The 64,818-nt window shown below is 35.2% G+C and overlaps 2 protein-coding genes across 2 annotated transcripts; both read right to left on the reverse strand.

Annotated features, from left to right (window-relative positions):
• Window positions 1–2,827: 2,827 nt before the first annotated feature.
• LOC134848120 (sialin-like) lies at window positions 2,828–4,518 on the reverse strand. Its single transcript, XM_063865467.1, has one exon. It carries the CDS (start codon window positions 4,334–4,336, stop codon window positions 2,828–2,830), a length of 1,509 nt encoding a protein of 502 aa, XP_063721537.1. The 5' UTR covers window positions 4,337–4,518.
• A 29,937-nt stretch (window positions 4,519–34,455) lies between these two features.
• On the reverse strand, window positions 34,456–59,996 carry LOC134848519 (protein polybromo-1-like). Its single transcript, XM_063866016.1, has 28 exons — window positions 59,768–59,996; window positions 56,343–56,440; window positions 56,060–56,207; window positions 55,741–55,842; window positions 55,168–55,485; window positions 54,368–54,525; window positions 53,697–53,818; window positions 53,082–53,244; window positions 52,293–52,461; window positions 50,667–51,026; window positions 49,712–49,859; window positions 48,296–49,128; window positions 47,620–48,015; window positions 46,520–47,002; window positions 44,737–44,883; window positions 43,745–44,130; window positions 43,314–43,519; window positions 42,790–42,887; window positions 42,260–42,410; window positions 41,787–41,917; window positions 40,801–40,929; window positions 39,615–39,846; window positions 39,435–39,492; window positions 37,750–38,102; window positions 36,995–37,516; window positions 36,544–36,676; window positions 35,039–35,254; window positions 34,456–34,799 (listed from the first exon to the last, which is right to left on the reverse strand). Exons 1-28 carry the CDS (start codon window positions 59,969–59,971, stop codon window positions 34,715–34,717), a joined length of 6,549 nt encoding a protein of 2,182 aa, XP_063722086.1. The 5' UTR covers window positions 59,972–59,996; the 3' UTR covers window positions 34,456–34,714.
• Window positions 59,997–64,818: the final 4,822 nt, after the last annotated feature.

Raw genomic sequence — 64,818 nt, forward strand, 5'->3', positions numbered from 1 at the left:
TTTGACTTAGTTTTGTTAAATATCAAGTGTTTTGTAAATAAATCAATTAGACACATCTTCAAGTTTTGTCTTCCTAGAGAAACTTGACTATACAAGTCAGCAAACATTGTCACCTTACTGTGCTGACATACATTGGGTAAGTCAAAAAAATACAAAATTGGTTAAAATGGTCCCAGAAATAACCCCCGCGGAACCGTCAGTTAATCAATTTTGTTCCAGGTTCTTTTTTCTCCCAACATCACAAATTGGTTCTGGCGAGTAGGATTTCATTAATTCTAATAGTGGTCCCCTCAGCCCGTAATTTTATCAATTCTGTTCAACCGTATCGAACGTTTTTGAGAGATCAATTAAAACAATAACAGATCCATTTTAGAGGCCATTGTTTCTCTTAGGATAGCTGAAGCCTGCGATACGGCATCAACTGTTTACTGTTGCTTTCTTATCTAAATGGGTTTTTGCAAATTACAGCGCGTTTTTGTCAAGAAAATGATTAAACTATTTGTTAAGTGTTTTTTTTTCTATAATTTAGGACAACAGATGTAGCAAAAACAATAGTCTGTAACTTGTGCATTCTGTTTTTCCTGCTTTGGAAATTGGCAAAATTTTAAACATTCTAGGAGTTTTCGGGAAACTTTGTTCCAAAAAGCATCAAGTTGCGTTGCTAATTGAGCGAAAAGACTACATTTTGAAGGATTTATTTTCTGAGTTAGTATATTAATTAAGCCTTCAGTGTCTTTTGATGATTTTTTCTCTAGCAAAATTTTTTTTCTATCAATTCATTATATTGCTGATGTTCTTTAGTTTCAACCAGAACCATGGTTGCTTGAACTGGCTTCACATGTGGGAAATTAGGAGTTCCGGTAGATTTTATTGCTAGATTCTTGCCTAAATTAACCCAAAAAAAATTCAGGTCATTAGCATTAAAGTTAGGCGTTTTCCTCGTCTTTTCGCTCTTTGAGTTCATCAATTGCTTTAAATAAGGGTCTTTTTTTCATGTAAGATTTTTTTTCATGGGAAAGTCGTTTTGTTTTAGTGATCGCCTGCTTCAATTTATTATGTATTTGCCTGTAGCTTAATTTTTTCTGTTTCGTAATCTTTTGATTCAAAACTATTCTTTTATTTAGCGCTCATTTGGTTTTAGCGTGGGATCCAGTTCTTAGTTTCAACATTTTGATTTCATTTTACTGGTTGCATGGCTATAAATTCAGCAACTGATTTTTTAAATGTTTTTTTTTTTCAAACTTTTCAAAAGCTGAGCTAATGTTAAATACAAAAATTTAGTAGCAATGGGGTCCAATTGTCGGTATCAAAAGTAATTCAAGTCCAGGCACTCATTTTTGTCGTTTAGTTTAATATTTGGACGATGAAAACTTTTTTCTCTCTGATTAAAGATCTGTGACCCTCTATATGATTTAAAAAGTTTGAAGTAAACTCAACGTTAGAATGATCATTTGAGTTTGTTTGTTTTACATAAAATTGACCTGCAAATTTTGCATAGAAAAATTCAATGATTTTAAATTTTGTGGGTTTATCTAGCTGTTTGATTTATATCAATAAGCTGTAGATTCATAAGAAGAAAAGTGTTTTTTAATTTTTGTTGTTAATTTTGCTCAAGTCTATGTATGTTGGCATCCCCGCATACTTCGTGTTTCTGATTCGTAAGTTTTGAAAGATGGTCAAATGATTCTGTAGAAGATCTACAAAGTTAGGAGAATTATGAGAATAACAATCTTCACGAAAAATGCAAAATTTTTTTCAGCTATAATTAAGTTGCTTACTGCACATATAAAACACTTAGCAAAACTAAAATTTGTTTTTATTGGTTTGAGACTATGGAGTGATCATAAAGTTCAAATCAAACTTAGTAAAATCGTAAATAACGTTTTCTTTACATCTGCGTTAACTGAAAAACTTTGATCTAAAAAAATTTGTTAGGGTATTCTCGGTAATCCCAAAAAAACTGAAAAATACTGGGTATTCCCACAAAAGATAACAATACAACGTACAAGGTTCGAAGTTTTACACTTAAATTTAAAGTAAGTTTGGAAATTAGGCATTGGAGTTTAAATTTCTTATCTTAATTGAAAACAACAATTTTTTAAAATGTAACAGCAATAACTCTGCTTGCTGTGCAAAGAACAGAATGTTCCCATCACACTTAATCACTTAATCATGCAAAAAAATAAAGAATGAAAAAAAAACATTTTGAAGCAATTTCGAGGGTTGCAGGAATGGGTTCAAATCAGACTCAGATCATACGATGATAGCTACGGTGAAACATATTTCTAAAGCAGATTTGACACATCATCCACCAATCCTCTGCTCACATTTATGCTGAAAAACGGAAATATTCTGTCTTGTTTTTTTTCGATACTGAGGAAAGTTTCCATGTTTTGTTAAATAAAAATTCCAGTCATGGTAAAAATAGCACATTTTATCACGGGAATTTTTTCATTGAAGTGGCTAACTTGATAAGGAAAAGTCTAGTCAGGCCATATATTTTCCGATTCTTTCAAATGACAGTTCAAAAAAGGTTCATCCTGATTTCCACTACTTCGCACAATGTTCTGAAGCAAATTGTTTTTCTCAAAAAAATTGTGTTTGATAATATTGAAGCAGAATAAAATCAGATTCGATTCAAATACCAAGCTTTTGTTATTGATAAACTGAACTACAGATGGAAAACAGAAAATCACATTAAAAAATGATTAACTTTAACGTGAAAAACGATTTTTTTAAAATTATGTCATTTCGTGAAACTATGTTTTAATTATGGATTCTAAATTATAAACCGAAAAGAAAAACAGATAAAATAGTTAACACTGATCTAATCATTGGCGTTTATCAGAGTTTCTACTTTCAACATATCTTCAGTAATGGCCCATGGCTGCAGATTTCCTGAAGCCAGCAATAGAAAAGCAAAGCCTCCGAACCAAGCGATGGCCGCGAAGGCATAAAAAGCGTGGAGCCATAACTCTGAGCTGTGGATATTATCCTCTGTGATTTTATTCACCATAATCGGAGCTAAGAATCCGCTAGTTGTTGCCAATGTATTTGTGATTCCGAAAATAACGCCCGCAAATTGAGGAGCAATGTCAATGTTGTTGCAATAAAAACCACAATAATTCATACCGTAGAACATTAAACCAACTGAAATGCAAACAACCGCCAATGTTGCATCACAGCCAGCGTATCCGGCTAAAACTAAAAACAAACCAGATAAAACCGAACTGCCTAGTTGATTAAACTTGCGAATAAACGTGGTCGACACATATTTTCGGCTCAGTAGGAAGTCGGTTATTTGAGAAGTAAAAATAGCTCCCAAGAAGCAGCTCAACCAAGGTAGGGCGCTAAGAAAACCGTTTGTAGCGATGTCAAAGTTAAGAACGTTTGATAAAAATTGAGGCAAGAAAGACATCAATCCATAGTTAATAAATACCGAGCAAAAATTTGCAATCAAAATTCCATAAAACGGCAAACTGGTGAAGATTCCTTTCCAAGGAATCACATGTGATTTGGTTTCGTCCACTTGTGAATTCTGTTTAATGAACTGTTTTTCGCTTTCAGAGATTCTAGGATGTTTATCAGGCGAGTCAAATACTGTTAGACACCAAGCGACGTACCAAATAATGGCCAGTAAACCGTTGCAATAGAAACCCAAAGGCCATCCGTTCCATAAGTCAAGAGTGCACAAATAGCCGATTATAGGTTGGGTGGCCATATTGCCGAAACTCGAACCGGAAACTGATAAAGCGGCCATCATACTTCGTTCGTTTTTAGGAGACCATCGACTCACTAAATGACTAAACGCTGGAAAGGTTGCAGCTTCTGCCACGCCTTCCAAAACCCGGAGAAAGATCAACCAATTGACTCCTAAATATGAAACCGGAGGAGTGAAAATAGTTAGAACACCAGTGAAAAACACTCCCAGTCCAAACAAATGCTTTGCCCCATATTTGGAAGCCAAGTAACCAGCTGGTATTTGAGTTACCATATATCCGTAATAAAAAGCTCCAAGTACATTAGCTTGCTCAGTTGTTGACCAATCGAAAGTTCCGTCAACGCCGTCGTTAGAACTCGAGTTCGAATCCCGGTCCGGGCAGTTTTCATTTATAGTTTGATTGTCTTCAGAAGTATCTTTCAAAGTCATGTCAACTAAAGCTACGCTTATGTTCACACGCATGGAGTAAACTAGGAAAAAACCGAGAAAGCCCATAAAAACCAATCGGAACCGAGTAGAAAAAAATCGACCTCGAAACGTTTCGTGATATTCATAATCCTTGGCAACTAACGTTCGACTTCCCAATAAATCATCGCTTGATGAGGAACGTTCCATTTTTATTTCTCAATTTGTGCAAGAAGTTAAGTAAATTTTACCATTAGGAATCGATTTTGCCTATAAATGTTCATTGCAGAACTTAGTCAAATAATCAAGTACAAGTTTAATAAATATAAATCTTGGTAGATGCTTAGCAAGTTGATGCAAATAAGTAATAAACCAAGAATTTCAAGTTCGTGGTTAAAGAGTTTGCGAAGCTAGTGTTAAGTAGTTGAAACAGACACAATCAAGATTAATGAATTAAAATATATACAGAAAGTTTAAATGTCCATTGTATATTTGAACGCTGCCCATATTCATAGAAATTGCATGGCTTCAAATCGAAGCCTCTCATCTATTTCACTGAGAATAGATGGCAAATAATCTTTCAACCACCTTCATCCTATTTGAGTTTTTCAAGTAATCAAATCTTTTCTAAAAAGGCGATAATTTTCAACATAACCCTCAAGTTAAAGTATACCTATTTTAAGATATTAGTTTCCAAATCATCATCCGGTAAAAATAAAAGTTATACGTAGATATATGATTTATGAACGCCATTTTTTCTGTTAAAGGACTTTTTTCAGTAGAAAAAAAATTTAAAAAATTAGGAAGCAAAAATTCGCACAAATGACGACATCTACCTGAAAAAAAATAATGAAGCAAAAAGATAACAGAAAAAACTATTTCACTAGTTTTTTGTTTTGTTGAAACTACCAAAATTGAAGAAAGTCAACAACTGCATAACGAAACTTAGAAAACAGCTATTTAACATGAAATTGCAAACGATGAATTCGTCTAGCCATTTTGGTTAAAAATATCGAAAACTGTGAATTTCATAATTGCTGATTTGCTGGCTTTTGTTTTTCAATTGAATTAGCTACTTTTTGAAACAATATCGACTGAGAAGCAATGAATTCATATTTTCAATTGCTGCAGAAAAACTTCAGAAAAATAGGCAAAAAAATGAGAAAACTCATAAACTCAATTACTTACACCAAAAAATATGAAAAAACAGCTGATTGAACAGACGAAAAAAATTTACAAGAAAACAAAGATTAATTGAAAAAAAACTCGTTGGAAATATAAGCAGACGGAAATGAAGCCAATACTCAAACAAGGAAAAAATACCGAACAATTTATACAAAAAAATACGTTTATAGGAACTGATAACAGGCACACAAGGCCCATTCCTGACATGCAACCACTGCATTTACATCTCCAGTAAAAGACGTGTAACATTTTTACGTGCAAAATTAGTGCCTAAAGTTATTTACAGAAAAAATTCTTGTGCCCGTTTTCCCTATCCTTGCTTATCGCAAGGTAATTTCTTAAAAATTATTAATGATTCCTAGTGCGGTTGATTTTGGGCGTTCAAACATCGGGGCCAGAGTTTTATCGACCTCAAGAGTACTACCGGCTATTTTGGGAAAAAATATCGGCGGTAATTAGGCCGACATAATTAAAGCCCACAGTCAATAAGCTGAAACTCAGCCGAACAATTTTGTCCAAAAAAAATTAAAAGAACAAAAATGCACGTTGTGACCACATAGAATCCACAATAACTATTTAAGTTGTGTATGCAAAGTGTACTACTTGGAAAACTAAACCGTCAGAGCTCAAGACGACCATGAAGCCAACAAATCATCAGCAGTAAATTAATATCGATATTCAAATTTATAAGCGCAATGGTTTGCGTTCTATATTTATCAGGAAGCAGTAAGATTTAGTACGCATAACTTGAATGTTCATTAAAATAAGCATGTCAGCCGCATATCAGCATAGCCATCAGTATATCCGCAAATATTCACTGCTTGTAATAATCGAGTGAATAACCCGAAATTAGTCTGTTTTTCGATTTGATAACGCTAGCTAATTGCAATTGTGGAAAGTGTTAATGACCTCAAGGAATCCGAAAGCATAAAACAACTAAAAAATAATTCCACAAAACGATTTTTTCTATGAGTTTGAATAATCTCTTTTTCGCATCTTTTTTTTATTGAAGATTATAAAATGCTTTCAGGTTGGTAGTTGATTAAGAGTGGATTTTAAAAAAACATGATTGCTATAAGCAAAACAAATTTGATTGAGAATACTTCTTCAGACTTTTACTAGAAAAACAACAACTTGACCTTGTGAACGAATGAACCTTATCCGAGATTAGTTATTAGCAAGTATTTTTTCCATTTTGTCCAGATGAAGAAAATTATATACTTTGACTTAGTTGTGAACGCAGTCGCGTGGTTACGATTCCTCCTAGCTGTCTAAAATGTCATTAAAATTTGTGGGCCATAAGTTTCAATAAACCAGGCAAATTAAACTAGCGAGCTTTTTTATACTTTCAGCTCATCTAGTTGATATCTCTTGCTTTCGCTAAATCTAATGTAAAATTGTTATAAAATTGTTTAATTTTGATGAAAAAAATATTAACTGAGGAAAAATTTCGAGCGTATGTTTTCTCAAAAAGTTGACATCTGTTATACCAGTTAATTTTACAGTTCTGAGAGATATTGAGTATCAAATTAATCGCGTTAAAAAAAGATCAAGATGATTGTTGAATGTTTTTTAACCCTCTTGCAAACAACTTAAACTAGCGACCACCGGCATTGGCCAAAAAGCCAAGCAAGAAATGGCCCAACAGAAATCGAAGAGGTCAGAAAAAAGCGAACATACTGTGCAAAAACAATTGAACCAATAATCAAGATAATCAAGGAACAAATAGAACGCCTACAGATTGTGATTATCAAGAATTTTTCAAAACGATATCTTTTTGAGAAAATTGGATCAGTATGTCAATGATGAATTAAGCAAGGATATATAAAAACTAAAATCCAACTCAAAAACATAAAGCCAGTGACTGTTCTCGAGCCATTTCTTCACTTGGAGGGCGCAAATTTCTTCTTATCCAGACAAACATTTTTTTAGTGAGTTACAAAAACCATAGCTAGCAGGCAGATGGAAATGAGTCACTAAAGAAAACAGAAAAAATTACTGACATTTTTTCGAAAAAAACTCAACTTTCAAAATCTGAAAAAATAAGTGGCCTTGAAGCTCTTTGATTTTCAGGAAAAATTTGAGATTGTTTTCTTTGGATAAAATAACCCAATTTGAGAAAACTGAATCAATACATAAACATTTAATTACGCTGAAAATTCAGAAAAAGACTTTTTTTTCGAAATTAGAAGCCGATCAAGTTGATCGCGACTTTAAAATTTCTGCTGTTCGATACAGGAGTTTGATTTTGTTTTATTAAAGGAAATGAAGTAAATTAAAAAATCAAGTCGAACAACTAAACATCAAATTTGAGCGTGAAAAATACTAAGACTCTTTCCTGAAGAAAAAACATAGCAAACAGACAATTCGAAAAAAAAATCAATGAACACAATTGAACAGAAAAAAACCACCTTGTTTTTTGAAATCTCAACTTTCGAATTTCACTTAAGAAAAACAAATAACTTTTAAGTTCTCTGAATTCTAAAAAATTTTATGATCGGCTTTTTGTTGTTCGACCTATGCACTTTTGCTGTTCGATAGTGGTGTTTGCCTTCCTTTTAACAAAGGAAATAAACTGAATTTAAAAAAACCAAAAGTCAAACCACGGAAAAGTGAATTCGAGCCTGAAGAAATTAAATCTTAAAAATTTTCTCGAAAAAAAAATACTGATCACGACGTATATAATCCTCTAAACAACGTTCATCGCCTCTTAAGTACCATGACCTATTTAAGAATACACTACGTTCATGACTCTTAAGAAACAACAATTCGTGGCATTATCAATGTGCGCTTAAATCTGCTGTTACAAATTTTCGACTAATGATTTAAATATTTTAAGATAGAAACGAAAACACTAGCGGGAAAACGACAAAAAACCAGCTCTATAAAGCGAGATAAAGGTAAAAATGAGCCTTGAAATTGAAGAAAGTGCATCTTGTCGCAGAATAAAAGCCGTAAAGCTTCTAAACTCTTTTATCAGCGAGTTCAATTTGAGCACCTCAAAACCCGCTCTAGATCCAAAATGATCCTTAATTGCGTTATTAAATTCATCGATGCATCACGCTTACCTAATTTTGGCGGTATTTTGCAAACAACCACCAAATCTGGGCTTACTTTGTTAGTAATTACCTCAACAATTTGCTGAAATTTTTAAAGAATTTAATTAAGTGGGAAAGATTTTTTTCAAAAACAGATTTGGCCACGTTACGGACAATATCGCAATTTAATTTTTATAAGGATACCGATTAAGAACATTAAATTCTTCAGTAGTGCTGCCCCTGCATGAAAGTACTATAATGTCATTAGTGAGTGTTTCAATCTTTATTCGAGCTGCTTTACTCGACCCTACAATTAGGTTTTTTCTTTCCTCTGGTATGGGAAATGGGGAAAATCTTTCACGGTTTTCGATATCAGTCGGTTTGAAGGTTGTTGTTTATGGAACCTGCTCGTTCCACCTCTGTTTTTTTTACCTTCATATTTTTTCTGGTAATCTTCTCTTTGATTATTTAATTCAAATAAATTTTGTAAAAGGCCGAGTTGTTCAATTTGTCAAGCTCTGTAAAGTCCAATTTGTGATTTGACCTTTTTAAATTTCCATATCTGCCTTTTAACCTGCGTTTACCAAGTTTTCAGTAAATTACGTTGCCTTAATTTTGCCGAGCTTTTAGTAATTTAGTTTGCTTCAGTATAATGACAACGAGGCAAATTTGAAATAAAATAATTGAAGTTGATCTTAATTCCGTTATAATCATGTACATTAATTACTCATTAAAAATTTCCTGCCTATGCTTCTGGCTATGCTTCTGCAAAATGGATAAGTGAGTTTTTAGATGTTACTAAATCAAGGATATTTTAATAAAAAGTAGAAATTTGATGTAATCGAAAAAAAAATTAATTACAGTTTTGTTCGTTTTGAACCAATCATTTGATTATAACGAATTGTTTTAAAAAACATTAGTCCAAAATTTTTCATCAAAGTTTCGATTTAACATGTAAGAAGATTTCACGAAAATTACTGAGTGATAGTTCTCGCGTTCGTCGAATAAGGTTTTTTTAAGCTTCATGAAATCTTCATCAGTTGGACTGTGTTTGTGAACTTAGAAAAATTGCATGAAGGAAATTAGATAGGTATAAGCAAATGTTTAGTGCAACTTTTTTTCGGCATTTTTGGTTGCTTGCAATCAAGTATATGCGACCAGTTATGAAGCTGGATACATTAAAACGAGTTAAATTATAATATTTAAGAAAAACACTTTCGTCACTCTGACGAAAAATTTCTCTACGGATGCCGGAAGGTACATAATAAAAGCGCGCAGAAAACAGAAGAAGCAGTAGTAGCATTTGTAGAGACTTATGCTGAAATCAAATTCAAGGTTGACGCAACTATGTGCAACGTCAGTTTTCTTACAATCAAATAATCTAATTGATGGTGAAAAACAATGTACAAATATTTCTTACAAGATCCTGTTAAGAAGTTTGCCAGCCACAGTTGACCTCTAAATTTGATTATTTAGTTTGAGAATGCGTTGAAAACATATTTTCAACAAATTTCAAATTACTCTGCATCCTCAGCTTTTTAAACTCTAAACTGATCATTACAAAACGATCAAAGATCAGAGTAAGTGTCTTACACGTCAATAATTCAAGACTTAGAACATTAAACAACGAAAACGTGTTCCACTGTCAAAACTTAGACAGAGAAACAAGAACAGCGCACTAGTCAGTAATAGTAAAATATAGGCTATAAAAGTAAGCTGGGAACAATTTTTTTTAGGTCTAGAACAACAATTAACTACCGACAAAAAATTACGGAGCAAACAGTGAGAGAGCATCTAGACGTCATTAACATGTCAAAATCTCCAGGAACAAATGAAATCCACCCAAAGCTTATGTTTGAATTAGGGCTACATTTAGTCCAAGTATCGACAAAAATTTGAATATATCTTGGAACGACAATAGGTTACCCGAAGATTGGAATTGGGCTCACCTAGTTTCTATTTGTAAGAAAGATTGAAACCGTATCGTGACGGAGAGCTACAGACCAGTAAGCCTTATATCAAATGTTTGTAATTTTTTGAAAATATCATCAGCTCTCATCTAATGAGTTATTTAAATACTAACAAAAACCTGACAAATAAAAAAATGGATTTTTACCTGGGATATTGTCACGATTTCAATTATTGAAAGTTTTTGACAGTTTTACTGCGACTTTGGATAGCCACAGAGAAGTTGATATTATCTAACTGAATTTCAAAAAAGAAATTGACTCAAGGCCAAACAAAAGAATCTTCGGTATTCTCCAACAAAGATATTAACAAAAAACATTGAATTGGATAAAAGAATTAATTTCTAAAATGCAGCAAAGAGTGGTAATCCACAATAGCAAGACAGGATGGAAAATGTTCATGGTGGTATCTCACAGGGTTCTGTCCTCGGTCTGGTATTATTTCTAAACTACATCAACCCAACGCAAGATTCAAAATTTGCAAATTTACACCTATTTGCTGACGATGCGAAACAAAGCCACAAGATAAATGATGAAATAAATGTTAAAATCCTTCAGGCAGATCTTGAAAAGCAGGAAAATTGTCCATGAAGCAGCTTTTTGCTTTTCAATGATGAAAACTTTGTATAGATGACTATTGCAAATGCAAGAGCTGACAGTTTTAGAAAAAGTTTACGGCCTCTACGGAAACGAATTGAATAAAGGTTGAGGAGGAGATAAATCTGGGTGTTATCATTGACAGTAAATTTTTGTTTGAAGCACATTTTTTCATGAAAATGAAAAAAGTAATTCAATATTTGCAATTTTCAAGAAGATTTCCAACAAAGAGACTATACATGTATTTTTGAAAATGTGCAAATCTACCTCATTTTGAGTTTTGCAATCATGTTTGGTATCCACGATTAAAGAAACGCATCACATTACTGGAAAAAGTTCAATGGAGAACAACTCGAAAGGTCACTGGTTTGAGGGAATTAATCTAAGGAAAAAGACTGCTTAAGCTAGACCTACAAACCCTTGAACTCCGTAGAAGACGAGCAAATATGATTGATATGTTCAAAAAAGGTTGTAATCCTGATGATCCAAAGGCGACAAAAAGTTTGTTCGAACAAAACAATAGAGGAACAAGAATAAAGTTCAATAAAGTTGTGATGAAAAAACTAATCTCGAAATAAGAAAACATTTTTTCACAATCAGAGCTGCAACAGGCTGAAACAACATGCCACGAGAAATCGTGAACTCGATAATGACCTACGCAATCAAAAATAACCCTGGAAAATTTTTGAAAGAAAAATGGATTTAATATATATGAGACGAGCTAAATGAAAAGAATACAAAATATGTTGATCAAGAGAGGCGGCACCACCGCCATTGATCAGAATTAAACTGAACTACAGTGAAGTTTTGCAATTATTATAAAAAGTTTGAAATTTCTGCATGTAATCATTTTGTAAACGTAGCCTCAAACTTCTAAGTTTTTTTTATTTTTTTTTGTTTTCGAATGCTAATTTCATGTCTACTGTAATTTACTTTATTATTTATTGTTTCAGCCTAAAATTGTACATTCAAAAACTATAGTTTTAGTGTGTGCCCGCTACTTTCACACCAGTCACGCGTGTTTTTTGGTCCCGATTGTTTGTTTGTATTATAGCGCCTCTAATGTAACTAACGTAATGTTGCTGGCAGCCTAGTCGATTATATTGCAGGTAAACACCAAATTACCACTACCCCTTCCACATCGCCTTAAAAGCTGTCCAACAGTAATATCCTCTTCTAGGTGTTCCTCAGTTTTCGTGATGAGATGTCGAACCGTTTCGCCAACATTGTTGGGTTTGCACAAACGACATTCTAGAGAGTTAATTTTCACTTTGGATTTCAGTTCACTGGAGAAAGAGGAGGTAAAAGAGGGCATACAGGTTTTCAAACCGAAAGTGGGGAAAATCAACTGTGCCAATTCTTTTGCTAATGTCGGACTGCGGTTCCCCTGAGATTGGACAGTCCAGGTTGGCGATGAATTGCTACTATAATCAAAGGGCATCTCTGCCATCTTCTTTTTGTTTTGCCTTCCCAATGATCTTTTGAAGGACTTCGATGCACGCAACCCACAATGGCCAACATTCTAAACTTATATTACCCAACCACTGTTTACGGCAGATTTCCATCGCTGCATCAAAATTCTCCCATGTGGGCGAACTGCGGAAAACACGGTGAACAGTTCCTTCAATAACACTTTTCTTGTAGTGAAGGGGGTGCAACTTCTAGAAATTAGTAATGTATCTATATCCGCTGGTTTCTGATATGATCGAGTTAATTTTTATTTTTGTGTCAATAACAAACTTTTGTTGATTGAAAGATCTTTAGAAGATCTTCTAGTCAATCATAAGATAACAAGTACTTTTAAGCTCCAAATAAATTAAAACATTTTTATTTAAGTGTTCAAATAAAAACCCAACAGATTTTTAGGACCAAATGTTCAGTATTAACAATTTGGTTGGTTGTTTGAAACAATTATTATCTCACAACTAACAAATGCGCTATTTCCCTCAAGCTTGCATTGTTGAAAATGAAGGCCTACCAGTGAAACTATTTTTTTTGTTCCTCATTTTAGTGTTAAACGACAAACAGTTTGTACAATATAGGTGGAGGTGCAAAATATTGGCTTTATTCATTTCTATTACGAACAATCAGCCTTAGAGGCTTCTTCTCCTTTGGTGATTTGGGTGACAAAGTCGTCTCACACTCCAGAGTTTTGCTTTAACCCTCAATGGTTTTGTACAGAGGGTCTGCGGCCTTAATAACCGACCAATTTTCGGGCTAATAATTTGTCAGCCAATGCGCCCTGTTAGCTTCCATAATTTTACCAAATTACTACCAATCAGATAAACTACTAAACACGCGCTTTTCTTACGCGTTCATTAATTTGAAGCCGAAGTCTGTTCCTCTAAATGAAAAACTGCTACAAACCAGATGTACTCCTAAACACACTATGTACAGAGCCTGGGATAAAATTTTGCTTGTAGTGACTTGAGGTGCAACTTCCATAGTTCAGTATAACCCCAGTATTGGTTCACTTTTGGTACCAATTGCAAGTTTCCCTTTATCTTGCAATACATTTTTGTTCAAATCCAGTAATGGCAATTTTTTGCCCGGATTAATTTAGACTAGAGTGAAATCAAGATTTGAATGAGGAGAATTGAAATGGAGAAAGCATTTCGAATGAAAAAAACAAGCACTGATTTTTCTCCTTCTTTCTACAGATCTTCTTTTTTATCTGGTCTCTCTAGTCCGAAAACTAAAATTTTTCCGGTCATCAGTATAATTTTTTTTAATGCATGAATTGTCGAATCCGAAAACCTTCTGTGTCTGGCAGAATTAAGTTGTGAGTTGTGTTTGGCTTATAATTTTTTTCGTCTTGTTTTTTTTCTTGCGAATGAAAATTAGAGAGTGCTGATTTCTCGGTTTTTTTGAATTATAAAAAATTTTGGACAGTGAACACATGAAATTTGTAAGAAAAATTTAAGAAATAAAAACAAGTTTTTTTATACCTTGCACAAACACTGATTGGTTGTTTGGTGTACTTTTTCGATTTTCCTTGCTAGGTGTTGTTCTGGTCATTTTTTCGATAGATACGTTTACTGCGTCTCAACCTACTTTTTAAATTAAATGGGAGGTTTTTTAGTACCCATATATTATTTTTTGGCAAATAAAATCAGCTCAGTTGGCTATCCTAGCAAAAATTGAGCCTTATATAAGGCGCCCATTTCTGACTTTTTATTGAAGCCCCTTTTTTGCTTTTTAGAGTCAAGTGTTGCTGGCATTTTTTATGATTTTGCCGCAATGTCAGTATTATTATAGTGCAATGCCTTTCTTTCTAGTGCCAAACAAAAGGAAAAAAAAGTTTTTGGTGTTTGTAAGCTTCCAAAATTTAGCACTCTTTTTTTCATTTGTTTGCCTACGGTGCAGCGTTTATTGCTTTTATAGGGTGCCTACTTGATGTTATGTCAAGTTTTGTTCATGATTGAGCCTAATTGCATGTTTGTATTGAATTTACATTATTTGATGGAAAAATACTGTCCAGATTTTTGATGTATCTTCTTGAAAGTTACTGCAGCTCTGTTTGACTTCGGAAAAACTTTTGCTCTGAAACTATCTTTTTAATTTTATAAAACTTTTTTGTGGACCCATGAGTATTTTTTTTGCATATAGGTACAATTCAATTAGGTAAATTGGACCAACCTTTTAGATTTCTTTTAATTTTTTAAAATTCCAAACGTGTGGGTTATCTTTGAAAGTGCCAAACGTGTGCATAGTTTTTTTGAAAAAAATCCGAAAAAGTTCTCTTAGTATTTTTGTTAAAAAAAAACACTAAATATGCGCACATGATTTTGTTTGGTGCATCACCCTTAAACTCAGTGGTGATTAATTTAGCTCTTTTAGCATGTATTTTTTCGTTCTGCTTTTGAAATTACTTTTAAAAAATGGTGATTTTTCTTTCGCACTCATGTGTCATTGTTTCTGGCATTGGGTACCGGCCAGAGTACAGAGGCATTGGGAGAGCGATCTGGTTTTTTTTTCTCAAAATTTTTTCAAAAAAATTAACGTGTGCGTAAACTTGCGCCGTTTTAGATAAAAAAGTTGGCCACTGAAAACTTGTGATTTAAATGAAAAAGTTGAGAGTTGAGAAAAAATTAAGTTCATGGTTTTTAAATGAGAAGAACTCAATAGTTCTTCGGTGTACTATCCGAAATTCAGTGGTATTTAATGATGCTTTTTCATTATAAAAGTTTTTTGTTCTGCTTTAGGATCTGTTTTCTAATTGGGAGAAATTTTCTACTTCAAACTGGCGCCGCTCAAGCATATGAAAATCTTTCAGATCAAAATTTGATAGTTTTCTGCTTCAAGGCGCTTGAAAATTTTCATTTCCATTTTGGAGATCTAAGAATTCTTTTTCGAGGGCATTCATGTTGATTCAGCGTTTTATAACTCCTTGCATTTAGATATAAATGAAGCTGGCCGTTTTTCAATTTGCTTTATCTAATTTTTGTTGATTAATTCTTTCTCTAGTAGCATTGTTTACTTCGTCCAGTTTTTCGAATGATCCCAAAACCGTCCAGCATTAATCCCAAACACTGATCTATTCTAGTAATTTTCTATTCTAGTAAATTTCTATTCTAGTTACATCAAATCATGTATTTAAAAGACATAATTTTAAAGGTTACTACACATATAAATTTCTGTAAAGGGAATCCGCAAACAAAATGCGGATTCCACTTACAATTTGCGGATTCCACTTACAGTTGTGGATTCCCCAACAGCTCAATTTAACGATACAAATGTTTTATCATTTGTTTGTGGATTCCACAAACTATGTTCTGGATTCCGCAAATACAGTTGCGGATTCCGCAAATTTGCCTAATTTTCGAGCGATTTTGAGCGGTACAATGATTTAGGTATTTGTTTGTGGAATCCAAAACAGACTAGGAGATCATAGAAAAGTAGCAATGTTGCGGATTCCGCGACAAATCTGATTTTGGCCGGTTGCGGATTCCGCTTACAAGGCAGAGAATGCACAGTTTGACCTCGTAATGACAACTCCGGTGTCTTTCTGTCTCTTATTATTATGTTTTTCGCGTAAAACTTGCCAGGTTTTCCGTCCTTTGTTGGGATATCTGACATTGTGCGTCCGTCAGTGAGCTTTTTTGTGACCGCTTTTCTATCAAAATAAGCGTACACGCACGAACCAAGCCACAAATCCTCAGGTCGCCAGAAACAAGGTTGTGAAAAGTTGAAACTGGCACTGTCGTCGTAGAAGCCAACGCAATGTTGGGCACAGTTTTGAATTAATTTTTGAATCAAGGGTCTGGCCCAAATAGACAACTGACCGGAGCATGATTCAAAGGGCAAAATATAGAGGGTATCACTACATAGGGAATATGATGGTGGTTGTTGCGTGGGGTTCGTTGAACTTGACACATACCCGCGGTATTCAGAGGCACATGACCGTCGGCTGACACTTGGCTGTTTCTCTTATCCACATGATTCTGTAGCTTCGTCAGTGCAGCGGCTACTCTTCCGATTCTGCTGTAAGTGTCGTCGTCAGTTTTCATTAAGTATGCAAAACTTGGACAGAAGCAAAAAGCGAGTTTCATAGCCGCGAGAATTTTGAACGGTGTCAAATCGTAACCTTCAGGAGTATTCAAGATAATAACGTCACCATAACGATCGATTTCTTCATGCACACCCGTCTGTTTCCCTCTGTGATGACGGGCAACTTTTAGCAAAAAAAGTAGACCCATGGATTTTTGCTCTCCCCGATGGCTTGTCCTTTCTTTAAGTTTGGGAGATAGGTCTCGCGGAGAGCTTTCCGCTGTGACAACGATTTGACTCTCGAGTTAATCATAAGCATTCTCAAATTACCCGGAGTCTGATTCGCTGCTGCGCACGTTGCCAGAAGTCGCCTAGCATCCGATCCATTAAATAACATACTCAAGCCCCTGCCTAGCTGGTGAAAAAAAGGAGCATAGGGGTGAATTTTGACGGAACCCACTATGTGTCATCTATCCAAGGTGTCTTCAAACAATTTTCAGCTGCGGAGATTTCATGCCGTGTTTCAGATACAATTTTTTGGGACAAATATGCTGCGGTGTTCTGGTAATAAAAGTGTGCTTTAAACAGCATAATTATAGAAATAAATAGAGAATTAAGTTATGCATGCAATTTCAAGCTAGCATGCACATGTCATAGTTATGCATGAACATGTCATAGCATGAACATGTCATAGTCATGAACACTTGCATAAACATGTCATAGTTATGCATGCACTTGCATCCACATGTCATAGTTATGCATGCACTTGCATGAACATGTCATTGTTATGCATGCACTTTCAAGCTAGCCCTTTTTATGCGTAAAAGCAATATATTGTTACTATTATAATTGATAAATCAGATTGTTGCCGCCGCCATAGCGTGCTCGCCAAGAACTCCTTGAAGAACGGCTTTGGGGGGGGGGGATAGTGTCAAACTGTTTGAAGTATTTTAACTGAATACGACATTTCGGCTCTTTTTCCTTTTCCCCCCACCTCAAACGAGCTTCATTTTTTTAGTGTAACGAGTGGTTTTACGAGGTTGAGTATGAAGACAAAATATGTTTGTCGTGGCCTTATTAGTCTGTATGTAAATTTTCATAACAATCCGATAAAGTGGTCAACAAATTTACATGTAAAAATTCGCACGTGGGGGGGGGAAGGAAAAAGAGCCGACATTTCGTATGATAAACTTGGAACAAGTGGCTTTTACTTTCTTGACAAATACACTTAAGACTTGATTGCTGTGCTGGTATTTTGATGGGTTTGAGTGCTCAGTTAGTGAAAGGATTATCAACCAGAGTCCGTGACAAAAAACTAGGCGTGAAACGGGATCTATGTGCCCGAGTTACTTCAGAAATTAGTCCATACGACCTTGCACTTGTCCAAATTTTGCATGAAAGGATAATGAAAGATGTCGGTTTGGCCTCTGATTTAGTCGTCTCAAATCAAAGCAAACTACCGTTTTGCGTTGAAGTGATACTTTACTAAAAAGACGAGATAAAAAAGATCAGATTTGGTTTTGGAGAAAAATTATTCGTAATTCCTGGGAGACTTCTGCAGAAACAAGAGAATTTAACTAGAAGGAAATCGTTTTACTACTAATTTAATCAGTAGTAATTTAATCAGGATGTTAAATTGGTCTACAAAATTTTTTTTGAGGTCAGCCCTGAGGACTCAAAAAAGAATAGTGTCAAACTGTTTGAAGTATTTTAACTGAATACGACATTTCGGCTCTTTTTCCTTTTCCCCCCACCTCAAACGAGCTTCATTTTTTTAGTGTAACGAGTGGTTTTACGAGGTTGAGTATGAAGACCAAATATGTTTGTCGTGGCCTTATTAGTCTGTATGTAAATTTTCATAACAATCCGATAAAGTGGTCAACAAATTTACATGTAAAAATTCGCACGTGGGGGGGGGGGAAGGAAAAAGAGCCGACATTTCGTATGATAAACTTGGAACAAGTGGCTTTTACTTTCTTGACAAATACACTTAAGACTTGATTGCTGTGCTGGTATTTTGATGGGTTTGAGTGCTCAGTTAGTGAAAGGATTATCAACCAGAGTCCGTGACAAAAAACTAGGCGTGAAACGGGATCTATGTGCCCGAGTTACTTCAGAAATTAGTCCATACGACCTTGCACTTGTCCAAATTTTGCATGAAAGGATAATGAAAGATGTCGGTTTGGCCTCTGATTTAGTCGTCTCAAATCAAAGCAAACTACCGTTTTGCGTTGAAGTGATACTTTACTAAAAAGACGAGATAAAAAAGATCAGATTTGGTTTTGGAGAAAAATTATTCGTAATTCCTGGGAGACTTCTGCAGAAACAAGAGAATTTAACTAGAAGGAAATCGTTTTACTACTAATTTAATCAGTTAAAAAGCTATTTTAAGGGTTTTCGAATCAAACGTAATTGCTGCGCATGATTAGTCATTTTCCATACAAATCATGCATGGATGTGTATGGTTGCGCATTATCTTCTATGGTGGGCAACCCGGGTGGGGGGGGGGGGCAGGGGGGAGCTGCACTGATACCGAAGTCAGGCTTCACTGATTTCACAAGATCAAGCTTGTTTAATGGGGAGGTGAGAAAAATTTGAGCCTTGCTGCCACCCAAAGTCAGGGGTAAAAGTATAAGCATGTTTGCCAGACATGCCGGCCTAAAATGGCAGAATCTTCACATATTCTCAAAAAATTTGTTCTGGATGGGTTGGTTTGGTTAAATGTTTCAGTCTTTGTCCGCCAATTTCGCTCAAAATAATGTTTGATTGTTCGTCAAACGTTATTGATCTAATTACAATACGTGGTCCCCGCATTTAAGAAAAGTGAAAACAAATCGTTTATAATGGATTTTGTAGTCTATAAAGTTGTAAATATAATCGATTCACATGTTATGTTCAGACAACAAAATTGGACTAAAAATGGATTTCAATCCATTTTTTTTCGCCAAAAGAAAAAGCATTATAACTCATTTCGAATCCATTATAATGGATTTTATAATAAGTAGGAAATCACATTAAAATGGATTTTTTTCCACTTTATTTTTGTTTCGCGCGTCGTGCAAAATTTTGCATGAATTTCTGCATTTATCAAGTGATTTATGCGGAAACTTTGCAAAGCGATTGTACGGCCTAACCCATTTCTAAACCTAAACTCAATTTGCAAAAAGATTCCGTTAACTTCCCCCCCCCTAACGTTTGCCCTTTTGCTCCCCTTCAATCCCCCCTAACGTTTGCCCGTTTGCTCCCCCCCCCCCCCCCCACCTAAACACTCCCCCCACCTGGACCCATCCCCCCACTGAGCCCAACCTCCCCCCCCACTACTGAACCCAACCTCCCCCCTACCCCCACTGAACCCAACCCCCCCCCCCCAATATTTCTAATAATTTAACAAAATTGTTGAAAGGAACAGAATTCAGTTTTTGAGTAACTTAAAAAAATTATCAAAGTTAGGCAGACAAAAATTAAATTGAACAACAATTAACCAATGTAAGCAACTTTAGTTTAAAACGTAGAAAAGGTTTTATGTGTGTTGAAATTCGTTATCTCAGTGAAGTGAAAAAAAATCGATTATAATTTAGTTTCATTGTCAGTGTCCACAAAAGTGAAAAAAAAAAACGAATATAATGGATGAAAAAAGGAGTTTGTTGCTTCGAAAAATAGTAATATTATAATCCATTTTTAGTTGATTATAATCGATTTGTTTTCACTTTTGTGGACACTGACAAGGATACTCAATCATAATCAATTTTTATTCATGGAATTCTAATGCGGGACCCTTATTAAATTCACTTGGCCGAACTGTTTCAGTAATTGTCGTTAAAAGATTGAACTCATTTCGAAATCTTTTTACAAGTAAGATAGAAATTAAGCTCACGTTAAGGTTTTTTTTTGTTCCGACTTTCAAACCAAACGAGGAGTTTTATGCTTGCGGTGGTTTTTTCAGTCAAACAGTTTTCGATTGCTTAACAAGTTTTTTTGGCTGAAAGTTGTTTGAGTTGGTCTAGAGCAGTTTTTTTCTTTAGAAGATGGTACAGTCGATTCAGGGTTGCTTCAGTCAGTTTTTGTAAACAATATTTTACAAGGTTTTGAAATCGTGAGAAAATTATTTTATTTATCGATTGCAATTCACTTTCGTATAAAGTGAATAACAATAGCCCGAAACGCAACACTGTGATTTTACCCATTCAGTTAAATAGAAATTAGATTCAGTTTTCATTTGTTCGAACTTGTTCCTTTATTGATCTGATATGTCCCAAAATTCTGTCGTCGAAATATTTTCGATTCGATTTGTAAAACAAGGTTCAATTTCTCAACAAGTTATGCGATCGAAAACACTTTTGCGTTAGAAAAATTCATTGTTTTGACAGGGTTAATCCAACGAGCTAAACAGTTCTAAAATTTAATTTTTAGACTTGAACGTTTTCTTATTTTTAGATAACAATTCTAAAAATTCAAATTTTAGGCCACCAATTTGCTTCATTGGTCCGTGTCTAAAAAATTGCATATAGACAAAAAAAAGTACATTCTATCATTGAAAAAAATTTTACGCTGAAAAAACTTATACTTTTTTTTTAATTCTGCTTCTTACATTTGCAATGAAAAGGCTTCAGTTGAACTAATGTGTAGAACATTTTTCAATAATTTTCTTCAATTTTTTGAATATATAGTTAATTTTCAAATCATAATAGTTTCGAAAATATCTTTGTCGAATCAACGCGCGTTGTCCAAATGTTTTGTAATTTTTGACGCTCCAACGTGTTGTCCAAATTATTTACCCATAGTGTTATCATAATGTCTCCACAACTACGTGAAAAGCTCAATGAGTTGGTAATTATTCTAATTTCACCCGGAGGCATTGTAAAAATAAAACCTATACCACTATTACAGAAGATACGTTCTTTACCGATTTGAGGGATACGGATCTAAAATAGTCACCAAATTTGGTTCTTCTTGGTACATATCATTTTCTTTATATATTTTACATTGTCCGAATACATATTTTTGAGATTATGATATTTTACATATTTTACACTGTCCGAATAGTAAAAATTTTCCAGTGATTATTATTTTTAAAAATTCTGTTCTTTTGATTGCATAAAAACATTGAATCCTAACCCATTCTGTGTCTTGCAGAAATTACTTTGGAAATGCGTATGAATTATAGTTGTTTGTCTTGCTTGTTTTGCGGAACAATTTTTCGAGTTTCATTGCTTTTTCGAGTGTTATTCTACTAAGTTTCTGGGTAGATACTTTTACTGATTCCGAACCTACTTTTTTAAAAAGTTTTACCCATATGTTAGTTTTTTGGCAAATGAAAACAGTTCACTTGGCAATCTCATAAAAACTTGAGCCGTATAGGGGTACCCACTTCGGATTGGGCCATATTTGCATCGAAGCTCATTTCAGACAGACAATTTCTCAGTTTTGATTGAAGCCCTATTCTTGCTTTTTGAAGTCAAGTTTTGGCAGCGCCTTTTTCTGGTTTTTCTCCAATCCCTACTTAAAGTATCAGTACTAATGCAGTGCAATAGCTTTATTTCTAGCGCCAAACACAAAAATTGTGTGTTTGTGATGTTTTTGAGCTCCAAGCACTATTGTTTTTGTTTCACTGCATTTGATGCAACTTAATTGCTTATATGAGGGTGCTTACTTGACGTTATGCCAAATTTTGTTCTTGATAGAGCTCAATTGTATGATTGTCTCGAATGTTTGTATTTATGTATGAATCATGAGGCCAGACTTCTGATAGTTTAATTTTTTTCTTTACAGCAAATTCAAACACGAGCGTCATTTCGCGCAATTTCAAAGAAAAACAGAACTAACAGCTGGCGAATGAACGCTTATAATTTAAAAAAAACTAAGAGAAAAAAATTCCTAATCTTTTTAATGAAAGATTACTGTCTGGGGTTTTGGTGTACTTTGGAATCGGAATATTTGTTTATTCTGTTTTTGAATCTATCTGTTAAGTTTTTTTGGATTTTGTTTTGAACCTTTTGTCATTTTTTTTGCATATAGGCGCAGCAACTGAGTAACGGATTTAAGCGATCCCCCAACACAATTGTCGGCGCTTACCTAATTTTATGAAATCATGATAAGCCGCAACTAAGCCAAAAAAACTTTGGTAAACGCCAGTTGAGCCGCAACTAAAAAAGTGCTTAAAACATCTTTAAAACAAAGAGTGCTACCAAAATTTCTTTCCAAACAACGCAAAACCAGACAACTAAGCCGAATCAGCATCAGCCAAAATCAAATTGACTGAATGAAGCTTTTGAACGAAACAAAAGACAGAAATAAATTCGAAAAAACAAATAATAAATGCGTCTTCGAGTGTTTAGTACAAACATAACTTATTTTTATGTATTACTTATCCATTCGTGGGAAATTAAAAGACATTGCTGCGTGTCGAGTGATGTCTCTGAAACCCTTCTTCAGTGTATGAGAATATTAAACAAATTTGCATTTTAATTCTTTTTTCAATGCCCCCATTAAAATTTAGCACAACAGCAACAATGTTTTGATAGTAATAAGGTTTGAAATTGGTAGATCCCTTATGCCTAATGGTTTAGTTTTGCCTTCTTTTTTAAGAAACGCGGTTAGTACAAATTTTTTTTGTCCAGATTATGCCCATGTATTTGATTTCTTACTGTTTTTCAGGTTCATGACCTCTTAGTAATAAATCGATATCAAAGGATGTTTTCAAGAACTTCATATATTTTGACTTAGTTTTGTTAAATATCAAGTGTTTTGTAAATAAATCAATTAGACACATCTTCAAGTTTTGTCTTCCTAGAGAAACTTGACTATACAAGTCAGCAAACATTGTCACCTTACTGTGCTGACATACATTGGGTAAGTCAAAAAAATACAAAATTGGTTAAAATGGTCCCAGAAATAACCCCCGCGGAACCGTCAGTTAATCAATTTTGTTCCAGGTTCTTTTTTCTCCCAACATCACAAATTGGTTCTGGCGAGTAGGATTTCATTAATTCTAATAGTGGTCCCCTCAGCCCGTAATTTTATCAATTCTGTTCAACCGTATCGAACGTTTTTGAGAGATCAATTAAAACAATAACAGATCCATTTTAGAGGCCATTGTTTCTCTTAGGATAGCTGAAGCCTGCGATACGGCATCAACTGTTTACTGTTGCTTTCTTATCTAAATGGGTTTTTGCAAATTACAGCGCGTTTTTGTCAAGAAAATGATTAAACTATTTGTTAAGTGTTTTTTTTTCTATAATTTAGGACAACAGATGTAGCAAAAACAATAGTCTGTAACTTGTGCATTCTGTTTTTCCTGCTTTGGAAATTGGCAAAATTTTAAACATTCTAGGAGTTTTCGGGAAACTTTGTTCCAAAAAGCATCAAGTTGCGTTGCTAATTGAGCGAAAAGACTACATTTTGAAGGATTTATTTTCTGAGTTAGTATATTAATTAAGCCTTCAGTGTCTTTTGATGATTTTTTCTCTAGCAAAATTTTTTTTCTATCAATTCATTATATTGCTGATGTTCTTTAGTTTCAACCAGAACCATGGTTGCTTGAACTGGCTTCACATGTGGGAAATTAGGAGTTCCGGTAGATTTTATTGCTAGATTCTTGCCTAAATTAACCCAAAAAAAATTCAGGTCATTAGCATTAAAGTTAGGCGTTTTCCTCGTCTTTTCGCTCTTTGAGTTCATCAATTGCTTTAAATAAGGGTCTTTTTTTCATGTAAGATTTTTTTTCATGGGAAAGTCGTTTTGTTTTAGTGATCGCCTGCTTCAATTTATTATGTATTTGCCTGTAGCTTAATTTTTTCTGTTTCGTAATCTTTTGATTCAAAACTATTCTTTTATTTAGCGCTCATTTGGTTTTAGCGTGGGATCCAGTTCTTAGTTTCAACATTTTGATTTCATTTTACTGGTTGCATGGCTATAAATTCAGCAACTGATTTTTTAAATGTTTTTTTTTTTCAAACTTTTCAAAAGCTGAGCTAATGTTAAATACAAAAATTTAGTAGCAATGGGGTCCAATTGTCGGTATCAAAAGTAATTCAAGTCCAGGCACTCATTTTTGTCGTTTAGTTTAATATTTGGACGATGAAAACTTTTTTCTCTCTGATTAAAGATCTGTGACCCTCTATATGATTTAAAAAGTTTGAAGTAAACTCAACGTTAGAATGATCATTTGAGTTTGTTTGTTTTACATAAAATTGACCTGCAAATTTTGCATAGAAAAATTCAATGATTTTAAATTTTGTGGGTTTATCTAGCTGTTTGATTTATATCAATAAGCTGTAGATTCATAAGAAGAAAAGTGTTTTTTAATTTTTGTTGTTAATTTTGCTCAAGTCTATGTATGTTGGCATCCCCGCATACTTCGTGTTTCTGATTCGTAAGTTTTGAAAGATGGTCAAATGATTCTGTAGAAGATCTACAAAGTTAGGAGAATTATGAGAATAACAATCTTCACGAAAAATGCAAAATTTTTTTCAGCTATAATTAAGTTGCTTACTGCACATATAAAACACTTAGCAAAACTAAAATTTGTTTTTATTGGTTTGAGACTATGGAGTGATCATAAAGTTCAAATCAAACTTAGTAAAATCGTAAATAACGTTTTCTTTACATCTGCGTTAACTGAAAAACTTTGATCTAAAAAAATTTGTTAGGGTATTCTCGGTAATCCCAAAAAAACTGAAAAATACTGGGTATTCCCACAAAAGATAACAATACAACGTACAAGGTTCGAAGTTTTACACTTAAATTTAAAGTAAGTTTGGAAATTAGGCATTGGAGTTTAAATTTCTTATCTTAATTGAAAACAACAATTTTTTAAAATGTAACAGCAATAACTCTGCTTGCTGTGCAAAGAACAGAATGTTCCCATCACACTTAATCACTTAATCATGCAAAAAAATAAAGAATGAAAAAAAAACATTTTGAAGCAATTTCGAGGGTTGCAGGAATGGGTTCAAATCAGACTCAGATCATACGATGATAGCTACGGTGAAACATATTTCTAAAGCAGATTTGACACATCATCCACCAATCCTCTGCTCACATTTATGCTGAAAAACGGAAATATTCTGTCTTGTTTTTTTTCGATACTGAGGAAAGTTTCCATGTTTTGTTAAATAAAAATTCCAGTCATGGTAAAAATAGCACATTTTATCACGGGAATTTTTTCATTGAAGTGGCTAACTTGATAAGGAAAAGTCTAGTCAGGCCATATATTTTCCGATTCTTTCAAATGACAGTTCAAAAAAGGTTCATCCTGATTTCCACTACTTCGCACAATGTTCTGAAGCAAATTGTTTTTCTCAAAAAAATTGTGTTTGATAATATTGAAGCAGAATAAAATCAGATTCGATTCAAATACCAAGCTTTTGTTATTGATAAACTGAACTACAGATGGAAAACAGAAAATCACATTAAAAAATGATTAACTTTAACGTGAAAAACGATTTTTTTAAAATTATGTCATTTCGTGAAACTATGTTTTAATTATGGATTCTAAATTATAAACCGAAAAGAAAAACAGATAAAATAGTTAACACTGATCTAATCATTGGCGTTTATCAGAGTTTCTACTTTCAACATATCTTCAGTAATGGCCCATGGCTGCAGATTTCCTGAAGCCAGCAATAGAAAAGCAAAGCCTCCGAACCAAGCGATGGCCGCGAAGGCATAAAAAGCGTGGAGCCATAACTCTGAGCTGTGGATATTATCCTCTGTGATTTTATTCACCATAATCGGAGCTAAGAATCCGCTAGTTGTTGCCAATGTATTTGTGATTCCGAAAATAACGCCCGCAAATTGAGGAGCAATGTCAATGTTGTTGCAATAAAAACCACAATAATTCATACCGTAGAACATTAAACCAACTGAAATGCAAACAACCGCCAATGTTGCATCACAGCCAGCGTATCCGGCTAAAACTAAAAACAAACCAGATAAAACCGAACTGCCTAGTTGATTAAACTTGCGAATAAACGTGGTCGACACATATTTTCGGCTCAGTAGGAAGTCGGTTATTTGAGAAGTAAAAATAGCTCCCAAGAAGCAGCTCAACCAAGGTAGGGCGCTAAGAAAACCGTTTGTAGCGATGTCAAAGTTAAGAACGTTTGATAAAAATTGAGGCAAGAAAGACATCAATCCATAGTTAATAAATACCGAGCAAAAATTTGCAATCAAAATTCCATAAAACGGCAAACTGGTGAAGATTCCTTTCCAAGGAATCACATGTGATTTGGTTTCGTCCACTTGTGAATTCTGTTTAATGAACTGTTTTTCGCTTTCAGAGATTCTAGGATGTTTATCAGGCGAGTCAAATACTGTTAGACACCAAGCGACGTACCAAATAATGGCCAGTAAACCGTTGCAATAGAAACCCAAAGGCCATCCGTTCCATAAGTCAAGAGTGCACAAATAGCCGATTATAGGTTGGGTGGCCATATTGCCGAAACTCGAACCGGAAACTGATAAAGCGGCCATCATACTTCGTTCGTTTTTAGGAGACCATCGACTCACTAAATGACTAAACGCTGGAAAGGTTGCAGCTTCTGCCACGCCTTCCAAAACCCGGAGAAAGATCAACCAATTGACTCCTAAATATGAAACCGGAGGAGTGAAAATAGTTAGAACACCAGTGAAAAACACTCCCAGTCCAAACAAATGCTTTGCCCCATATTTGGAAGCCAAGTAACCAGCTGGTATTTGAGTTACCATATATCCGTAATAAAAAGCTCCAAGTACATTAGCTTGCTCAGTTGTTGACCAATCGAAAGTTCCGTCAACGCCGTCGTTAGAACTCGAGTTCGAATCCCGGTCCGGGCAGTTTTCATTTATAGTTTGATTGTCTTCAGAAGTATCTTTCAAAGTCATGTCAACTAAAGCTACGCTTATGTTCACACGCATGGAGTAAACTAGGAAAAAACCGAGAAAGCCCATAAAAACCAATCGGAACCGAGTAGAAAAAAATCGACCTCGAAACGTTTCGTGATATTCATAATCCTTGGCAACTAACGTTCGACTTCCCAATAAATCATCGCTTGATGAGGAACGTTCCATTTTTATTTCTCAATTTGTGCAAGAAGTTAAGTAAATTTTACCATTAGGAATCGATTTTGCCTATAAATGTTCATTGCAGAACTTAGTCAAATAATCAAGTACAAGTTTAATAAATATAAATCTTGGTAGATGCTTAGCAAGTTGATGCAAATAAGTAATAAACCAAGAATTTCAAGTTCGTGGTTAAAGAGTTTGCGAAGCTAGTGTTAAGTAGTTGAAACAGACACAATCAAGATTAATGAATTAAAATATATACAGAAAGTTTAAATGTCCATTGTATATTTGAACGCTGCCCATATTCATAGAAATTGCATGGCTTCAAATCGAAGCCTCTCATCTATTTCACTGAGAATAGATGGCAAATAATCTTTCAACCACCTTCATCCTATTTGAGTTTTTCAAGTAATCAAATCTTTTCTAAAAAGGCGATAATTTTCAACATAACCCTCAAGTTAAAGTATACCTATTTTAAGATATTAGTTTCCAAATCATCATCCGGTAAAAATAAAAGTTATACGTAGATATATGATTTATGAACGCCATTTTTTCTGTTAAAGGACTTTTTTCAGTAGAAAAAAAATTTAAAAAATTAGGAAGCAAAAATTCGCACAAATGACGACATCTACCTGAAAAAAAATAATGAAGCAAAAAGATAACAGAAAAAACTATTTCACTAGTTTTTTGTTTTGTTGAAACTACCAAAATTGAAGAAAGTCAACAACTGCATAACGAAACTTAGAAAACAGCTATTTAACATGAAATTGCAAACGATGAATTCGTCTAGCCATTTTGGTTAAAAATATCGAAAACTGTGAATTTCATAATTGCTGATTTGCTGGCTTTTGTTTTTCAATTGAATTAGCTACTTTTTGAAACAATATCGACTGAGAAGCAATGAATTCATATTTTCAATTGCTGCAGAAAAACTTCAGAAAAATAGGCAAAAAAATGAGAAAACTCATAAACTCAATTACTTACACCAAAAAATATGAAAAAACAGCTGATTGAACAGACGAAAAAAATTTACAAGAAAACAAAGATTAATTGAAAAAAAACTCGTTGGAAATATAAGCAGACGGAAATGAAGCCAATACTCAAACAAGGAAAAAATACCGAACAATTTATACAAAAAAATACGTTTATAGGAACTGATAACAGGCACACAAGGCCCATTCCTGACATGCAACCACTGCATTTACATCTCCAGTAAAAGACGTGTAACATTTTTACGTGCAAAATTAGTGCCTAAAGTTATTTACAGAAAAAATTCTTGTGCCCGTTTTCCCTATCCTTGCTTATCGCAAGGTAATTTCTTAAAAATTATTAATGATTCCTAGTGCGGTTGATTTTGGGCGTTCAAACATCGGGGCCAGAGTTTTATCGACCTCAAGAGTACTACCGGCTATTTTGGGAAAAAATATCGGCGGTAATTAGGCCGACATAATTAAAGCCCACAGTCAATAAGCTGAAACTCAGCCGAACAATTTTGTCCAAAAAAAATTAAAAGAACAAAAATGCACGTTGTGACCACATAGAATCCACAATAACTATTTAAGTTGTGTATGCAAAGTGTACTACTTGGAAAACTAAACCGTCAGAGCTCAAGACGACCATGAAGCCAACAAATCATCAGCAGTAAATTAATATCGATATTCAAATTTATAAGCGCAATGGTTTGCGTTCTATATTTATCAGGAAGCAGTAAGATTTAGTACGCATAACTTGAATGTTCATTAAAATAAGCATGTCAGCCGCATATCAGCATAGCCATCAGTATATCCGCAAATATTCACTGCTTGTAATAATCGAGTGAATAACCCGAAATTAGTCTGTTTTTCGATTTGATAACGCTAGCTAATTGCAATTGTGGAAAGTGTTAATGACCTCAAGGAATCCGAAAGCATAAAACAACTAAAAAATAATTCCACAAAACGATTTTTTCTATGAGTTTGAATAATCTCTTTTTCGCATCTTTTTTTTATTGAAGATTATAAAATGCTTTCAGGTTGGTAGTTGATTAAGAGTGGATTTTAAAAAAACATGATTGCTATAAGCAAAACAAATTTGATTGAGAATACTTCTTCAGACTTTTACTAGAAAAACAACAACTTGACCTTGTGAACGAATGAACCTTATCCGAGATTAGTTATTAGCAAGTATTTTTTCCATTTTGTCCAGATGAAGAAAATTATATACTTTGACTTAGTTGTGAACGCAGTCGCGTGGTTACGATTCCTCCTAGCTGTCTAAAATGTCATTAAAATTTGTGGGCCATAAGTTTCAATAAACCAGGCAAATTAAACTAGCGAGCTTTTTTATACTTTCAGCTCATCTAGTTGATATCTCTTGCTTTCGCTAAATCTAATGTAAAATTGTTATAAAATTGTTTAATTTTGATGAAAAAAATATTAACTGAGGAAAAATTTCGAGCGTATGTTTTCTCAAAAAGTTGACATCTGTTATACCAGTTAATTTTACAGTTCTGAGAGATATTGAGTATCAAATTAATCGCGTTAAAAAAAGATCAAGATGATTGTTGAATGTTTTTTAACCCTCTTGCAAACAACTTAAACTAGCGACCACCGGCATTGGCCAAAAAGCCAAGCAAGAAATGGCCCAACAGAAATCGAAGAGGTCAGAAAAAAGCGAACATACTGTGCAAAAACAATTGAACCAATAATCAAGATAATCAAGGAACAAATAGAACGCCTACAGATTGTGATTATCAAGAATTTTTCAAAACGATATCTTTTTGAGAAAATTGGATCAGTATGTCAATGATGAATTAAGCAAGGATATATAAAAACTAAAATCCAACTCAAAAACATAAAGCCAGTGACTGTTCTCGAGCCATTTCTTCACTTGGAGGGCGCAAATTTCTTCTTATCCAGACAAACATTTTTTTAGTGAGTTACAAAAACCATAGCTAGCAGGCAGATGGAAATGAGTCACTAAAGAAAACAGAAAAAATTACTGACATTTTTTCGAAAAAAACTCAACTTTCAAAATCTGAAAAAATAAGTGGCCTTGAAGCTCTTTGATTTTCAGGAAAAATTTGAGATTGTTTTCTTTGGATAAAATAACCCAATTTGAGAAAACTGAATCAATACATAAACATTTAATTACGCTGAAAATTCAGAAAAAGACTTTTTTTTCGAAATTAGAAGCCGATCAAGTTGATCGCGACTTTAAAATTTCTGCTGTTCGATACAGGAGTTTGATTTTGTTTTATTAAAGGAAATGAAGTAAATTAAAAAATCAAGTCGAACAACTAAACATCAAATTTGAGCGTGAAAAATACTAAGACTCTTTCCTGAAGAAAAAACATAGCAAACAGACAATTCGAAAAAAAAATCAATGAACACAATTGAACAGAAAAAAACCACCTTGTTTTTTGAAATCTCAACTTTCGAATTTCACTTAAGAAAAACAAATAACTTTTAAGTTCTCTGAATTCTAAAAAATTTTATGATCGGCTTTTTGTTGTTCGACCTATGCACTTTTGCTGTTCGATAGTGGTGTTTGCCTTCCTTTTAACAAAGGAAATAAACTGAATTTAAAAAAACCAAAAGTCAAACCACGGAAAAGTGAATTCGAGCCTGAAGAAATTAAATCTTAAAAATTTTCTCGAAAAAAAAATACTGATCACGACGTATATAATCCTCTAAACAACGTTCATCGCCTCTTAAGTACCATGACCTATTTAAGAATACACTACGTTCATGACTCTTAAGAAACAACAATTCGTGGCATTATCAATGTGCGCTTAAATCTGCTGTTACAAATTTTCGACTAATGATTTAAATATTTTAAGATAGAAACGAAAACACTAGCGGGAAAACGACAAAAAACCAGCTCTATAAAGCGAGATAAAGGTAAAAATGAGCCTTGACAAATGAATATTCTTCTGTGGCAGATTCGACCCGCGTTCAGTAGACTTACTCCTCTGTACTCGCATTTGCGCCACGGACCCTTGACAATTTACTACACAGAGGTGAAGCTGCGTTTTGCAAACACAAGCGAAAAATGCAAAAAAGAGCTCTAAATAGTCAAAACAAAGTGAAATATGGCAACAATTTTAAAAACACCTTGAATAAGGTTTTGTTGTGATTAGAAGTAACACGTTCTCACATCTGCTCCACGACCACTGATAATTTTATCAACACTAGCCACCAATAAAGCAGGTACAGTTTCTATCAAGCCGCCAACGTTATGCAGCGAAAATTCGACCAAAAAAATAATGATTTAAATGTCTGGATATGAATATCCGACCTATGGAGTAGGAAATCTCACGTCCTCGCATCTGCACCACGTTCGCTTGCAAGTGAACTTGCGGCCCAGCTAGTGCTGAATCTACCTGTTCTACACACTTCGCATACACAAGCAAAATATTCCCAGCAACGCTACTTCAAAAAACTGAATGAGTAAAACTTCGGTTCTACAAAATTTCTTAATTGACGCTTGCCAATTATGAGTCTAAAAAAATGCTAAGTGACGCCAGCCAACTATGGCACATTAGACGCGGACGCATTTTAACTAGTATACCAAAAAATTCATTAAAAACATCCGACCATACCCAAGTTCTAACCCTTTTTTTTGCTGCTGGTCTCCTTCCCTACCTCTGCGCTACAAATCCTTGATACCTTGAAGTTAAAATCCTATATCTATTATAGTAGTCTGTGTTAATATCCATAGCATTGGCTGTACTTTATAGCTGGATCAAAATGAACACTTTCGAAATAAACACATTTAGTCCCAACTATTGGATCGCAACAATATTTGCGACTTAGGTTGAAAAAAAAAGAAAGTTCAAGCTATAACACAACCTATGCTAGTGTAAATATATATAATCATATAATATATTGATACGAAAATGTGTAATTTTCAAAGTTTAAAAAAATGGACTTAACACTAAACACTAGTGTTTCTCTGCTCAAGTAGGAGATTAACTGCTGATTTAAAAAAGAACACAACTTCTCGCGCTCTCTATTGAAATCTTTATCTCAGATTTGGCCGGGTAGTTTTTGACAAAAAGTAAAAAGGATTCCAAAAAATCGTTCTTACACCCATAAAAAAAACCTCTCCTTCTTAAAAAAACTTCTCCTACACCATAAACTTTTCACTATGAATGCATGCGAATAGCCTCTGTTTTCTGTGTCCTGGTTTCTAGATTGAAGATTTCCGCACTCTGATTTTTTAGAGTCCTTAATATCGGATTTCGGTAGTAGTTTTTGAGAGTAGTGACGAAGTTTCTAGAAAATAAATATATTGTAAAATTTAAAAAAAGAATTTTTCCGAAGTCCATAGCAGCTTTTTTAAATAAAAAAAAACGGTAAAACAGATTACGCAGGGAAAATCTAAGCCACATTTTAGTTTATTTGAACTATCAACATCAGAATCAACAGTGTAGTTATTAAAAAAACGTTTTACATAGGCGCTTGCACAGATAATATTCGCATAACTGATTTTCTTTTTCGGTTGAACCCTTAATCTCCGATTTGCCGGAGTAGTTATTGAAAAAAGTTACGTTTCAGAAATTAACCAAAATGTCAAAAATGGACTTCTTTGAGGCCATAACTTTTTTTCTACTGAATTTAGGTAATAGCCGCTTGAGAAAGGGATATCCCATAATTTTTTTATTTTGATTGAAACCTTCTGATTTGTGAATTTACTATACTTTGTGCAAAAAAACTCAAAACAAGTGGGGCAAAAATCCCCGTACTGAAGTCCGTTAGGTAAAATGAAAAGAGACTAGCGAAATATGCAAGCACATAGAAGAGCACCCGGTTTTTCTATTGATACCATTCTTTTGAACATTTGTTCAGTAGTTTCTGAGAAAAATTGAAATTTCTGACGAAAGTGCAAAAAAAATTTCCAAAGCGTTGAAAACGGAAAACAGCAAATCCCATACATTTTCATATTTTTATGTTTCAAACAGGACCTAACACTAGCCAATAACCACGTAGCAACTTATGTCTTTAAACCGTTTATGCTTAAATAAGATAACATTGAAATATACCAAAAGTGCCACCAAATGAGCACCTTTAATTCGGACTAAGGTTAGAAGACAAATCTTTTTAATACTACACTACGCTTCGCTTGCGTAAACACAAGCCATATATGAAGTAGCTATCTATGCTATGAAATTGCCAAAGCTATGCAGCAAAAGTGGCACCAGATATAAAGACAAATATTTTGCGTGTAATAAATTGTAAAACATGAAACCAAATCAGGGTTGGCAAAATGTAAGTTAAAAACAAAAATAACAAACTAACTGTTATTTATCGAAAAAAAAACATGTTATTTTTGTTAAATTGTTAATTAAATTAACATATCAACAAGAGTTGAGTTTGTTGAACAGAAACGCCAACTTTCCGGCTTTCTCAACGCCGAGTTGAGCACGAAGCTTCCCATACGTCAGGTGAGATTTTTCGCTCTGTAGTTTGTCAAATGAAACTGCAATTGGTTTGAAATTTTTTTTCATCCGTTCGAGACTCGCTACAATCGTTTCGCAACAAGCATGGCGTTGTGTTTTTCTAAGAATTACTCATATTTCTAAGAAATAGCTAACATCACTGTTAGAAATTGTAAATAACACTGTAAGTTAAATTCAATGTTAAATAACAATGTTAAATAACATGCCAACCCTGAACCAAATTATAATTAAAATATGCATTTCAAAAAAATGCCAGATAAATTGAGTAGGAAAACAAATAGCTTTTCTGTTTAATCCGATGAAGCAAAAATGCATCAACTGTGTTAACTTATTACTTATCGAATGTCAAAACACATGCTACCAAATACCGCAAAGGTGCCCCAAAAGTGGCACCAATGTTTGACTTCGGTTGGGAAAAAAAGATTAGTCGTACTATAACATTACGCTCTCGAAAGCTCGCGGGTGTAAATAAGAATCTGAAGAAAAAATACAAAAAAAAGGAAGTGAGATGCATTGTGTTATCTAGCTTGCACTTTTTTCGATCTTAACTCATCTTTCAGAAAACTATAAAGAGAAAGATATCGGTATGAATTCAGTCAGCAACTTTAGAACAACAAGAACAGTAGCAAGTTCATTCATTTAACACCAACCCTTGAACCTTTTTCAGGTTTAACCACACTTTAACAACTAGAAAGATTTGATAATTTAACGACAGCTACAAAATTATTGAATGCAAAGAACAAGTTTAAATAGTTGCATATGCAAAGTTAACAAGACATGCTTATGAGAAGAGATCTAAATAGTAATCTGTAATGAGTCCGTGGGATCAGAAGTCATGTGCAGAAAGTTCTCGTCCATTTCCTTCCGCACTTCTTGAAAAGAACTCGTTGACATCGACGTCAAGATCAGGACTAAAACAAACGTACACGTACACTTATTCTGCAACCTATCTTACATTAAGGGCTGAAACAAATTATTTATATTTAGTTGTCTCAACATAATATCAAAACTCCCCAAGAACTAACTGCAACAACGTCTCAGTCCTCCTAAGAGGATTTCAGTTTTCGGACGTTATGATTAATTTGTTTCCGACTTTTTGTTTGACTAATACATTTTAACGGAAGAACTAAAAACTTGAGAAAAAACTCACAGTCTGTTGTAATTAGCAATGGAAACACTGTCCATCAACATGTAGTCTCTCAGCGCCCACAGAGCCTTGGTTACATTGGGCATCTTAGTGCCACTTCTGAACATGTTCGAGGCGGTGGCTGCGGCTGCGTGCTTCGGGATACTCGGTCTCTCCTCCGCGGGAGCCAGTGTCTTCTTCAGATCAGTCACGTGCTTGTTGGGAAGATTCTTTATGTAGCTAAAAGAGCAGAAATGAAGTTGTTCTTATTACCATGATCTAAAATTACCAGACAACCACAAGAAAAACATAAAGAGCGTGTACTAAAAGTATATCTAAATTCTCATAGATGCATTTTCTATAAGCCCCGAAAATGCTAGCTAAACTCCAACAAGACATTAGAAAAACATAGCCAACAGAAAGTTGGAAAGGAGTCAATGAACGCAATTAAACAGAAAAAAAAACAGAACTTTCGAATTTCAAAAAAAAAAAAAACACAGATGATCTTGAAACTCTTCGAATTTCTAGAACAATTTGTGATGGGCACTGTTCCATAAAACTGACCCAATTTGAGAAAACTGGATTAATCGGTATATTTTTTTAATTTCGCTGGGAAATCTGAAAATTAAATTCCACCTTCGAAATTCCTCCCGCTGCACTGCCACCAGCTGCGCTGCCTCCCTCAGATGCCCCCTTGAAAAACCCAAAATTAAAAACTGACTAGAAACATGCGCAAGCTCGTCCACATTTTGGTCTGTGGTGTTTAGAAAAACATAGCCAACTGACAGTTGGAAAAGACTAATGAACGCAAGGAAACTGAAAAAACTGTCTTGTTTTGTAGAAAAACCTTCAATTTTTGAATTTTGAAAAAAATAGATGGCTTTAAAGCTCTTTGAGTTTATAGAACAGCTGAAAATTTGAGCTTGTAGAAAAGTTTTTTGATTGACACTTTTTTGATAAAGTTAAACCAATTTCAGAAAACCAGATCAATAGGTAAAACCATTTATTTCGCTGGGAAATCTGATAGTTAATTTCCATTTTCGAAATTAGAAGCCCATCACGTTCTTGGTGACTTTTACACTTTTGCTGTTCGATAGTGGAGTTTGCCTTCTTTTTAACAAAAGAAGTGAACTGAACTAGAAAGAAAACAAAAGTTCAAACCGCGAATAATCAAAATAAAGACTGAACAAATTTAAAAAAAGCCAAAAAAATCATCAAGACACATGTTAATCTTTAAAAGTTTCGAATTTCCGAGAAAAAATTATACTGCCTTAAAACCTTTTGAATTTCAAACAAAATTTATGATTGACACTTTTTTGAAACAGAGGTGAGCTGCGCTTTGCAAGCACAAGCGAGGAAAAAGAGCTCTAAACAGGCAAAAAAGTGTAATAAGTTACAGATACGTTACAGACGGTTAATTACATGTATCTTCCAATATTTTGCCTTAAGCCTGTCCAGTTCTCAATATACATTGTGGGAGCTATGAGTGGATGATTACAATACTAATTATCCAGTTACGATATACTTACTCAAGGTACACTTTCGAGTGAGTCAGAGGCGTTCGCTTAAGAGGAGGCATCGAAAACATAGGCTTCCCATCAGCCGTGAACACATTTGGAGGCGGCGGTGGGTTGAGGGGTCCAGTCGACATGTGATTGTACACTGAAAACAAAATAACTACGTAATATCGGCTACTAGTTCACAGACATCATTGTTCCGTAAAATGATATTTGAGCAGATAAGCTTTAATAAAACACAGGATTTTTCTTCTCCTGGTATCATTCAGTCAGACGGGTACATGGTACATGCTTAGGACTCAGTGCAGCTATATTTTAAAAACCCAATCAGAAAATAATCGAATCAATTAAATTATTGGTTATCAACTGCTTTTTCCACTCACTTTATGACTACTTTACTCATATAATGAACAAATTTCTGAAACATCGAAATGACACAGCCAACAAAAACAACGTTGCCTACCATTTGCTTCGAATGATCCCGGTCTGTATGGATTTGGAACCACTTGTGGCGTCGGAGGCATCAGATGGTCCGGAACATGTGCTGGTTGAACAGGAGGCACTTGTGGACCCTGTTGCCCATGTCCATTTGCATCTCCATGGACTCCTGAACTTCTTTGTTGCATATGCTGCCCTTGATTGGGAACTCCATTCGAGAACTGTCCCTGCATGTTTGGAGGCACACTTTGCACAACTCCATTAGGCGTGCTACCATTTTGCACTGACTTGCTAAAATTCGGGCGGACTGGAGTTGTTTGTTGACCTTGAGGAACAGCCACTATTTGGCCTTGAACTCTGGCGGGAGTTGCAGGATGCTGTTGGATGGCATTATTCATAGCAGCATCGACATGCGCAGCAGAAGACTGCGAGGGTTGACTCTGCAGCGCTCCTCTCTGACCCGGAGAGAAAGGACCCTCATACAAGACTGCGTTGACACTTTGACTGTAAGTTGAAATCTGTTGGGATGCTCCTGGAGGCATATTTCCTAAACCACACAGTCGATCCAGTTTTCATTGTTGAATAAAGATAGTTAAATTGCTGAAGAAAATCTAAGAAAAAAAAATTATTTTCAGGCAAAACCTTCCAGGTTTAAAGACAAAAAGCCTCAAACTTGTTAAAGATAAAAAGCCTCAGGCCAAGTTGCTTAACCCCATTGTCATTTTAAAAAAATCCGACTCACGCGGCTGCTTTTGGTTTCTCAAAACTCCAACTAGCTACCTGGATTGGATGCGGACTGTTGTACAGTCTCCTGCTGCGCATATGGGTTTTGCACATGAACTACATTCCACGTATGGTTGACGTCGCAAGCCAGGTTTCTGAAGGGCTGTGGGGTCGGAATTATTCCCCCTACCACCTCGCTCTGACTCCATGTGGGTACAGCAACCGATGGGTTATCTGCAGAAGCGTTGGAGCCTGGAGCAGCTGGTACTGGGTTGTTTTGCTGGAAGTGGTGCAACATGCCTTTGCTGACGAAGTGGCGGGAGATTTGAGGCGGGTAGATGTAGCGGGCTGCGTACTTGAAGTGGCACTCGCGAAGGTGACGACCAAGTCGGTTCGCATTGGGAAATACTCTGCAATATATATCGAAACATAACCAACAGTCACGTTGGAAAAAAGTTGATCAACTCTCAAATAGAGTTAGTTTAGAGGTAAATGAACATCCCACGATACAGTTAGTTCAGGTTTCAAAAGATAAACTGAATAGAAGGCAGCTTCGCCTCTGTGTTTACACCGGCTCTTGCAGGTACGCATAAATCTTTTGATCAAGCGTCAAGGGACAGTATAAAATTAATCTTTTTTTCAGATAAACGTTATACCATCCATTGACACTTGATCAACAGATTTATGCGTACTTACAAGAGCAGGTATAAACACAGAGGCGAAGCTGCGCTTCGCAAACACTTGCGAGAACACGACCAAAAAGCAGATCTATCAAGTGAAATAAAAAAAGTAGAAATAGGCCTCGAGTTAGCAAAAACTCCACAACGTTTCGGATTCGGATCTGCGACCTAGGTCACGGATGCTTAAAATCACCAAAAACTAGGGCGACCTCCCATAGATTCCAATATTCATAGCTCCCAAAATAAAAAATCTGTCGCATAAGTTCCAAAACCTTATTTCGTGAATTCTGATTGGTTGAAACTTGAGCCAACGAATTTATGGATTGATTGTTTAAGAAGCATAAACTCAAGCAGCAAAATAGTGACCACCTCAGCCCCGCCAACGTCTTGCAAGCTTGCCAACAGAGGGTAGGACTCTATACGAAATTTAGAGCCGGTTATCACCGCGAAGCGGCAACGCGCGCGTAGGGCGCCCACCGGCGACCTTAAACCGAGACTCTTAACCAATTTAGACTTTTAACCAATTGAAAAGATTTGGGACTTATGCGACAGCTTTTTTTGGGACCTATAGAACTGATTTCTCATATTGGGACCTATGCATACGCACCAAAACTTGACATCAATAAAGCAGCTACATATGCTAATGAAATGCCAATTCGATGCAGCAAAAATAGCATCAAATACAAAAAAAGACAATTTTGCATGTAATAAATTGGAAATCATAAAGCCAAATTATATATACATTGCGAGATAGATTGAGATGGAAAGTTTCTGAAATCGAGCTTTTTATCATTGTACTGCTGTTTGAAACAAATAACTTTTTTCGGTTCATTTGATGAAATAAACATGCATCAACGGTGTTAACTTTTTACTAACCAAATGTCATATATGACATTACACTACTACCAAAAAAAAGCCACCAAAAGTAGCATTTTTATTTGCGACTTTGGTTGGAAAAAAGAAAGTTCATACCAAAAAAAAAAACACTTTGCTTCGCAAGTGTAATAAAGACCATGAATAAAAAAATAGCAGTCGAGATCTTTGATCCAAATTGAAACTTACTTGGAATTTTTTCTGCCCTTGTAGCAGGGACCCCACAGGCATTTGTAGAATCCATTCTCTAAACAGAACACATCATTTCTAAAAAAAATATGCAGATAAAACCTCAATTGCAAGTGTTTCACTTGATTCACTTTTTTGTCATGAAGTAGAACACAAGGAGTTCGTTCCACCAATACTAACCATTAGTAGCTCCATTAATATGCGTAGTTTCATCCTTGATCAGATGCGTGAACATGTCAGCCTCATCTTCGAACATGAAGTCACACCCCTCCCAACAACACTCGTACACCACAACCGGAGTCGAGTTCTCATACCCAACACAGGGCTCGGCCGCTCTGGGCGTCTGAGTGCTGGCTTTCTCTTCGGCTTTCTTGTGCCAGAGATCTTTTTCTTCAGCTGATAGATCGTTCCACTGCAACGCAAGACATTGAGATCAATATAGTAGAAAAACAATCAGCTTATGGTTGTTTTTCACACAAGTTGGCGCCGCCTTGTTAAATTCAACGGAGATGCAACAATTGGGTGTTGCAAGTTATAGAATCAATTTTAAATTACAAAAAATATAACAGACAACAAACAGCTGAAAACGAGTCATAAAACGCGAGTCAATAGAAGTCGATTATGTTTTTTGACGGTTACACTTTTGCTGTTCGTGAAGTGGAGTTTGCCTTCCGCGAAGTCAAACTAACAAAAATCAAATTTCAGCGTGAACAGATTTTTCCGAGCAAAAAAATCGTATCGATCTATATAAAAGTTTTTACTACGTTCAACGACTCTTAATAAAGTAAGTTATCAAAAGATGGTATTGAATCTTTAAACACAACCAAACGTAGAAATCTCACTATGCGAAAGAGCTGAAGCTTCTTGGTCTCCTATAGAACAACAACAAAAATTAATTCAAGTCAGTGGCCGATTTGGGGAGCATAATGTTCAAAACGAAGAAGTTGGGGCGTCAAAGACTGTTTGAAGGGGTGACATGGTTTTCCCCCAAGAAAATTTGACTGCGGCGCCAGTGAATTGTCGGCCTGCTTCAAACAATTAGAAAAAATTTGATAATCGGGTTGAAAAACTCTCGAACGAAAATCTTTTGCACACCCAGATTCGATTGAAAGGCCACATTAATCAAACTATTAATAATTTTTGAGTATTGAACTCATGTGCGTCTCTGTGAAACTAGGAAATGAAGTAATTTCTTGTTTAATCTACTCATTATAAAACATGAAATCAGTAATATAAAGTATGAGCAGCTCAGAGAAGACAACTGACGACGTAACCATAAGGGTTGCAGGGCGCTGTCCAAAATTGAGGACGCAACACGTGGGAAAAAACAAATAGAAAATCAAACGAAGGTGAAAAACATACTAACTCTGCTTCCAACTTCTCGACTCAGTTCTCCAAACTCCAGATTTGGTTTCATCTCCTTCAACTTGGGCCTCATGATGCTAGCAAAGGCTATGTAGCCACTGGCCTTCCTATCTTTAGGCATCAGTATGGTCTAAATAAAACAAAACCAACACAAGTAATCTTGAGTCGTTTTTTTTTCAGCCGGCATAATTACAGAAGCGCAGCGGAGCTTCGCTTCACTTGCGATACAGTCGAAAAAATAGAAAAATTTCTAAAAAAATAGTCTTCCGAAAAAACTAGAAAATCGGCAGAAAAATTACCAAGTGGTAAAAAAGGCTGAAAGTTCCTGAGCAGAAACCGTTTGAGCCAGAAAAACTCAAAAAGACAAAACTTAAAAAATGACTGAATCACACTTCACTCCCCCTCAAAACACCCACACACTCACACAAACAATTTTTTGGTCATCGAACATATCAAGCCGAAAAAATGAAACTTGAAAAAGTCGAATTGGTAAAATTACAGCCAACATAAAAATTTTAGAGAAGACGGATATCTAAAATGCTAGCATGGTAAAATTTGTCTGTTGCTTCAACTCAACAGACATATTATGAGATTGGTGAGTCATGTGTAGGAAAATATTTACGGGAAAATGGTCTAGTAGCCGGTTGCAATACTCTTGCCATCGCAAGTGTCATAAATTTAAAACTGAATCAACTGCAACAACGTACTTTCTCTTTCAACATTACCCTCCTGGTGTATTTTCGCTAAACAGACTAAATTAGCTGTAAAATACTTACAATTTTGCAGTACTTTTTCAGAGGTCACGTGATTCCAAAACTGTCAGGACAAGCGTACTTCACTTTATATAAATTAAGTTGGCCATTAAGTCTTACGAAGCTTCTCGATTTATATAAATAAAGTAAGTAATTAAGTTTTACGAAGCTCCTCGAACGTCACAATTCACCAACTTCATTTAGGAGAACATTTCGATATACTTGCAATTCCTACCTTTGTCCCCTTTCGCCCACTGCCTCCGTTGTTTGCACCATTTGCTCCACCCACCACGCCTACACTACCAGTGGTAGTCAAATCATCTTCTCCCCCAGTCGATGCTTCATTTGGGAACTGATTGGCAACACCTAAACAATTGGTCAAATTGGTACTCTTTATGAAACTGAATCGAATTCTCACAAGAAATGAATGGCAATCTTTGAAATCACAAATACAAAACTCGCGTTTTTAAACACTTTGTAATGGAAACATGTTCACATACATTTTCAAAGTCAAATGAAAAGGTATTTAAAATAGAAGTTAGAAGGTTCATTAAAGTCAATAAAATTGTTGAAGTGACTCACTATCAAAATGATAACTCCATCATAATCAAAAGTTGCTAAAGAAGTCACTCAGACGTTCGCTTCAAAAAACGCAAAAAAAGGAATTATCGGACAGCAATTAACTTTATCTTTTATAGGCATTCTCACCCATAGTATCCATCGCACTTGGGTCTATGACTATGTCGTCCATTTCTATGTCTCCTGTGAAGAGGAAGGGAGAGGCCTCTTTGCCCACCGTGATGGGCTTCTTGAAGTTGTATACCTCGTCCAGGTGCAGTTTCTTCGACACTATAGGCATCTGCAACAAAATCAAATCGTCACAATTTTTATGCTTATCAACTTCAGAGTTTTCTTAATCGAGTGCATCGTTCGAGCAGTCGCGCAGCTGATGAACACTTTTTCCAGATTTATAAGGGCTCGTTTTTAATGACATTTCATCTTTTGGTCAAAACTTTTAGAGCAAAATCTTTAGTTATTGGATCCGAAAATGAAAAGCTCATAATATTATCAAACGAATATGATATTTTAATCCCAGTAGCAACGAAAACTTAATAATTGTAGCCATGGTTATATTTTTAAGACAAAAATGTCTCCATGAGAAACAGTAGGATTATTTTAACAACAACCCCCCCCCCCTTAATAATAAGCTCTGAAAAATTCGATAATTGTCGACTTACTCGCAGCCCTTTTTTCAGTTTAGTGATGATCTTCTCATCTGGAAAGTATTTGTTGTCACACACAAACACGTCGTTTTCCGCATATTCAGTCGGTCGACCTAAAATGGTCGAAAATATTTTTCAAATAGAAGCGAAGTTGTACTTTCCACACAGATAAATTGATCATTCGAATGCGGAGTGGTTCTCATCCAGAAGTTCGATGCAATGATTGTGAACCACAAGACTGTTTCTAATTCAAAATCAGGTAGCTAAAATCACTCTTATGGTACCGAGAGTGGTGTTATATTAATGCTATTTAAGTATCGCTTAGGATGATAAGAGTCGCGCCCAGCCTAATTGTACAGCTGTTTGAACCTATTTACGCTAAAGCACCTTCTCTGAGATCATTTGTAAAAAAAAATACCCAGAAAAAAGGTTATTTTTGAGAAAAAATTATATCAACTTTTTTGAAAATTTTGCATCGTCGGAACATTGTAAGCTACTTGCACATGAACTAGCTATCCTTGTTTATAGTTTATACTTACAAACGGTATACTCTCTCAGAATCATGACGGTGAAAGTTCCCAGCGACTGGTCCAATCTAGTAGGCTGGCTGAACTCGGCTAACGCAGTCTCGTTATGGGGACTAGTCTCTGCGACTATGAGTTCGTTCTTGTAGAACATCCTGGTGGGTTCGTGTTCCACTTGACAGGGCATCAGATACCACGACCCCGAGAACCACACTACACCACTGAAACAACACAGTTTTAACTATTCCCCAAAAGTAAGCACAGAGGCAAAGCTCTACTTAGCAAACAAAAGCGAGAAAACAGCAAAAAGAAGTTCTAAAAAGGTTTTTAAATGAAATAAGGAAACAGAAGGCTAATAAGCCTTGAAAAAACAAACTTTTGCTATGTGCCGGCATCAAACTGCTGACTTGTATGTTAAAAGACTTGTTCATTAGATATTAACTCACTCTCTGTCTTTCCACAGCTTTTCAATTCTTCGCATCGACTTTGTTGGCTTAATAGTCTCAACTTCATCCTTCCCCTCATCGTCTTTATTCATCAGCTTCGATTTCACATATTCATCCACCTCCTGGTCAATGTCCCCACTTGACCCTTGACCTCCAGTTGAACTCTCCTGCCCTTTCACTTCATTATCAGTCGCCATTTCCTCATAGTCACAGCTTTCAGACTTGATTTCAGGCTTAAAATTTTTGCCTTGATCGGGTAAAGATTCTAGGGGCAAAACAATACCGTCTCCAAGTCTGTATACTTTGTTGTTTACAACGCATTGTTCGTAGAAAGTCAATTTTTCACCATCGGGTTGGTCAGACGGTGCTTGATTGGATACGAGAGCCTGAAAAATCTATTTTAGATTGAATATACTCAAAATACTAATTTATTAAATTGACAAACTGAAATCTATAGCAATAATTTACCAGTCAGATCAATTCAAAAAGCGTTTTTTATATACTTCAATTTGAACACTCAAATCATATCAAACATTTATTGCACGAAACAGATCAACAGACAATTTTTGATAGATATTGTCGCCCAATCGAGAGAAAACATAACGCTGAAAAAGGCTTGAGAGAGATACCTTTCTGTTGAACTTTGACAACATTGGTCCTCCTTTTTTCAGAGAATGAATGCATTCAAACAAGTCCTGAAATCCTCAGGCGTTTAAACTTATGTAATTCCAGCTCAACGAAAAGTAGTGGTCATAGCTCTTAATTGTTCAGTACCAGTTAGTTTGATATAAGTGACCTTTTGACAAAACATCCGAAATTACTATATTGGCTATTCCGAAATTATTGTTTCAAACATATATACTGAAGCTTCAAACGTGTCAATTTTAAACCTTTTTTACTTTAGCAAACAATTGAATGGATGAAAGTTATAATTAGAATGGCATTTTGGATAAAGCAATGCAAAAAATAGAAAAAAAAGAATGTTGGCTGACAGAGAACTGTTGACAGTAGAGTGCAGTGTCCGACATGGTGGATTGGTCCTCAGCAATCCTCTCTTTTAGGAACTTCCTGTCCACTCGGTTGATCTTGAACTCCCTCTTCACCAGAGAAATGCTAGGGTGGCTGTCCAATCCCCAAGACTAAACAATGTTAACACAATGAGTCCTTTTAGAAATATAAGATTCGTTTTCGCTAAAAACTGATAGGGAAGGCCTGGGAACAGTAGCTACATGCGTTTTAGAAAAGTTTCAATTTCATAGAAAGAGGGCAACAGAAATTGGATTTCTCCGCAGCGCTTAAAGTAAATTTCAAAACTTGCGATGGAAATCACACATTGCAGTTCAAAATAGTGAATGAAAAATTATGTTGGAAAGAATTACTTGAAAAAATAACTTGACAAAAGTTGAAAAACTACCGCAACAAAAAGTTCATGTTTTTTTTAAAAAAAGCTCTTAAAAAGAAGAAAGCATTTACCGAGCGGCAACTAAGGCGGAAAACTTTGGGTCGAAACCTGTTGAGCCGAAAATAAATGTGTTAACATAAAAAATTTTATAAAAATTAAGTGTTTATGACCCATCCAACTGAAACGCATAAACCCAAACGGATATATATTGCCATCAAAATTACGCAAAAAATAAATTGACCGAGTCGATATAACAAACTGAAACAGCTTGAATAATAAAAAAAAACGAAAAAAAAAAATTAAAAACTCAAAATCAGACAGTAAATTAACAAATTTGTGAAATTCAGTTATAGTAAAAACTGTTTAAATTCGAACAAAAGCCATGCTTTAACACAGAGGCGAAGTTGCACTTCGCATACACAAGCAAAAATAAGACCGATAAAGCTAGTGGGAAAAACCGAATGAGTAAAACTTTGACCATAAAAAACTTCTGAAGTGACGCTTGCCAACTATGAGTCTATAAAGTTGCTAAGTGACGAAAGCCATTTATGACGCATTAGAAGTACCAGTCAATTTTAAAAAAAAACAACTAACATGCCTCAATTTATAGAGCGGACGCATTTTAACTAGTATACGAAAAAGTTCATTAAAACATCCGACCCTGCCCAGGTTCTAACCCTCTTATTTGGCTGCTGGTCTCCTTTCTTACCTCTACGCTACAAATCCATGATACCTTGAAGCTAAAGTGCTACTTGTAATATAATAGTCTGTGTTAATATCCTTAGCATTGGCTGTACTTAATAGCTGGATCAAAAAGAACACTTTCAAAATGAACACATTTTGACGCAACCATTGCATCGAATCAAAATTTGCGATTTAGGTTGGAAAAAAAGAAACTCCAGACTATAACACAAGCTATGCTTGTGAAAAAAGTAAAGCAATAAAAACCCTGCCATAAAAAAAATGGCGTTTAAAAAAAACGGAAAATGAACGGGCAGAAACTAAGACAAAAACTACGAACCCGAAAAAAATGAAAACATTTTTTGATAAGATAATAACCTGAGATGGGCTTGAACTAATTACTACTTAAGTGACATAACTTTCATTTAAATTTGGAAGATCCTGTAGAAGTGAAGATCCTCGAGAAGAAGTGAAGATCCTGTGGACAAAGTTGTTTACGGGAAAAAAAGTCCAGTACCCGATTGTAATACTCTTGCTAATCGCAAAGGTAAAAATTACCAAAACTGCACGAGCAAAAATTATAATGCAGTCATTTTTAAAGAAATTTCCAATTTCCATTTTTTAAAAATAAATCTTCATTAAAGCTGTATCGTGAAAGATTCAACTTACAGCTACTTAAAGCTAGAGCTTACCTTCAACTTGCATATGATTCCCCTGTGAAGTTCATTCGAATTCTGCTGACTCATTATATTTATTGCATCACTTGGATTATTCGCTCTAAACTGGCTCTCACAGACAAACACACAATTTTCATCTAGCTTTGCTACAGAAAAACGCATGAAATCTTTCACGTGCATCACGTGACATTGTGGTCCGATTATCGAAGCCGTGGAAACCGATACCGTGTACGGGTATCCACCAGGAGTCGTGTAGTGCAGGACCTCACGGGCCAAAAACTTCCGACCTGGGAATGACTCAACTTGTTCTGGGAAGAGGAAAAGTTCGCCTGATACATAGTTTTCTTGTATTTCCTTGACGTACAGAATATGACGTTTCACAGAAGCTGTGTCAACTGATGCCCGGTTTGGAGTGGGTGTAATGAAAATATATCTTCCGGGAACGGCTACAGGCACGGAGACGTCTTGGTTTTCGGGAACTTGGTAATTGCTCATCGACTGAAAAAAAAGGAAAAAAGATAAGGCTCATCTTATTCAAAAACCAAATATGACACTGGGACATAAATTAACCTTCACCGGAGATCAAAAACATAGCCAACTGACAGTTAAAAAAGAGTTATGAATGCAAGTAAACAGAAAAAAAAACAATGACTTCGTTGAATGATTTCGAATTTCAAAGAAAAATAGATGCTCTTTCAATTTATGATAGGCGTTATTTGATAACATAAACCCAACTTGAGAAAACTGGATCGATGAATAGGTAAAGTTTTTATTCAGCTGGAAATCTAAGAACTAAATTCCACTTTCGAAACTAGAAATAGTTCATGTTTTTTCGCGCTATGTCCAGGTTCGTATTTGGAGAGTGCTATTTACGTAAGTTTCAGCAGATGAATTTCAATTGAACTCAAAAAGTGCATATATACCGAATTGCATTCATCAATGCATTAATGTATGAAAAAATAAAACCTGAAAAAATCACAAAGACCTATATAAGTCTTCACTGCGTTTATTACTCTTAACAAACTTAGCGTCGAAAAACATTTTATTCATCCTTGTGTGGCTTTCATTTTGCGTCTGATGATCTAAATCTAATTTTATTTTGCCAATTTACTGACCATTTTGTTGATCTGGATGAAGTTACAATCGGGGGGCATAGCTGGTCGCGGCTGACTTCTTCTCTGTTCTTCAGTCTCTTTCTCAATCTGGCGACTGCCAACGTGCAATGCCGGCGAGAACAACACTTCGCCTCCCTTTGTCATTTCGTCTCGTTTCCTCATGAAGAACAGTTGCATCTCCAACGAATCTTCAAACGCCTCAGAATCGACCGCAGTTATATTTCGAATATGGTACAATAGAGCAAAAAGGTCGCTCTGCAAGTGGTCCAGACGTTTGTAGACCAGAGCGTCCAAGTTGCGGGAGATTATGTCCAGACTTAAGGGAGGCAGGCCTTGAGATGCTCTATTGAAAACTATTGGGTAGAGGCTGTCACTGTAACAGCGTCCGTCCTCGTCCTGAAAAAAAACAGTAACATATTTTATTATATATTTTTAGGTTATTCCAACAAATGTAATTTCAATCAGGCAATTTGAGATTTTTTGAATTAATTTTTATAACATACCATTCAGACGGCATGAAAACCAAAATTGAATCCATCAAGCAATATCATAAATTCTAATCAAAATTGCCATAATTTGTTTTTACTTATGAAATCAACAATCATTTTAATAATCAACATAATTTGTTTTTACTAATGAATAATAAACTACCTGAATAAATTGGTTAGAAACTTACCTCTTTATTTACAGTGAAGAGGAAGATGCGCTGCAGCATCATATTCACCAGCTCTGAGACATTCGGTACTTTCGAGTTGTCGTTCGTGCAACTTCCATCCGAAGTCAACTCATTTTTCTTCTCAATCAAAACTCTCATCAACAATATCGCATCTTTATAAATCCTAGATCCTGGTTCGTTGAATCTACACGCATTATTGAACATTAACACAAAATCATCAACTAACTCATTCAAATCTTCATAACCATTGCTCGCCATTTTCTGGTATATTTTCTGCATATCAATCGGCTTAGTGATTATTTTGTAGTACTCCGGCATGTCATTTCTAGTCGGCAACCTGTAAAAAGGTTCGTAGAGTTCTCGTCCCGTACGCGGCGATCTTTTCATCTTCACTGCCTCGTAAAGCGTGAACAACTTTCGCTGCATTGGGTTTGAAAACGCTATTTTATCAACGGTTGTTGCAACAACAGCGTTAACAGCCGACGCTGCATTTGAAGTCATATTGCTTGTTTGAACGATAGCTGGACTTGCTATATCGTGAATGCTTTGAGTGACTCCTGTGTTTTGATTAGGTGTCGCCAGTGACGAATTCGAAGCATTGCTGTTCTGGTTGAACATCGAAGGACTTGGTAACACCAAAGTCGGACAGTCCGAATTCGGACCAGAATTCACAATCGGGCTCAAGGGTGCTCGGTTAGACATGAAATCGGAACTCGACATGGATTGATGCGGGTTCGGAGAGCTGAACGAGTGATTCGGATCCGCGTTGGAGCTAGATCCTGGTCCATAACCTGGACGTACAGAGGCCATTCCAAAATTGATGCGCTTCTTGGCTGAAAATTTACATCTGGCTTGAGATTGAACTGTTTTCTTGAAAAGCAAAGGTGCCTTTGACTCGGCCTTGATTATGACTTCGTTCCCGTCTTGCTTTTTGGCTAAGTATCTCATTTTTGGCCTTGGTGACAAAAGTTCTTCTTTGATCTCTAATTTAAACAAAGCTTGATCAAGTTTTCAAAATAACATCTACCAATTATATCAAAACCTCAAATATCAAAACACGTCGAGATTCTCCTATCTTTTCAACAAAAAAGCAGTGCTAACTTTTTCAATCATTATCAAAATCTCCTTCTTTCATATCTTCAGAATACTCGCATTACGTACTTCGCAGAGCTCGACCGGAACAAAAAAAAAGAAAAATATACATGGCCCCGTAAAAAAAAACAGGCGCGCTATGAGATTTTTCATGTAATCGTAACGATAGGTCACCGTCACTAACTTTCACCGATTAAATTAAAAATGAAAACTTGCGATCTCGACTATGCGAAAAAAAAATCAGTCAAGAAACCAAGATGACAAAATTCAAATTATAATATCTGGAACCTGTTGCCTTCAAGTCTTCTGAGTGTAGACACTAACCTAGTGGAGTGTATGAGGCCCGCTTCTCCTTCAGCATCTCCTCCAGCTTGTTAGCATCATTGTATATCTGGGACCCCTCCTCATTGAACTCCCTGGCGTTGCAGAACATCAGGTGGAAGTCTTCCATAAACTCCTCCTCCGAATTGTACTAAAAATAATAACACTGTCTTTTTCTTAAAATTCAATTTCACAGGATCAAATTTAAGTAGGATTAATTTTAAAAGCATATTTACCTTTTAGATTAAAAATTCACTTTTAAAGGCATCGGTACTATTTCTAACGTTTTACATTACCAACATTTCACTTACCGCTTCTAACCAATTCAAAAAACTACAAAATATATCAATTCTTTAAAAACATAATTAGGTTCCGATATTCAAAGCTAATTCTACAATAATTCTGCCTTATTTTTACACTATTTTGCCCCCCATTTCCTCGCAAAACCCGAAAACTTGGGATGCTACAGTTTGCCTTGCTCAAAAAATCCTTCGCTGTCATTTGAAAGTCTCTTAAATTTCTTGCCCAGATTAACTATAAGATAGTTCAACATCAATAACGTCTAACGAGAACAAAACAGCAAGAACACAAAATTAGGTTTACCGTAAAGTTTTTCTGCAGTGAGTTTAATTCAGATCAATTATTTGCTTCAATGCCAGATTTTATGGTTTTGCATTTCTTGAAATTCTAAAACTAGAAATTCGCCGATTGTTTTTGTACAGCATCAGAATTACAGAACCTTGTGTGGGGTCGTAGATTTGAGAGTACAAATCATCATCGAAATGAATGCTTTCGAAAACAATTCAATTAAACAACCAACTTTTAAGATTTTCCCCAGAGTTTCAGAATATTTTGACGCCACCACCGAGTCAAAAAGCTAGCACTTCACCGCCCACGTCTAGTTTTAAACAAGATCCGGAAGATACCTCTGAAAAATAAGATAAATCAACCAACTTACCTCGTTGCACCTGATCTTTCTGTCAATCATCTTCAAATCAATCGGGTTCTTTATGTACTCGTAATACACTGGGTATTTCTCCTTACTCGGCAACTGCACAAACATCTCTGCCGTCTCTCGTCCATCTTGTTGGGTATGCTTTGTCACCACATTATACAACAATCTCAGTCGTTTTCTCAGTTGGTCCAAGTCTGTTTTCAATTCAGGGCATGGGTTCCCGTCTGGACCAAGAGGCACTAATCTAGTTCCAGGCTTTCGTCCAGGTTTTTTCTTGTTCGATACGAACTCCTCGTTGTCGATTCCCTTGAGATCTATATCAGCTTTCCTCTGTGACACGGCTTCAAGCAGGAACTCCGCGTCCTTGAATAAAAAACTAATTGACTGAAAATTTTTCCTGTACATATCATTGAACACAAGGACAAAACAATGCCAGGATATTTCCTCATTTTGTATTTTAAAATTAAAACCAAAGCCAACAGACAGTAGGAAAAAAGTCAATGAACGTAAGTAAACAGAAAAAAAATACCGACCTGTTTTTTGAAAAAATCTCAACTTTCGATTACAAAAAAAACATATGGTCTTGAAGCTCTCTGAATTTCTGGAAAAATTTCTGGTTAGCACTTTTTTGATGAAATTAACCCAAATTGAAAAAACTGGATCAGTAGGTAAAAAAACGTTTTGCTGGGAATTCTGATAATTAAATTCCACTTTCGAAACTAGAAGTTGATCACAGTTCTCGTGGCTTTTACACATCCGCTGTTCGATATTGGAGTTTGCTCTCCTTTAAGAAAAGGAAATGAACTGAATTGACAAAATCAAAAGTCAACTCAAAAAAAATTAATTTTGAGCCAGACCAAAACTTACAAAATAACAAAAACAGTTAACAGACACAGTTGGAAAAGATTTACTGAACGCAAGCACACCTTAATTTTTTTTGAAAAAATTTCACCTTTCGATTTTCCGAAAAAAAATAGATGACATGAAAGCTCTGAATTACTAGAAAAATTTAATGCATGACTTTTTTGATGATATTAACCCAAGGATCAGTAGGTGAAACTTTTATTTGGCTGGAAAATCTGATAATTAAATTCCACTTGCAAAACTAGAATTCGACTAAGTTTTTCGTGACCTTTACACTTTCGCTGTTCGATACTGGAGTTTGTTTTCCTTACACTAGAGGAAATGAACTGCTTCTCAAAAGAAATCAAAGTCAAAAATCATCGCGACCTTTATTAGAGTCTAAACTACGTTCATCGACTCTTTAAAAATCACCAAGATCTATATAAAAATATTTTCGGTGTTTTTAATCACTAACACCGAAAAGTAGAAACTATTAGAAATGATTTATTTTCTCCATTTTTTCATATTTACAACAAATTGTTTATAGTCAAAAGACAAGTCACCTTCCTTTCGACGTTTCATTTTTTTTGCAATTTTCAGCGCTCCTAGTCTTTGCCGTTATGATGCCTGAAGTTGTGCCGGCAAAAAGTTATGATGTTCCTCGAACCTGCAATCTCGAGACCGGAAGAGGCCGAGATAGTAGCCACTTTACGACAGTTACCATCTTCTTTTTCAAGCCCAGGTAATAATTCAGAAATTGCTATGCTAATGAAGAATGTGACTCACCCTGTATAATTGTGAGTCGACCCTGTTGTATTTCATGCAGTTGTTGAACATGAGTCTGAAGTCATCGAAGCAGTGGTTGAGGTCTCTGTAGCGACTCTTCTTGATCTTACTCTTGATCCGAATCAGAGTCATTGGACGCTTGATCTCCGTGTAGTAGTCCGGGTAAACCCTAACACACAATTAAGACCATTTATATTAAGGATCATCCACGAAGAGTAACAACAACTAACATAAATTCTGTTTAGCTTATTACGGAAAGCCGCTATTGAGCTTCTGATCGACAACTACATCAAAATTATTTTTCTTAAATAATCTATTTCAAAAAATTTTTGAACTCAGAAACCAGACATGTTGGAGCTTATATAACGCTTTTCTTAGTAGATAGTAGACAACCATCATTTCCACGATTCAGTTCATAATAGCAGACTGTCCTCTGACTGTGTTTGACGAAATTAAGTATTCAGAGCATCCTAACGTTAAGCTATTTCACTTTGATTTGTAAGCACCAGCTTTCTAATGAAGATAATACGACATAAAGGCCGAGAGGAACTTCGCATCACTTTCCGACACAAATCGGTTTAAATGTCACAGACTACGAAGCAGCTAGAAAATCCTGAACTGGAAAGTTCAACAGAAATTTTTTCTATTATGCCCGCCTTGCTAATCCATTCTACAGCTTTTTATCATTACAATAATCCAGCGATTGTATGCTTACAGTAGCAAATAGATTTGAAAGAATTATGCTAAAAAGGTTTCGTAAACTCAATGGTTTCGAATCACTCAACTTACTTTTTGTTGGGCAGTATCTTGAACTGTTTACAGAGCCTGACTCCAGTGGTTGGGTTTGTAGGTGCTATCACAGTGCTCCACAGAGCCCAATAGGGAGAACAGCCGATGCCATGTTCCTCGTCATCCACGTCTTCAACCACACTGTCGTATTCTGCCTGTCTACCTACATTGAAGAAAAAATAATATGAGTAAAATCTTTTACCCGCCTTCCTAAGCAAATGTCTTCCTTAGTGAAAAAATGAGTCCCTCAAATCAACGTTAAAGTAAGAAAAAATTACAATATATCACTGCCACTATTCTGGCAACTGTTATGAAAAATCATGCAGAAAACGAAAAAACTAGAATTTCTTGTTGTGAAGACATCTTTCTAGTAAAATGTTGATTCGCCTACGTATGCAGATGGCAGGGAACATTAATCGTATTAAACTATCATTAATTTTTCTTCATATGAATTTGACTGCTTTTCGAATTTGGAGTAAATTTACAAAAACTAAACTCATGATCACTTTTGGCTGAAAACGACGTTATGAAAAACTTTTCGACAACACGAATAGACCGATACCAGAAACGATGAGACCCCAAAAAAAGAAAAATGGTAGTATAATCTTTGATTACCCGGGAGTGTCTCGGAGCTGGTGTTGAGTTCGCTGTCATCTGCCGACTCACTATCCGAAGAGGTCAAATACTCTTCGAAGAAGGCCTCTATCTTCTGCATCAGTAAGTCGTCTGTCGGTGCCCTGAATAAAATTAAATAAATCATCAGCTCGATTTCAGAGGCTAACACCTTAGTACACAGTGATGAATCATACTGCTCAAGCTAAAAAAAATATTCCGCCTTTCAAGACAATGACGCCCCTAGAAGGTTTTTAAAATTGCATGGATAATTAGTGACAACAAAAAATTTTGTTTTACAAGTTAAATCATCGGAATGTATTGAGTGATATACCATATTAATGTGCTTCCCTTTAAGTCGTGAGAAAAACAGGTTTAAAATTTTTTATTTTTAGTATAATATTTGATTTTTAGTCTGATTTTTTTCTAGTCATTTCTTTTTGCAAAAACTGTTGTCCAATTTGCCTATTTTATTATGACTGTCGAACATACTTAAGTTCTAATTCTTGGTTCAGATCCTTTTATCACCCCACTCAAAAAACAATACTAAAATGGAAAAAAAACTTTTTGTATTTTTTAAGACTATGATCGGAACAATCTGTGCTACTTGCACAGGAACCAGCTATCCGTCTCATAATTTATAAGTATTTAAGAGTATTTAAGGAGTTACTTACTTTTCAATCTGGAACTTGTAAATGAGAGAAGATGCCAATTTCTTGATGGTAAGAGCATCTTTGAACACCTGTGAGCCTGGCTCATTGAATGTCTTTGCATTGTTAATCAACAGCGTCACGTCTTCCTCGAATTGAGCCAATGAATCATACTGCTCCAGCTAAAAATAATATTCCGCGTTTCAAAAACCTATACCTAGTAAGTTGCGCATATATTCAACTGTCATACGTTTTTCACAACGTATTATAGCTATCGTAGCATGACCCAAAAATTTTGCAGCCAAAACTGTCAGGTTATTTCAATTTCCAAATGCAGGCCAAAAAAAAAAGTTGCACGAAAAAGTTAGCTGTTGCTGATTTGAAAATTTCTCTGAATATCTCACAGAAAATCATCGGGCTACCTGAAACAGATTGCTTCATCCGCAAATCCAACCGCCTCGCATAAATCACTCTACCAATACAAATTATAGGCACACCCTCCTATCTCACAATGGCCGTCCCTAAGTTACGCTGATATCGCTCAAGTATTTCAAAAACACGAAATAAAAACTGCAATAAAACTACGTTAAACTTTGAAAGAGTAGCCTCATGCAATGTCAGAAGCTTTGCTTGTGCCAACTAAAAATTAGCGGGTCACGAAATTCAAGCATCAATAATCTTCCCCTTAATTTGGCAATAGAATTAATTCTTAGTTCGTTTTAAAGCGATGTACACTACTTGTATGATTAATTTTTCTCATCTTGATTTTGAAGGTTACCATCATAAACACTCGACGCCTTTTATTGAAATTTCCTCGTTCTAACCTTAAGTTTCTTGAAAATCATCCAAAAGTCTATTGGGTTCTTGATGACGTCATAATAGATAGGGTAGCTCTGCGCACTTGGAACTCTCTTGAAGATTTCTGCTATGTATCTATCGTCTTCGTGCACACTTAGCAAATTGAACATCACATTTGCTATTATGATTTTTAGCTCCTCTTTCGACAGATTTTGGCTCACTTGACCGACAGGCACTCCTGATCCAGACATGGACGCAGCAGCTGCTACCTGCTGTTTGGAGATACTTGGACTCGCTTTAGGAGTCACGTCTTGACTGGTGGTTTGAATTTTCGGAGGGTCAACCTGCACAGTAAAACAGCTGTCAATTGTTAACAATGAATAAACGCATTTGGATTAACTTGAGTGCATATTCACCTTTTCAATATGACGAAAAATTACTCGGAATTTTCATAGTAAAAACCAACGATAGATAAAGAATAGATGATGAACTTGCCGATAATGATTTTAAGTATTCAAGCTAAAGGACATTAACTGCGGTAAAATCTTATCCATGTATATCAGTTAAAGTATTCGCTCAAATGTTCGCTACGAGCTTACCTCGCTTGCCCTTGTGACAGATTCTATTGTTTCAGCCTCGTGTTTCACAGATAAAAACATGTTCCAGAACTCGCAGGCATCTTTATGCTCCTGACTCGACCTCTGAAAATATAATTAGATGACACAATAAACGTATTGGGGCCGACCAAAATTGGACAAGACGTAAAGTATATTTTTTGGTTAAAATTTTTTTGGTTAAACGTTTTCCGGATGTGGAAAAACTTTTTTTTAGAATAGGAACGCCAAACAATAAATCAAATTTTAAAGCAGCCCATCCAATTATTTCAATACTCAAAGTTATCAATCGAAGAATACTAACCCTGTGGTAGAGTTTCTCGTTTTCAACCATGAGGTTCATATCATTGACAAACTGCTCCATTGTAGAATACTTTGCACTCTTTACATTTTTCTGAATGGTGCTCAAGTCTATTGGTTCTTTCACTACCTCGTAATACTCTGGATTGGACCTGAATGATCATTCTCTTAGAACTAATTCGCTTGCGTTAAATAAATTTCTGTAAGATAGTTAATTGGTTCTGGTAATTAAATTTAAAAAAACTATAATCTTTGAAACACAAGCAAATCAAACAGATGTTACTTACCTTCTGGTTGGCATTCGCATCAGTGACTCGCATAGTAGTTTTCCATTTTCATTAGTCAACGTTCGGACATTCTCGAAAATGTTCAGAACCAAGCTTTGCTGAAAAAAATGTAGGTATAAACTTCACATGAAAGTTTTTTTTAAATATTATTACGAGGGGAAGCGGAGCTTAGCAAAACTTGCGATATAATTTTTTTCAAATTCCGTCTCAACTTGTTAAAACAAAGGCAACTCTAAAGAACAGTTTTCAGAACTTGATCAGTCCTTCTATGGAACTCGGGTTCTTCTTAAAAACTCTGACGACAAAATTTTCCTTGTGAAAATTATAGAAAAACCACATATTCGTTTTTTTAAACCCCAAGATCATCAAGTGGCGATTTTTGACAAAGTTTACAGGTTTTGCGTCTAGTAGCCAGCACAACAGAAATTGAATAAAAGAAAAACTAGTACTAATTTTGAGCGCATTCATAAGAAAACAGATTGCAAAGTCTAAAAATTTGGAAATTTATTTTTTTTTCAAACGAGAAAATCAAAATCATTTGAAAAAAAACCTAAACAAGCCTCAAAAGTCAAAATCACCAGTAGATTTCCCTCGAATTAAATTCATTTGCAGGAGAACGATCTAAGGAAGATCATTGTCATGGGTTAACATTGAAAACAAAAGTTACAAAGCGACAGATAAGCCAACATTTATAAAGAGAAGCTGCGCTTCGCAAACAATTGCGAGAACACGACAAGAAAGCAGCTTTATAAGTGAACATAGAGGCGAAACTTCGTAACACTTGCGATGCAAACAAACACATTGCTCAACAAAACAGTGAATGAAAAAAAGACAGAAGTCAAAAAACATTTCTAAAAAATTATGTTGGAAAAATAACTTGAAAAAATCACTTGACAAAAGTTGACAAATTACAGTTACAAAAACTTCATATATTTGTATCAAATGAAGTCCAAAAACAGCCTCTAAAAAGGACATCAATTGCCGAGCAGCAACAAAGGCGACAAACTGTGGATCAAAACCTGTTGAGCCGAAAACAAAACTTGTCAAAAAAAATTCGTAAAGTTTTAAAGTTCTTACGACCCATCCAAACTGAAACACATAATCTCAAACGGATATTCTTTGAGCTCAAAAGTACGCAAAATAAAATGACTAAGTCGATATAGCACAAACTGAAAACGTTAACCAATTAAAAGCATACCAGTTTTATTTGAAAAAATAATTACAATCCGAAACTTGCAAAGATGATTACAGCCTGAAATTAAAACCTTTGAAGATAATTACAACGTGAAAAAAAAGTCTAGTAGCCTATAGCAATACCCTTGCTTATCGCAAGGGTAAAAAAGAAAAAATAGAAATAAGCCTCGAATTAATAAAACTTTGCTTTGTATCGGATTGGAATCTGTCACCTCGAGAATTGGAGTCTCACGCCCTGCCCGCAGCAGAAGTGGCAACAAATACAAATAGACACAATTTGGCATATTATAAGTTGGACTATAATAAACTGAAGGCATCCACGCTAATTTTGCAAGTAATAAATTCGAAAGCATAAAGCTAAATTATGTATAAATTAAGCATCTCAAAAACATTGCGAGATATATTGAAAACTGCAAATAAAATGAACGACTATTTCTCCTACTCTTAAATGAAATGAAAAACAAAGCAGCTATGTAGAAGACATCCATGAATATCTAGAGTTAAACAAAATCAAACCAGCTAAAGCAGCATACAGCCAAATGACGAAAATGAATCAAAACCCAATGCCAAAAACTGCAAGCAATAAATTGGAATGACGGATGTGCAATTAGCACCAAATAATCCGAACACTTCTCAGAATTTTTTTTCGTTTTTCCTCAAGTAGTGTCTTTTCTTGTGCTTCGTGTGATGTTTGAGCTATATGAAAGCGTAGAAATTAAGGGAACTATACATATACGGCTACATTTGTCTTCAAAAAAATAAACAAAAGAAAGCGAATTTTTTTTACAGTATAAATTTTTAATATTTGCTAGACAAGCGCTAAATGAGGCTTCTGAAACTAGTTTTTATTTTTGTAGAATCGATTTTTTATTTGCCCAAAGTGCTAATTTTCATAAAAAATGAACGTTACTCGATCGCTTTACTCGCTCGAAAATAGACGAAAATTAAAAAGTTTTTAAACCAAAGTTTTTTTTTCGCACTAATCTTTCTCCGTAGTGTGACAATTCGCAATAAAAGACTCGTATTATACTCACCGCTGCAGTTGTGCCAATAGGTTGCGAGCTTGCCATTAGAGGGTGGGACTTTATACCAGATTTAGAGCCAATTATCTCGTATAAAATAATTTTCGAACTTTGCGACTTGCCGCTTCCCTTAACTTTGCGAGTTGTCTTTTCTTACGAGTTGTCTTTTGCTGCGAGTTGTCGCGGTACCGTCTTTCTCGATACTAGCAAATCTGATTGTTTTTCTTGATAAACTTTTTTAGCATTGCCTGAGAAAAGGAAAAACTCCGTACTGTATACAGATTTTGGGCATTTGATAGTGATTTCCATGTCATTATTTAAGTTGTATAAATCTGGTGCAAGGTAAAAATTTTGAAAATCAAAAACGTTACCACAAAAGTCTTATAAAATCAAAAATTAAATGTTTTTGACCGTATTTCATAAACCCTGCCTTACTTCAAGAAGCGTTTTGTTAATTCGTCTCACTTCTTGACGTTATTGGAAAATTAAACTGCCAAGTTTTAATCAGAATATAATTCTGATTAAAAATTTGAAATATAGTGATTAATTTCATCAGAATGGCATACAGCAGAGAATGAAGAATTTTTATAGTTTTTGTGCATCGTTTACGATTGTTGTTTATTTTAAGATAACTGATGATAAAATTTTGACGAAAAAGTTTTAGATTGATCCTGTTTTTTTTTACCCGACAATGAGCAAAATGTAATTCACATCACTAAAAAATACTCAAATAAAGCCACTGATCAGAGTTAGATGTAGTTTACTGACACAGATGCATGCAGACAGTGCGCGCAAAAGTTCATGTACTTATCTCTTTTACTTTCAAGGTACATTATATTCTAACCTTTTTACGTAATTATTATTTTATATAGCTTATAAAAAGATTCGCAAAGAGCAACTATTTATTTCTTAACTTGCGGAGATACAACTTTGGTTTGGTCTATAACCATCTAAACAAATACGATCTTTCTTTCAGCCTTTCAGTTGACGGAAATCTCCGCCAGATTGGATAAGAATAATTGATTACTGGAAAAATCTAGTTCCTATCTCAAAGAGGCTGGATCACGCAGGTGAACCAAGAATTCGGCAGCAACGTTAGAAGTTCAACCGTTCTCTTCAGCCTGTTTTTATAGAGTGAAAATGAGTTAAAGCTCTGCTAACGAAATTCCAATTAGTTGAGCATCAACTTGGAGACATTTCTCAACTTACCAAGTTTCCGGGTGTAGGCGCAACCCCTTTCGATCTTTTCTTGGCTGATAGATTACTGGATGCGGGCGATAGAAGGTCCATAGGCAGAGTACTACTTCCAGCAAGGCCAACAGCGTCTTCACTAATAATCGATGAGCTGGCATCTGACTGACCAGAGCGGCGTCGTTTCCGCGTGGATGAATAACTATTCACACTTCCAACCATAACACTGAAAATTATATTGATTGCAGAGAGAATGAGATGCACCGCTTACACTTACAAGCAGAAAAATTGGCCATGACAACCGTACCAACGCAGATAAAACTAGCGCATGGTTCGCACCTACGAAGCTTCAAATATATCGTTGAATATATCGATTTCCTGCCTATATACTTTACTGACAGGTAATCAGAAGGTCAAACGTATCACAGTAACCGAAGAAACAATCAGGGTGACTTCATCACATATTCCAGTCAAAACCCTAGAAATTATCTAGCTATGGCAATGTAAAATTCGCTCGGAAGTACATATCGACGGAAAATAAAGCTAGGTTCTAAAACGCCTGGCTAGCGTCTAAACACAGCTCTACATGCTTTTCATCGTCTCTGCCAAAGCAAGTTCTTTTGGTGGTTTTCCTAACATCGGGTCGACAAAACTTTACTGCTTTCCGGCTTCGACCAGATCGCTCATATTAACTTAATTATATGCAAAAATAGTGAGCTCATGGCTGGGTCTCAGTATCCCCAGACCACGAGGTCACTCCTAAAAACAGGGCTACTACTATTTATTATATTACTATTACATTTGACCACTAGAATTGAGGAACATAAGAAAGCAGACTCACCGGTAGGCCTCCATCTTCAGCAATACCAACTTGAGGGAAATAGCGCAGATCTTAGTTGGGAAATTATAGATAGGTCAAACAACCAAACAAAATTGCTAACACTAGAGGTAATAGATATCAGGAAAGAGAAACCGGTCTTGAACACGCGCGATGAGTTTAGGAGCAGGGAGTTAACACTGAAAATTTAGTCCCAAAATATTTTTGGTTTTTTATTTAAAACGTACATGTCTAAATCGAAATTATGACTCAGAAACTTCCAGACAAATTAATGTAAAAATGTTTAATTAATTTTAGAGGTTGAAAGTATTTTAATCTTAAAAGTTATTTAGAGGTCAACTGTGATTGGCTTTCTTTTATCATGATGGTTTAGAACCAAATTGTATGTGATTTATTGTACACAACATTTGTAAATTGATGTTTAATCGTCATTTTGATTAGTTTATTGTAAAACCTGACGATGTACATAGTTGCAAAAACGTTCGAAATTTACTTTTTAACAAAAACTACTTCTTATATTACTATTGTTTTTGATCAGTAGATAAAAATCATCATCTTCATCGAAGATGGATCAACCCTTTCCCTCACTCCTAGCTTCTCCTTCCCTGAAAATGAATCTGGATGTTAATTAAATTCAACTCAGGACATGACCAGGAAGCTAAAAGTTTATATGAAACAGTTTGAGTTCTGAGCCCTAGACCCCTCCGGATTCTGGAATCCGGGGAAATAGCACTCCTATTTCTTTCCGGAAGGCTAGACACGCCGTCCCATCTTGCTTCCTTTTTCTCGGGTTCTACATGGTAACAATTTCAATCTGTTGTCATTTTCTCGTAGTTTCTTCCACCGCGACTATTGTTGTTGTGTTTTCGCCGTTTCAGTGTGTGCGAAATAATAGAAGGTTACGTGTCGTTCATGTCCAAATTGAAATTTAAAAATTTAGCATGTCAGTTAAAATTAACCCTTCCCGATTTGTCCAATCATTCAAATAACGTCGCTAATTCATTAAAACCATCAATCTTCCCGGTTAGATGTTCTTTTTTTCTGATCGATAAAAATTCGATTACGAAACTGCATTTTCGTGCATTCTGGTCGAAAATCACATAATGATAATGATAAACAGAGGACGATTAAGGTTGATGTTTAAAGTAAAACTAAATTGGGGCTTACGTTTTTTTAATAAGAACACGCAACTCGACACAAGAAAATACAAATTATCTGTATTGTATTATAAATAAAAAATTCGTCGAAAAATGTTTTGTCATTTTTTGTGCCGGGTACGCAGGCGGCATTCGCAATCTGTATTTTTTTTTGTTTACTTAATCAAAAGGTCAAAAGTATCATAGTAACCGAGGTTACAGTCAGGAGTCCTTTCATCACGTATTCCAGTCAAAATCCTTGGAATTTTCTAGATATGGAAGTGATAATGATAAAATAAGATGACAAGTGTTGATGTTCCTTTCAATTAAAATCGATACGGGTTACGTTTCTTCATTGAGAACACGCAACTCGACACGAGAAAATATAATATACAAGTGCAATCTGTATAGCCAGTGAGATTCTCTGTTTAAAAAAGCTGCCTGCCCTGGATTCTTCAGCACAGATGCTTAGGTTCATAGAAAGTGCGTTCAAAAAAATTTCCGTGTTAGGGCCGGCCGCACCCTGAATCTCAAAAGCTGGCGGCTGAAAAAGATATCCATCATCTACAAAGTCTCTATACTTATCATTTTTCTTTTTTTTTGAGAAAGCGTTAGAATTGTATATTCAAACAAACGTTTTTGCACCTTTTTGTGCATCTTCAGGTTTTAAAAATTCTTAACTATCTGTACAAAATGATCAAAGATCATAAAAAGTGTCATACACATCCTTATTTCAAATTTTAAAAAATTAAACCAATCAAAAGTTTACAAATATTACTGAAATTATGTAATAACTATAATGTAACAATTTTAAACATTTTGTCACAAATTTCTGGGAGTTTTTAAGTTTTTTTTGTTTTTACAATTTCGTTTTGTCGCTTTTTTTTTAATGCTAACATGTAAGTTATTTCAAAATTTTTTTGATTTAGCCAGAATTTTTCGATTCTGGAAGTAGGGAGTTGACACTAAGGCTATAGTTCCAGAATCGAAAAATTACGGTTCATACGGTTCGATTTTTTGTTATTGTTTCCAATTTATTCCAGCATAGTTAGTTAGTTTTTTGTGCCGACAAAACTGATTATCTTGATTTTTAAACAAATAAGCAATGCAAAATTGTTTTTTACTAACATAATCAGTTTCGTCGGCACAAAAAACTTACTAACTATGCTGGAATAAATTTATGCTTGGAAACAATAACAAAAAAAATCGAACCGTATAAATCAAAAAACTTAAATCAAACCCTTAAAATTCACCAACAAAATTCGGTTCTGACCCCAAAACTTTACTTTCACTAACTGATTCTGTAATTTCAGTCTTATTACTGAACAAAATAAAAAATTCGATAAAAAACTGAACGGTACAAAAATTGACAAGAAAAAAATAAAAAAATGAACAAATTATTTCTTTGGAACTTGTTTGTGTTACTCAATAATGTTCATCTGGTTGTTTTGTTTCCTTTCATTGCTTAAACTAATCTAGATAATTAATGAATCAAAACAAAATGTTGACAGAAGTTTGAAAATCAATTCATTTATAAGACTTGAGTTATGTGGGCGGAGTCTTGGCACCCGATTTTTCCTTCTTTTTGAAGCAAGTTGCAGATGCATAAAGTGCAATGCAAAATGGAACAACCTTTCAGTAGATTATGTGTTGGGATCGTTGCAGAACTTTTTTTGAGAGCAGCCAACATGAGAGCATCCAATATATGCATTAGAGGCAAACGGACCCAATGGAGATCGATGAGGCTAGAAGATGACAGCACCATTAGCATGGCAGTTTAAGAGTTGGAGCAACACGAAGAATGGAATAAATTTATTGTTCCGACTTTCGATACGAAAGTAACGGAATATTTGTGCTCGGGGTGGGTTTTTTTTTCTTCAGACAAATTTCGACTTTTTAACTAGCCATTTTTAACGGAATTTTCGTATATCATTCGAAAGCTATTGTTGTCCTGAGCTTAAATTTGAAAAGATATTTTACCTGAGATCATTTTTCGTAAAGTTATGAGGGTTTAAAGATTGCCATTTTGGCCATTTTTACCAATTTGGGACAATTAACACGCGATATAATTCGCGCTATTAACGTGTAAGCGGAGATTTAATCCGTCTTAGAAATCGTTCCAAATTGGTTGAAAAAAGCTTATCTGCCATAATTGATTTTTTACAAGGAGCGAAATCGGCTCTTTTTCCTTTTCCCCCCACCTGCAAATTTTTATACTTGAAGTTACTGTTCACTTTTAATCGATTGTTATGAAAATTGACAGACAGATTGATTAGGCCATGACAAACATATTTGGTCTTCATAATTTACCTTGTAAAACCACTCGTTAGACCATAAAATTCATGTTTAAGTGAGGTGGGGGGAAGGAAAAAGAGCCGCGAAATCTATTGTTTTATACTTTATATGGCAAGTGGGGGGGATGATTTTCTTAGAAAAATTTTCAATTTTTAGAAAAAAGTTTTTCATTTTATTTTGTTTCATTTAATTTTTTTTGTGTTGTTCATGTTATTACTGCTCCATAAACGTTAAAAGGCAGTCGGAACTTTCAGCGCTTCGCCCTGATACGAGCAGTCTTGGTCGATTTTATTTACGCCTGACTTCGCTGTTAAACATTTTCCAGAACATACATGTGTGTTGAAAATGATCAAATGATACAACGAGAAACGCATTTGTCCTTCAACGCATTTCAATCTGCTTAAAATAAGTGAAAATGAGCTAAATGACAACTTTTGGTGAAATTTACCTTAAATTCTTACAAAAAAGATCTCAAGAACAAGTTATGTGAATGCGTTTTTTTTATTGCTTAAATTGTTTTGTTGTTATTGTTTTCAAAATTTGATGAAATATGACTGCTATGTTTTTGTTAGATTTCTTTGTTGGCCATTAAGAATTTCCTTGCTTTTTTGATAGTTTGAGTCGTCCGACTTAATACAAGGGCAGTATTTGGCCTGAGAGGTAAAAAATTAAATGATTGGAATCATTTTTTTTCGAGTTTGCTAGAGTCTTACTCTACGGGTAGCGTCCGCCTCAATTTTTTTTTACTGTTGTTGAAACTTTCGCCTACCAACAGTGGAAGTTTGGGCTTCAATTAAACA

This window comes from Symsagittifera roscoffensis, chromosome 6 (assembly GCF_963678635.1).
Source record: "Symsagittifera roscoffensis chromosome 6, txSymRosc1.1, whole genome shotgun sequence".
Lineage (NCBI taxonomy): Eukaryota > Metazoa > Xenacoelomorpha > Acoela > Convolutidae > Symsagittifera > Symsagittifera roscoffensis.

Coding starts and splice junctions, on each gene's coding strand:
- LOC134848120 (XM_063865467.1), bottom strand. CDS start 4,336: ATGGAACGTTCCTCATCAAGCGATGATTTATTGGGAAGTCGAACGTTA.
- LOC134848519 (XM_063866016.1), bottom strand. CDS start 59,971: ATGGTTGGAAGTGTGAATAGTTATTCATCCACGCGGAAACGACGCCGC. Junction 49,860..50,666: donor GAAAGATCAGGTGCAACGAG/GTAAGTTGGTTG, acceptor TATTATTTTTAG/TACAATTCGGAGGAGGAGTT. Junction 43,520..43,744: donor AAGCTGTGGAAAGACAGAGA/GTGAGTTAATAT, acceptor GTGTTGTTTCAG/TGGTGTAGTGTGGTTCTCGG.